This window comes from Arachis hypogaea, chromosome 19, assembly GCF_003086295.3.
Source record: "Arachis hypogaea cultivar Tifrunner chromosome 19, arahy.Tifrunner.gnm2.J5K5, whole genome shotgun sequence".
NCBI classification, from domain to species: domain Eukaryota; kingdom Viridiplantae; phylum Streptophyta; class Magnoliopsida; order Fabales; family Fabaceae; genus Arachis; species Arachis hypogaea.
The window spans coordinates 128,875,631-128,947,719 of NC_092054.1; the positions used below are offsets into that span (position 1 = coordinate 128,875,631).

The 72,089-nt window shown below is 36.6% G+C and overlaps 3 protein-coding genes and 1 non-coding gene across 6 annotated transcripts; 3 read left to right on the plus strand and 1 right to left on the minus strand.

Annotated features, from left to right (window-relative positions):
- Positions 1 to 30,506: 30,506 nt before the first annotated feature.
- Positions 30,507 to 32,406, plus strand: LOC112778754 (RING-H2 finger protein ATL16). The gene has a single exon (XM_025823043.3). It carries the CDS (start codon positions 31,150 to 31,152, stop codon positions 32,200 to 32,202), a length of 1,053 nt encoding a protein of 350 aa, XP_025678828.1. The 5' UTR covers positions 30,507 to 31,149; the 3' UTR covers positions 32,203 to 32,406.
- Positions 32,407 to 47,018: 14,612 nt separating this feature from the next.
- On the plus strand, positions 47,019 to 51,709 carry LOC112776228 (casein kinase 1-like protein 4). Of its 3 annotated transcripts, XR_011877968.1 has the most exons (10): positions 47,019 to 47,516; positions 47,965 to 48,034; positions 48,157 to 48,292; positions 48,563 to 48,658; positions 48,791 to 48,861; positions 49,048 to 49,109; positions 50,073 to 50,109; positions 50,288 to 50,370; positions 50,448 to 50,604; positions 51,297 to 51,709. XR_011877968.1 is itself a non-coding variant. In XM_025820302.3 (9 exons), the coding sequence occupies exons 3-9, from the start codon at positions 48,200 to 48,202 to the stop codon at positions 50,543 to 50,545; spliced, it is 540 nt and encodes a 179-aa protein (XP_025676087.1). In that variant the 5' UTR covers positions 47,019 to 47,516; positions 47,965 to 48,034; positions 48,157 to 48,199; the 3' UTR covers positions 50,546 to 51,709. The 3 variants fall into 3 exon arrangements, 2 of the variants coding, with proteins under 2 accessions (XP_025676087.1, XP_072084542.1); XM_025820302.3 differs by having other exon boundaries at positions 50,448 to 51,709; XM_072228441.1 differs by having other exon boundaries at positions 47,032 to 47,516; positions 48,122 to 48,292; positions 50,448 to 51,709.
- Positions 51,710 to 53,143: 1,434 nt separating this feature from the next.
- Positions 53,144 to 54,422, plus strand: LOC112778733 (uncharacterized). Its single transcript, XM_072228514.1, has 2 exons — positions 53,144 to 54,282; positions 54,326 to 54,422. The coding sequence occupies exons 1-2, from the start codon at positions 53,144 to 53,146 to the stop codon at positions 54,420 to 54,422; spliced, it is 1,236 nt and encodes a 411-aa protein (XP_072084615.1).
- An 11,250-nt stretch (positions 54,423 to 65,672) lies between these two features.
- Positions 65,673 to 65,776, minus strand: LOC112780404 (small nucleolar RNA R71). The gene has a single exon (XR_003191244.1). It is a non-coding gene; the product is annotated as a small nucleolar RNA R71 (small nucleolar RNA).
- Positions 65,777 to 72,089: the final 6,313 nt, after the last annotated feature.

Here is a 72,089-nt window from a genome sequence, read left to right on the forward strand (position 1 = left end):
TTATTCATGGGCATCCATTTGAGATAGAACTGCACGCAACTGGTTGTTTTGATAGTGGAAAAAGCTGCAAGAGAAGATGCTGCTTATGAGATGCTATGCGTCGTGCTTGATGTAACTGGAAAAGAGATTCGGGATTATAACTACACAAAGACGAAGCTTCTTAGCGACTCAAATAATGCGCTTCGGGCCAAGGTAAGTCAACTGGAAGAATATTACGAGAAGTTGGATGCCAATTACGAATTACTTGTAAGACGCCAAGGAGAAAAAGTGTGATCTGTGTGTTGTTTATGTGTTGTTAGTTTTGTTTTAATTGTTAAGTTATGTCGAGTAGGCATTGTGCATGTTTGTCTTTTACGTTGGTGATTAACGCGCAAAGAACTCTGTAATGCCTTTATTTTGTTGTTGAATGGCATGATTTAGTAGAGAATTTTTGAATTGCGTTAGCATGATTAATGAGCGTAGTTTATAATTAAATGAAGTGCCGTTGCTGTCGAAACCAATTTATTTTTCCCTGTATATTTTGTCATTAGTAGAGAATTTAAATGTTTTATCTTCTTCCTTCGATTGGACTGGACCTGTGGTTACAGAGCGTACAAATGAAATTTGTCCTTGGGTTGCTTTTGCAATGCATGTTCTCTAAGTGGCCAGGTGTCATAAATAGAGGATCAGGACCACTTCCACCCCACCCCTACCGTTTATGATGTAGATAAATGGATTAACGGCTGAAAGAACTAAAATTACCTTTAAATAATTATATAATACTGAGATTATGACAATTAAGCTGGAATAAGTATCTGATATTATGCATAAATTGAAGATTATGTAAGTTAATACAAGATATGATTAAAAACTTAACATACGAAGACATGAAAAAGTAAGCCTACTAAGCCTACTTCAATGCAGGTAAGACATTGTGGTAGGTGGTTTAAGCTTAATAGGCTACTTCCTAACCAAAGCTAAGTAAAGGACCAAAATGGTAATGAAAATTATAATACACGGGTACAGAATTTGTTGCCACCGCATTTGGTTAGGTCGGTTGGTTTGAAGGAAACTTGGGTGGTTGTCCGCAGGTTCATTCGGACGATCACCCTATATGTCTTTCTCCAAGGAGAATATTCGGTCAGCAACCAGCGGTGGGTTCTGTTGAATGGTTGGTGGTTGATTTTGATACAATAGAAGACCATTGTCGATGAGCTGATTCTAATGAGGTAATCGTCCAGCACCGAAAAATTATTCCCAAGCCAAAGAAGCTTCCTCGAACGTGTCGTAAGACTTATGGAGGTTTCTGCTGAATGCGTTAATTTGGTTATGCCAAGCTAGCCAGGTAGTATAAATATCAAAGACCCTCCCACGAAAAACAACATAGTATTTCTTGTTGGCCCTAGCCATTGTCAAATTTCAAATGAAAGCTGTGTTGTGTTTTGGCAAGATAAGAGGTTGTAAGTGGAGGTTTTTATGCCAAAGACGATGGGTCTTGTGATTTGAATAAGAAATTTGTTTTGTGTTAATTTTCCAACTGTTCAAAAGTATTTGAATGTAAGGTTGACAATGATAGTAGGTTAGGTGAAAGTGGGTTATGTGGAAGCAACTTGTACGGGTGGGTTGTATTTATTAAGTTGGAATGAAGCTTTGAGGGTTTTTTTATATTAGGCTTTATGTGACATGACGGTTTAGGATTTGGGTTCTAGGGTTAGGGTTTGTGTGACATGAAAAGGTGTAGGGCTAGAATTTAGGGTTTAGGGTTGAGGAATTAGGGTTTAGATTTTGGAGTTTAGGATTTAGGGTTTAGGGTTTATATAATGTTATAGGTTTTTAGGGTTTAGGGTTTAGAAGTTGTATGAAATTAGGGTGTAACATTTTACGGTAATTGGTTAGGGTTCAAGGTGGTGGGTTAGTATTTAGAGTTTATGGTACGTATGAAATTAGGGTTTAGGATTAAGGTAAAAAGATGTGGATGATATGAGGGTTTGTGGTTTAGGGGTTATGTAAGGTAATGTGATGTTTTAGGGTTGAGGATTTAGAGTCGTTGATAATGGTTTGGTATTAGGGTTTAGGCTTTAGGGTTTAGGAGTTAGAGGAAATCAGAGTTTAGGAGTTTTATGAAATTAGAGTGTAGCGAGCTAGGGTTAATGGTTTAGGGTTCGGGGTGGTGGGTTAGTATTTAGGGTTTATGGTATGTGTGAAAGTCTGGTTTAGGGTTAAGAGTAAATGATGTGGTTGAAATGAGGTTTTGTAGTTTAGCAATGTGATTGTCCAATGAGCCTAGCTAAAGGAACGTGACTATCCAGTGTGCACTGGATTCGAGAAGGTGAGAAGGCATGTCGTTTAGATATAAGTTTGTTGGGTGAAATAAATAGGCTGAACTCTGAAAAAAAAAAGAATCAAAGTGAATACATCCTGCACGAAAGAAATCTGAGTTATATAGTTACAACAGTGTCGACTCCCGACGTTGGTGATGGTAGCAGTGGTTCTGGAAGAAATGCGCCAGACGTCCTTCCCGGTGAGTTAGGTACGTCGTCGTAAATTATGTTTTTTTTTTGCCTTCATGCTTGTGGTGTGGTGTGGATGATCCTTTTTTTTTTTCGCTTGTGAACGTTTAGATGTTGTCCCCATGGTGGATCATAATGAGTTTGTCATGATTGAAGATTTGGAGCATATGCTGTTTAAGGCTTGTGCTCTGCTTCAGGTAGGACCTCCAGTGTTTTTGCCTCGTGATTGCGTCTATGTCCAAAGAGAGTGCTACTACGGCCATCTGGTGCATGTGAAAAGCACTCCTGATGGATTTAATTTTTTTATATCCGGGAGGTACTCAACCGACGAACGCTTGGCCAGGCAAGATGCCGCTTTTATATCTCTGGAGGCGCTTTTGGCAGAGACAAGGAAGAAGATATTTGACTTCAAGTACCAGGTGGCGCTTCGTTATAGGGAATAGGTCCTGGAGTTGCAGCAGGTCTCGAGGTTGTCTGTTTTGCTAAACTAGAGAAGGAGAATGCTGCACTGAAGGAGCGGCTATCCTCTTACGAAGCCATGTACCGCCATTGCTGAAGTTAAATTTCTTATGGTTTGTTTTAATTTTTTTTCTTGTGGGTTATCCGTCTGTAGTGACCGTTTTAAACTCGGTACTGCTTAGGCAGTACGTAATTGTTAATTTAATTTCGTTGCTTGATGATGTTACATCTATTTATTTGTATTGTTGACTGTTTAAGAAAAATTTAATCATGGTTATAATTTTGACATCGTTTCTTTCATGGTTATGTTATATTAGTAGTTCATTGTTTGAGGAATGGTTTACTGTTTAAGGTTTAGGTGTTTAGTTAAAAGTTCAGATGAATTAACGTTCGTGTTGGGGTTTAGGTGTGCAGGAATAAGATTTAAGGGTTTAGGGTTTAATTAGGGTTGAATCTTTATTGGTGTTTACACTTTAAGGTTTAAGGTTTAAGATGTACCTTGCAGGTTTTATAGTTTAGGGGTAAGGTGTAGTGTTTAGGATTTAAGGTTTAGGGTTGTGGGTTTAGTTTTATAATTATTTAAAAAAAATTAATTGTAAAATTTTATATTGTGTTCTCTTTCCAATTGGTTAGTTGATTTTTTTAAAATAGAATTTTATAAATCATATCTAATAAAAGACATTAAACTACTATCATGTTTGGTTTAGGGATTTACAAGATGGAAGATATACTTATGATGTGTTATAATTTGTACACCAAATTGTTCTCAAGTAAGAAATAAATAAACAAAAACATGAAAAGCTTGTTTTTGTCTGGAAATTATTTTCTATGCATCGGAATACTAAAGCTTTCAGGCTATTTAGTCGTGAAATTTTTTTAATTCTGTTTTACTTATATATTTAATTTACTATTGTTTTATTCGTTATAAGTCTTTTGAGTTTTAGATAAAGATATTTAAACATTCAATAATTATTATAAATTTTAGAGAAAATTTCATTTTTTTTTCTTAAGAGATATTAAAATGATACTCTCTTCTCCTTTATTTGTAAAAAATGTACATTCCCTTCCCTTATAAATTTTAAAAAACCTCCTCTTTAATCCGTTAAAATTTTTTTGTGTTACATACCATTAATTTTATCCATTTTTAAAGAATAAATAATTTTTTTTACAAAAATACTCTATAGCAAAAATTATATTTTTTGTGATATCATTTTGTTTACCAAAATACCCTTTAACAAATTATCCTTTTATTGATTAAATTGTATTTTTTTTAAAATATTATTAAAAAATATTTTTAATTGTTAAATTATTTTTTCCTAAGATACTCTTCAATAATTTTATAATTATTAAGGAATGAGATGTTAATTTTTTAAATTTTAGATAGGGGAAAGTGTTGAGATGGAGGGCTTAGAGTTAGGGTTTAGGACAAAAGGTCAAATAAAATTTATATTGAAATTAACTACAAAAGGCGACAAAAGTAATATCTGAAATACACTATGATAGATATTGCAATTGGAATGCATTTTTTTATGATGCAAGCCTACGAAAAAAGACAAAACAAATTACTAGTGTAGTTAAAGGCACCTTTTTATTGGTCACAAGTGCCATTTTGTAACGTTTGTAAAAAATATAGCGCCAAAAATTTCACTCTGGTTCGCTATAAATCATGGTAAGCAAGAAAGACTAATTAATGCGTGTTTGAGGACCACTTAACAAATCTTGAATACCCTCGCTGTCTTTCGATGAAGCCCATGAACCTATTCAATATTTCTAGTGCAAGTCAGCATCCTCCGAGTTTTTGGTAAGGAACTCTATATGGCAAAAACATTCAGTAGAATGCACGGTTCGAGGTAGGTATGTAAGAACCACAACTAATTTAACCATTTAATTAAATAATTAAATTGTCCAAAATAGGATCCAAAAATTTAGAATGTAAATTATTAAATTTAAATAGGATATTCGGACTCAGTAGATTTTTCTAGGTTGAAAAATATAATTTTCGGCAAAAAACCTAATAAAAACGCGAACCGGTAAATTAACCAGTAGTACCGACTTAAATCTGTCCGGTACTGTGTGAGAATGATAAAAACAATAGAAAATTTTAGGAAAACAATTAGAATTGAAAACCGAGCACTAATTTTAAAGGTTTGGCCCGAAATCGGGTCAAACAGGGCAAAAACGCTAACGAGTTGGACCAGGCCCAAGTTGGACCCAAACCCAACATATAAATATACTTAAAGAACTCATTTCAGCCACTTCCCACCTCATAACATAAACCCAACAGCAGCTGCAAGTGAGAAGAGACGGAGAAGAGAAAGCACTATTCATCCTCCACTTCCGGTGGCCATAACGCAAGCTACGGTACTCCTATTCGTGTGCCGTCAGTGGCTACGCGAAGCTCTCGCCAAGTCCGTTAGTTCTATTTAACTTGCGTAGGTAAAAACTTGAAATTTTCTCTCCTTCCTACTTCCCTAAGAAATTTGAAAATGTGAGTGTTAGTTTTGAGTGAAATTTTATGTTTTGATTGATTAGGCCCTTAAGGTTGGGCTATTGGTGGTTTGTACCCCAAATACCATCGAAGAAGGTAAAAAAACTCTTTACCTTGTAAATTTATGATTTTGATGAACCCTAGGTATTGATTGGTAATATATTATGTATGTCTAGCTAGAATTGTGAATTATTGGAGCTTTGGATTGATTGTTGGTGATTGGAAGCTTGGTGTGGACACAAATTTGGGTATAGCACATATTAGGATTCGACCAAGGTATAATTTTAGTTTTTTCTATGTAATATATAATATTTCTGGACACTTAGGCTAGTGAACTTTAGGATAGGATTGAATTGATTGTTGAAAAATTGTTGAATTTGATAATGTATGATGGTGTAATTGATTTTGATGAATTATGATATTGAACTTGGATGTTGTTGTTGATTATTGAAATGGAGAATGAAAATGATGAATTTGCCTGTTGATAATGAATTACAAGAATTATTGATATTGATAAATATTGGAAATGGAGGAGTGATGTTTTAGTGTAATCATTGAGAATTTGAGGAAGGTAAGTGAGAATTTTTGGATAAAATTAGTGAAATTGCATGTCAATAGGTTGTGGAATGAATTGGAAGGTGGATAGACATTATTTAGGTTCATTAAAACTATTTTGGTTGTAGGATATTTGGTTTTGGTTGTGAATTTGGGAAGTAGAGAACCTTAGTAACTTTTGGTAAAAATCAGTTTTTGGTGAACTTTGACGGATCATAACTTGAGCCTCAGTTTTTGAAAATTGTTGAAATTTATCTTAAATAAAAGTTTTTTTTAAAGATCTTTACATTGATATAAAGTTTGATCAAAATGGATTTTTGTAGAGGAAATTATGACTGTTTAAAGTTTGGTGCCAAAAACTGAATTCTGAAACTTTGAAATTTTTCTGAGTCTGGTGAGAGTTGCGTAAGCGACAAGATGCACGCGACGCGACCAACCCATTCAGGTTAGGCATCTCACTTATGCGAGCCACTGCATGCGTACGTGAGCCAGCAGACTTTCAACTCTTGCGTACGCGACACAGTGCACGTGACGCGAGCAAACCATTCGGGTTGGGCACCTCGCATACGCGAGCTATTCAAAAATCAACCCTTGCGTACGCAAACTATAACACGCAACGCGAGCAACCCACTTGGGTTAGATATCTCGCGTACACGAGCAGGGAATTGCGTACGCGACCACCTTTTTTTTATAGCATGTGTACGCGAAGCATGGGCTTGCATACGCGAGACCCATGTTTTTCTGAAACATGATTTTTCTCTGTTTTCAAAGGTTCTCCAACTTTCCAAACTTCCTTAAATTGTAGTTTAAGAGTAATATCTTGTATTTAGGCCTAAGAACTAATAGAGGAGAATTAGTGACTTAATTAGGTGAAATTTACATGAACTTAGAAGACGGAGACTTAGGATTCTTGAGTACTGAGGGTGGATTAGTTTAGTGACGTGGTAGGGTACTGTAAAGATGACTGATATGATGAAATTGTGGAGTTGTGGAGATGATGATGCTTTGAGACGAGTCTAGGACTCAGGGTGGACTGTGTACTAAAAATTACTTTTGAAAATGAATGTAATACTATTTTATATTGAGAATGTTGAGACGCTATGCGCCTGGCAAGGACAGTTGGTTAATCCCGCTTGTCGAGGTCGTGGCAGCGGCATAAAGACGGTTGGTTTATCCCGCTTACGTTGAGATATGAGGTCCGTGGCAAGAGTATCCCGCTCGCATCCCTTCGGAATCACTAGAGTGTACAGGCACTATATCCTGGACTGTGTTCCAGGTACGATATCTCGGGGGTTCCCATTCTGAGACCGAAGGGCGACATCTCCATGGAGATGTGTCAGGTTGGCAGTTGAACTAACAATGTGATATCACAGCCAAATAGGACAGACATTCATTATGTGCATCTTCTATCTTTTTGCTTGCTTTGCCGACTTGAATTGCTTGTCTAATTGTATAACATGATTATTTGCTTCTTGAATTCCTTGATATATATGATATACTTGTGCTTTACTTGCATTGTTATTATTTGTGTTTTCTACTGGGATTGAGGAGGTTCGGAAGGTGGTGGCAATGGGATCTTATGGCGGTTAGTCTGGCAAAGGCTCTGGGACAGCGGTGAACTGATAGTTAGAAATCCCTTAAGATAGTTGTAACACCCTAACTATCAAACTGTCACGCTTCCGGTTGCGCCACTCTGATAGCTCGAGTATTACGATGACTCTTCTAATATTTAATACTAAAATATGAGCCTGTTTAAAACTTAGAACCGCATAACCTTTCATAAACACTTTTTCGTCGAAAATATAAACATACATAAACATACAAACTAGATACAATACATTAGGATATATATATATATATAACACTAGCTTACAAACATACATATCACAATTTCCTATCCCTCTTACAAACTTAATAAAGATAAAGGCGAGGGAAAATAATAGCTAAGATAATACAACAATACCGAATAAACAGAAAATAAACATAACTCTTATGAAGCTCCGTCGTCCATATCCTGAAAGGGAATAACCTGTAGGGGAGTGAAAACATCGTCCTCGCTTGTTCTCACTATAGGATTACAGAAATTGCTATAACAAGATACGTAAAATAAAACTATTTTTAGAATACAGTGATCATTGCTCGTCTTATGAGTCCTTCCAAAAACCTTGAGAACACACTCGAAATCCAGAAAATCCCTCTGAAGACTTGATAAATTTCTCGAATATTTTAAAACAAAACCTTTTTCCTTTCTTGCAAAAATCTGAAAAGTTTTTCCTAGACAGTATGAATGACCAACATGTCCCAAACATAGGTTCAATTAAGTCTATACTGTAAGAGTTTGATTTTTTATACTTTTCTAGACCGCAACCATGAAAGCAGTTACCTACGTGGTATAAATGATCATCCCATTACAAACATAGGTTCATTAAGTCTATGCTGAACCGGTCAGATACTTTATACAGAACTAGAACTCAATATACCAATCACGGCCTCAAGCCCATCCAATCCAACACGGCCCCTGGCCCAAACAACTCAATCATCAACCAATTCATCACAAACCAACCAATCAAACACAATCACAAATAATGTAGTTCAAACACAATCAATAGCAATTACAACAAATATAGCAGTTAGCAATTAACATAAGTATTCACATAGGCAAACCAATTACAATATGCACATCCAAACAATGTCACATAGATGCAAATGATGAATGTCTGCCCTACTGGCTGTGATATCACATTGTCGGTTCAATTGCCAACCTGACACATCTCCATGGAGATGTTGCCCTTCGGAATCATGGTGTGGGAACCCCCGAGATATAGTGCTCGGATCACTATCCAGGATTTTGTGCCTGTACGCTCTGATGATCCGAAGGGATGCGAGCGGGATCTATTGCCACCGACCTCACATCTAAGCGCAAGCGGGACGAACCACCGCCCTTACGCCGCCGCCGCTACCTCGACAAACGGGATCCAACCATAGCCCCTGCCGGGTGCATAGCGTCTCATAATCTCAATATCAATAGTCCAATGGTTTTTCAGAGGCATTTTCAACACATTAATCAGGCTCAATATCTTACTTCAAAATCATTCTTGGCCCATTTACTTTTAAATAACAACCGTATTCAATTCACATCTTGCCAAGAATGACTTTTCAAAACGGAGCCACTTTCCACATCTTTCCAACACTTCCAAACAATCTCAAAACCATGCCAAATTCAAAATCATCTTTCAAAAGATTCAAAATCATTCATTTCTAAATCAGGATTTTGGTCATAAGATTCCTTAGCGGAGTCTCAAGACTTCAGGGGAGAATAACCTAACTTATTTCTTAAATTCATTAAAAACCTCCGAAACCTTAACTTCTTGATTTGAATAAATAAAATTGAATTTAAACCAAAACTAAGTCATGTATCCAACTATTGCGAACCAATTTCAAAACCAACTTACTTAAACCAAAACCAAATCATTTAAACCGAAAACCAATTTTAGTTTCATTTCTTAAATCTGTTTCCAAAGGCTCGGGAATTATTTCAGTCTTACTAAGTCAAAGTTTCCTAAAATACTTCAAACTTTTCTTAAAACGTCGTAAAGGGAAATTAGTTCATCAAAATCCAAGTTCCTTTTAAATCCATTAAAACTCCTTTAAATTTGCTTATTTAATCAACTTCCAAAACATAATTATTTTCATCTTTAAATTGACTTTAAAACCTAATTCTTTTCTAAAATAGTTTACATTCAAAATATAAAAATTTTCTTAATAAAAGAGTTCAAACCAATTTCATATATCCGTAATCCAATTCAAGGCATAATTCATTCTCTTTTTAAAATTTGTTTCAATTAAAGTCTTGAATTTTATAGAAATTTCAGCAGCATCTCCCCTAAAACTTGGACTTTGCCACCCTTTCCGGGTCCCAACCAAACCAATCCTCAACTCTTTCCAACAGGTTCAAGACCAAATCAGTTTTCAATAAACAAAAACTCAAACTTTCAGATTATCAAAAATCATTTCAATTCAACCAAATCCAGGAATCTCCAATTTATCAAAGCAGACATTATCCCAATCAAACAGGCAACTATATTTATTCAGGACAAAATTAGACAATTCATAAGACTCACATAATCACCAGGAATATGTTTCACACAGCATATCTATTTATAACAATTTTTAATTTAAAATAAATTAGTTTGTATAAAAGCCCCTACCTCGACTCATCGAAACCATAACCCAAAATGCGTCACGAAACTTTTTCTCCTAACCAAATTCAATAGCAATCCACAAACTCACCCCCTGATCACCTTCGCAGCACTCACAGCAACTTAAAAGCAGTATTCAACATACAGAACTCGAACCTACGTTACCAGAACCTCAGAGTTTATAACCAAACATAGCAGAATACTAATGCAGGGTTTTCTGAAACATAATTACTTACCGAACTAAGAAAAAGAAACAGCGGCGGTAGCTGAACCAGTTTGGCGGCAGCCCCGGTAACCACGCACCTCGAGCAGCAGCGGTGACCAGAACTCCGCCGACGGCGACTGTAATAAACAAGCAATGATGACAAAGCTCCTAGAACTCATAAGAAACGAAGATCAACGTAAACCCTTACCGGCAAGGGAACTCAGTAGCGGCAGAGGCATTTTTTGGTGACAGAAGTTCGGTCATGGCGGCACAGCTCCCAGCGGCGGCAGAGGCAACAGCAAGGCACTAACGGCAGCGACAGAAACGGTGAGGAACAGCGGATCTGATGGCAACGCAAGCTCCCTCTCTTCTTCGCGAACGGCGACGGCGTCTGGCAGCAGGGAGGATGAATGGCGGCGGTGCAGGCAACGGGACGCGGCGGCGAACTCCTTCCCGCGGTGACTCCCTCACGAGTCCTCTCTCTCTCTGCCCAATCTCTCTCTCTCTCGTCGGCGTTGGGTTGCAACGGCGGGACAGGCTTCACAGACGGCGACTGGGCGGCGCAGTTCCCTCCTCCCGGTCTGGCTCGCACTCGCCTCTCTCTCTCTCTCCTGACTCCCTCCACGAACGCTTTCTCTCTCTTCGATTCTAACTCGCGATGGTGGCTCACGGCGGATCGGCAGCGATAGCTCAGAGAAGCGGCCTTCCTTCAAGGCTTGACGACGGCGCGATGGTGGCGGCAAGTCCCCGCGGCTCCGGCACGACTCCCTCCTCCCTTCTTCTCTGTTAGCAACGGCGGCGATGGTGGCAGTGACACCCACTGCACCGCCTTTCCTCCTCCTCCCTCACTCTGCTTCCGTGGAACCCCTCCCCTGCTTCCCCCTTCTTTCTTTCCTTCATTCAATTTGTAGCTGCTGCTGCTGTAGGGTTAGGTGCACTAGTATGTACTGAGTCAGGGGAACCGGGTAACCGTGTAGGGTTTTCAAGGTTAGAATTGTGTGTGTTGAGTTTTAGGATTAGGGTAAAATTTGGTACAAGGGTAATTTTGTAATTTCAAATAAAAATAGGGATAATATAGAAATTGAAACCCAATTTAAATCCAACACTAATTGTATAGAGAAAATACTATTTGCTCATCAATTTTACAAATTATTTTCAATAAAATGTCCAAATCAAGTAATTAGAAATAATATAATTAAATCCCTTATTTTCCTAAAACAGTAGTATCAATATTTTAGAATATTAATTGTTTAGTCCAAATCATATAAAAATCCTTATTATTTCACAACTACCAACTTTACAATTTAAATATATAAAATAACTCAATAATTATAAAATTAGATAAAATCTTAATTTAAATAGCCCAAACTCATTATTTTTGGATTTCTAGAACTTTAAGTTGTAAATAGAAAAATAATCCATAATTATAGAGTTTGGATGAAAACCTTAATTTATTTCAAATCCAATTAATCAAAACTACCTTTAATTACCTTCAATAAGATAATTTATAAAATTAAAATTGTAAATAAATATATAGTTTGAGATTAGTTCAAATAGAACTTTTCAAAAGTCTTGGGTCTTACAATAGTTACCCCGTTTCATAAAGGATTAGAGTTACGGTGTTAATTTTAATTATGTTTTAAGCTTGAACCTCATGATGGATATGAAGCTCTAGGATTGTCTCTGGCGTCCCAGGGTCTTATATCTTACATTACTGGGCATTGTTACCATACTGAGAACTTCCGGTTCTCATTTCATACTTTGTTGTTGTTTTTCAGATGCAGGTCGCAACCCACCCTGGTGAGTTGCTTGATGGTGACAGAGCGGAGGACCTTTATCATGTTTTGGAGTCTTTTGGCTATTTTTGTTTTAAGTTCTCTCACTTTTGTATTTATATTTGCCTTAGAGGCTTACTTTATGAGAGATATTCTGTATATGTTGTTTTAACATTCAAAACTCTATATGTTTGTATATAACTAGACGGCCTAAACTCCGCAGGTTGAGGCTAGTTCCTTATGATTATTATACTCTGTGATATACTCTTATATATCTATATATGTCTTGATATTTCATAGATTTATCTTGTACCTTTATACTTTTAGCTTCGTGTGAACGTTTGTGCCTCTATAACTCTGTTTTTTTTTAGCTTATTTCTCCATCGGGTTTCTAGAATTATTATTCCTTTCTATATATAATATGTATAAGCCTTAGAATTGTTGTGACCTCTGATTAACCTTTGCTTTATAGCATGAGGTAAGGCTTATGGTAATTAGGGTGTTATAGGTTACATGTGTAGAAACTTAATCGATATTGTCACCATTTATAGGGCGGAAGGTGTGAGCGGTGCTACATTCGTGGTACAAGCAAATCTTGTATTAATGAAAATTCAATTTTTTTCTCTCAAGAAAATCTACTGTTAATGTCAACAGTATTTTGTAATATCAAGAGAATATCTGAAGAAACTAATTTTAGTAGGATTCCATGTAAAAAATCAGTAGAGAAATCATTTATATGTTCAAATGCATCTTATGTCAAATGTATGTAAATTATCTCCGACCAACTTCCCCAAATAGCAATGACAACATGAGAATAGATGAATGAAAAAACAAAAATAAAAACAATAAAACACATTCATTTAAAATTACAAAAACCTAACAAGAACAAGTACAAGACAATAATCATGCATTTAAGCTCCGTATAAGACCAAATTGGAGAGTCTGAACAAGGTATGACTTACAAAACAAGGATGAATGCTTAGTAAATTATTTTATAAACACCTTAAGAATCAATGGCTACACATTAGAGTAAATAGTCAAATTTATCTCTGAAAAATTACGTATTCTCTAAATTGCTTTTCGAAATTTTTTTTGAATAAAATTCATTCTTCAAAGATTTTAAATTAATTACGTTGATCCTTTCGTCACTTTTTTTGTTGACAGCATCAAAATTTGCTGATATCACACATTAGATGATACTACACTACATATCTAAAAGTTTTAATTGACAACTAACAACACACATCTAGGAGTCTTAACTGACTACTAACATGATAAATTTATAAAATTAGATCAAAATTAGAACCTTATTGATGAGAGGGGACCTTAAGACATTAGAATCTCTTAACTTGGAGTTGATTTAATCTAATTTCATAAGCTTATTATATTAGTTTTCAATTAGGAGTACTAGGTGTATGTTGTAATGTCACGTAACATGCCATATCAACAAATTCTAATGTCGTTAGTAACGAAAGTGACAAAGGGACTAACATGACTAACATAAAATTTTTGAATAACGAATTTCATTAAAAAAATATTTTGGTGACCAATTTAAAAAATGAGTAATCTTTCAATTTGTTATCGCCATGCTTTCGCCTCCGTTTTTAGGGAGCTTTCGCGGCATTATTGTCGTGCTTTCTTCGCTGTTCAGCCCTCATCTGAGCTACCTTTCCATCACATGTTTGAACTCCAACATCATCTGTTTGAGTGTCAAAACATGTGAAAGGTGATTTCTTTTCCTCGTTCTTGTTATTTCTTGTATTTGGATTGCTATTCCAGTTCTTTCTTGTTGTTTTTTCTTAGTTTTAATTATTTTAATTGCTGTTGTGATGCTACTCTAAGTTCATGTTATTGACATTGTTAATCTGGCAGTTTGATAAATTATTGTTGAGGTGTTGTTCTTTGACCATGTGATTGTTAGGTTGTTATATTTTTGTCTAATTGTTGATTTAAACAATTATTTTGATCTTAGTTCATGTTCTTAATCTTGTTAATTAATTTGATAATTTGATTAATTGTTGTTGAGGTATTGTTTTTTGACCTTGTGATTATTAAGTTGCTGTATTTTTGTTCAATTATTAATTTAAACAATTATTTTTATTTTAATTCATGTTCTTGATCTTGTTAATTTGGTAATTTGATAAATTATTATTAAGGTGTTATACCCTATGATTGTTAAATTGTATTTTTACTTTGTTAGAAGTAAGAGATTAAACTGGAGAAAGAATTTGTATATTATTAAGTGTATTCAAGTTGTTTGGAATGATACAATATAAAAATGTATTTATAGGTGTTAAGAAAATCGTAATAATAAAGACGTAATATTCTAGAATAAATATTCAGATATACTAAATAATTCTAATAAATGCTAATTGATTCTAATATATTCTGACATCCTCCCTCAAACTTAAGTGACAATTTGAGTTTGAAACTTATTTAAAACAAAAAAAATAAAAAAAAATGCATAAACTGATGGAATGAATGCAGATGAAACTACCGAAAGGAAGCGCAGACAGAACCGCGCAGAAGGAATTGCAGATGAAACTGCCGCTGTCTGAAGAAAGTGCAAACGGAAATGCCGATGTCTGAAGGAAATGCATAAGAAACTGCATAAAAGATGGTAAACTGCTCGAAAAACTGCCAAAAAGTGGTAAACTCTGAAAAGGTGGTAAAATGCCAAAGGATGACAAACTATCGGAAGATGACAAAAAACATATGGTTCTACATGAGAATAAGTAAGTAGCGAATGAGCTAATCGGTGAGGTGAGAAAGCATCAAAGCATTGATCAACGAAAGAGAAGAAAAAAAATGGTACGGAAGAAAAGTATGAAAAGTACGGTGATTCATCAAAAGAAAATCAACCTATCTTCCTCAAGGATGATACCATGGCTCTGATACCATGTTAGAAGCAAAAGACTAAAATGGAGAAAGGATCTGTGTATTATTGAGTGTATTATTGAATGTATTCAAGTTGTTTGGAATGATACAATATAAAATGATATTTATAAGTGTTAAGAGAATTATAATAATGAAGACATAAGATTTTATAATAAATACTCAAATATACTAAATAATTCTAATAAATGATAATTGATCCTAACTCAACTATTAATTTAATAATTATTCTAATTTAATTTTATGTTCTTAAATTTGTTATTTTGATAAATTCTTATTGTTATAGTGCTGTTTTTTATATTATGATTGTTAATTTGTATAATTATTTTGATTTTTAATTGTTATGAATTTATATTTAGATGAGATTATAATATTATAATTAATATAGTATTTTTAATTTAAATAATATTTTAAAATTTATATTAAATTATACTTATATTTTAATATATTTATTTATTATTTTAATATAAAATAATTATTCTAATTAAATTGATTGATCTAATAAATTAATAAATTAGTAATTAAAGCAATTCCACTATGGATTCAGTTATCAAAACCTTGCTTTGAACTCATATGTTTCTTAGCACACAACATAGCTATAGCCTATACTAGAGAGTAGAGACAACCGATTTACCTACGCAGTGCTGAGGTCACCAGAGATATTGCCCATTTAGAGATACGAATACGATTACGGTTTTTTTTTTTTTTTTTTTAAGGAATTACTATGGTAATTTTTAGATAATGCCATTTTTAATAATATGTATCGCGTGATTTTATTGGACACTTTTGAGCTGTATGTAGGTGTGTATCGCGTGTTATTTTATGTTGACCAGTATATATATATTTTTTTTCTACCCAAAGCATTTGTTTTTTATAATTTATAACAGTCCAACAACATTGATTTGTAAAGATGGTAGCATTTAGCAGAATTTTAAGGATTTTTTCCCCTTTAAATTTGTGCAGCCTTAGCTCTGGTCCCTAGTAAACTGTGTATGAACAGCTGTTGCCTTGTAACCATGTCCATGTGCCTCTTCCTCGCCACGCTACTATTCTTACTACACACTACTGTATTATTTTCTTCTAATAACATAATAATAATAACTGATTCAATGGATTATTCTACAATTATAGTCATTTTCTAGATATATACTACGTGCAACACACATGTGCTGCACTGCTGCTAGTATAAAATACTAGTAAATGAAATATTGAAAATTGCATTACAAGGTAATAAAACTTAATTAAGTAATCAAGCTTGGAGACCAAGCCTTTGAATTGGAATTTTAAAGAGAGAAAAGTATTTTATTATTGTTTATGAAAAATATTAAAAGAAAATGATTAATGTTAGTCATATCTTACATTCAACCTAGAAATTGACAATGGTAGCAGTGGTAAACACAGCCTATTGTTGTCTGCGACTTTCTCATTACACAGTGGAACTGTTATTATGTTATAATATGACTGTTTCTAGGTAACAACTATCTCTACAGTGAACGCAACTTATCAAGAATAGATTTCTTGTAATGTGATTCACCTAAGATTCAATTTATACATTCTTCAAGCGTAGCCATATGCATACTTGCACGCAATTAAAAGGGTATTTATTCACCTAACTAAATGGACTCAACTAGCTGCTAGTGCTTCTGTGCACGTAATTTATGTAGTCGTCATAGCTTCCATCAATAAGATTGGATTAACTGATTGAATGAATTTTACCTTTCTCATTTAAATATCATATATAGTTTAGTCTATTCAATATATATCATCTAAGGTAATTTCGTATCTGGCAAGAGTTATTACCCCTACTTCAAGTATGTATGTTATGTTACTATTACAAATACAAACAAATGTATTTGTTCAACGTTCAGGGACGAGTATTGCTTCAGCCAAAGGCATAATTTTGATCAACATGAGAAAGTATATTCAATAATAAGGCAAGCAAAATTACACTTGTATGATTGGGTCTACCAAAGAAACTAAATACCCTGTTGGATAGTAAGATAATCAGGACCTCACCCATGATTAGTTTAGTTAACTTTGACTGGTTTATGTGTCTATTTGCATAATGGGTTTTGTAGGGCGCTTTTTAATTTTGACATTATTTCAGTAGTATATTTTTTAGTAGAGAAATATAGAGAAACAATGTTTTTTTTAATAAACTAAACCATACGTTAAAAAAAAATTAATTTTAATTTTTAATTTTAATTTTAATCGTAACTACTCTCTCGCAATCATGTGTCACTGCTGCCGCTGTTGTATCGCGACCCCGATTTCCTGTCCTCCGCTGTTTCGTTACTTATTTTTTATCAACTAAGTCGGATGTTCATTTTACTATATATATGGATGGTTCTTTTCATTCTAAAGTAGATGTTTATTTGAGTATACCATTGGTATTTTACTTAATTTACTTGATTCTACATGCACATGTTTTGCAGGATGTTTATTTTACTATATATGTGGATGATTTTTTTCACTAAGATATAAATGTTTATTTAGGCCGTACCATTTGGGTGAACAAAGACGAGGACAAAATAGAGACATGTCGTGTGCGGCTGTACGAAGAGCGACCATCTTTCTCGGCAAAATACGTGTCACAGGAGAAGAGTAGAACGGTGTGACTATACCGCTATACGCGATGCAGTGGGACAATAGACGGCTTTCTCACTCGCCAGGAACGTGCAACTATTGGAAACAGAGGCACGGTGCCACTGTGGAGTTACTTGTTTCTATTTTAAATTTTTCAAACATATAAATTTGATCTAAAGATTTATTGTTTTAGTATTTAAATTTTTTAAATGTGCTAGTCAGACCTCCTATTTTATTTTACGATAAAATAAAAAAAATTACTTTAACACAAGTTAAACTTTCTGATTTATGTACCTTAAAATATGATCATCATATTTTTTTTATAAATTTTATTACTCCTTAAATCTAAAAGTTAGATTTGTTAATTGTACAAGATGTCTCTGGTACGGGTTGAGGGATGGATCGGAAACTTGCGGGTTGAGGCGGATGCCGGGTCGTTTGACTGGAGCAATGGGGGAGGTACCTGCAAAGACACTCCGACGCTCAAGTCAGAATGGATCTGAGAGGTGTATGATGTGAGGAATGAATGAATACCAGGAGGGACCTGGGTCCTCTATTTATAGGTAGCGGTAGTTATCTTATCTTATCTTGTTTGGCTAAGATAAGGGAGACGTTTGAATTCGAAAGTTGGTTAAGAGTCTTTAGAGGGCCGGTTTCAGGCCTTCTAGAGGAGCGAGGCGGGTCGAACTCGGACAACCAGGTTTGGGTTTGATCCCGAGTCATGGATCCGTGGGCCGGATCCGTAACAGTTGTCCCCGCAGCGGGAGAGCGAGTGAGGTCGGTCTGTCGCTGGGAGATGTGGTTTCGACCGTGAGCTGGGTCGGTTTGTTGCTGGGAGATGTGGTTTCGACCGCGAGTTAGGTCGGTTTGTCGTTTGGGAGATGTGGTTTCGACCGTGAGCTGAGGTCTTCGGTTCTTCTCGGTCGTTTGATTCCTTTTGAGGGGAGGTCGGCGTATCGGCCCTGGTCTTTTAAGGTCGTGGCAAAGTTTTGCCTGGCCGTTTTTGGTCTAACGCGACTCTTCTGTATCCAATGTGCCTGTTGCGTTTTCCTCTGTTCTTCCTTGTTTTTATTCTTGTGATGTTTCGTTGTTCTTTATTTTTGCCATGCATTGTTCTGCCATTTTCTTTTTGTACTGCGTTTTGTGCTTTGGGTGGTGGTAAAAGGGGTTGAGCACCGCTGTGTTGGGCTAGTAGTGGTAGTAAGTTTTTGGTTGTCTTCCTTGCTTCTGCGTAGGGTTAGTAGGCTGATGGTGGTGCTCCTCCCTATTTTAGGTATGCAACGGCGGAGGAGTGAGGGTGTGGGTACTCCGATAGCCCCTTCCAGGGGCGTCCCCGCTCGCTATACTTGGGTGACTAGCGATGTGTGGGGCGTTCCGTCGCGGATGACGGAGGCCGATCTTCAACGCCTCCGTGATCAGGGGGCAATTTGTGGTGGTGGCGATATGGAGCGGCAGTATGAGCTTGCCCTTCCGGACGCCGATGAGCGCGTTTGTTATTTGAACCTCGATTCGCCCACTGTTCCAGACTGGATGTGGGTTTACGAATCGATGTTTACTCAGCTCGGCGTGCGACTTCCTTTTTTGCCATTTGTTCAGGATCTGCTGAGTCGGTGTTCTGTGGCGCCGTCTCAGCTTCACCCGAATAGCTGGGCAGCCGTTCGGTCTTTTGAACTTGTGTGTCAGTACCTTGATCTTCCGATTTCTGTTCCTGTCTTCCTTTTTCTTTTCTTATGTACTCTTCCGTCTAAAGAGGGGAAGCATAAGAAAGGTTATATGTCGTTCCGGGCTCAGCCTCATCGCCACATTTTTGGTTTGTTTGAAGATTCTTTTCACGGTTTTAAGAGAGAGTATTTTAAGGTGCGCCCTGTCCAGGGGCATCATCCATTTTGGTTGTCGTTAGAGGGCGAGCGCCGGTTCCCGACCTATTGGAATTTCCGTGCCGGGCCGTCGGTTTTGACTAAGGTCACCTATGATGGTTTGTCTTCGGAGGATAAGGACGTCGCCAATGTCTTGTGGCATTTGTTCGGGGAGCGTCCGTTAAATCCTCGAGACGTTATGGGGGATCCTGTGGCCTGTCGGACGTATATTGGTGTGTGGCTTGTTACTTTTCTTGTTCATGTTTGTCTTTCCGATTTTGTAACTTGATGTTTTTTCCTTTGATTTCTTTCAGTTGAGATGGCTGGTGGTTTGACTTCCCTGGCGCAGTTGAAGGCAGCGATGGATCGGGAGGAGGGGTCATCGGCGTCTCCTGCTACCCCTGTTTCCAACCCTGCTGCGAATTCTCGAGCTGTTTCTCAGGAGGTGGTTTCGTCGGGGGGTGAGGGCTGGTGCTCGTGCTTCACCTGGCCCTGTGAGCTCGCCTAAGGTTGTCGTGGTGACGGCTGTCGAGGCTTCTCGAAAAAGAAAGAGGCCTGAGGAGCCTAGTAGCGAGACCTTTAGGGAGGAGGGTGTTGTGCCTACTGTGATGGACCGCCGTTTTGATGCTTCGGGGTTCATAGATCAGCACTTGATGCCTAGAACGGAGCCATTTTTTGATGAGTGTGATGTTTCGTTCCAAGCTAAGTCGGTGTACTGTGCCCTCCTTCGGTCTGCTGTCATTGTCCAGAAGGCTGAGCCAGTGATGGCTCAGGTTGGTTTGTTGGACAAGAAGCTCCGCCATTCCCAGGCTGAGGTGGCTAAGTTGAAAGAGCAGTTCAAAGCTGCCGAGGTGGCGAGAGAGAAGGCAGTGAAGTCATCCGAGGAAGCTGGGGCGGAGATTCTCCGCCTTTCCGAGGTCGAGACTTCACTTCTTTCTCAACTGAGTGTGGAGCGGCAACGGGCTTCCGATGCGGGTTCTCAGGCTGCCGTGATTCTGGGCGAGCTGGAGGTTTTGAAGGCCGAAGTTGCTGCGCTAAAGAAGGAGAAGGCGGAGTTGCTGGCAGATGCGAAGGGAGCGATTGTGGCCACCGAGAAAACGATGAGGGCTCAAGCTTCGGTGCTGGCTCCGGGTGTGGACTGTCTCTAATGGGGGCTTTCAAGACCGTCCGTGATGGTCAAATTATTGACCTTGAATAGTTTTATTGTAATTTGTTATTTTGGTTTGTTTCAAAATTTGTTTTATTTTGGATATTTGGTTGGCCATGGGCCGTGTTGTTTTGAACTCTGGGTTATGCCATCGTGGCTACTTATGACTTGCTTTCTTTTTAATGACTCATGTGGCCGTTTGGGCTTTTTTATTTTGAGCCGTTTATGCGTTTAAGCCGTTGTGACTTGGGACCTTTGGTAGGCCGTTAGTGTTTGGGGATATCCGTGTGTTAGGCCCCGAGGGTGATCAGCTCTCGGTGTTTGTGGCCGTATCTCTATTCCGTTTTGGGGGATAGAAGGGAAAAAGGTAAAACATAATGGAATTTATTTGGGCCTCGTTAAAACCCTCCGTTATGGCGGGAAAGAGTACCCGTGCTTAATACTTTAAATGTAAAGATGGTAAAACAAATGTAGTTCAGAAGTAAGATCTAAGTTAAAAAGGAATTAAAAAAGACAAGGGAGGACCTAGGGTGGTCATTCTAAGTGTAATAGCGCCGTAAGTTGGCGGCGTTCCATGTCCTCGGGATTTCGTCGCCGTTAAGTCGTTCGAGCTTGTATGCTCCCCTTCCGATTGTGGCTTTGATTCTGTATGGTCCTTCCCAATTGGGGGTGAGTTTCCCTTCCCCTGGGGTCGAGGCTCCAATGTCATTTTATCGTAGAACGAGGTCGTCGGGTGCGAATTCTCGCTTGATGACGCCGTTGTTGTACCTTAAGCTGATTCTTTGTTTTAGGGCTAGCTCTCTGACATGAGCTATGCTTCTTTCTTCGTCGATGAGGTCTCGTTCCGCTACCTCGTCGTTGCCTCCGACCGTTTTTCTGGGGCTTGGGTCTCCTATCTCCACTGGGATGACGGCCTCCACACCGTACGTTAATCGAAAAGGTGTTTCCCCTGTTGTCGTTTGGGGTGTTGTTCGGTATGACCATAGGACCGACCCGAGTTCGTCGGCCCATAGTCCTTTGGCTTCGTCGAGCCGCTTCTTGAGTCCTTTGACGATTATTTTGTTTGCGGATTTCCACCTGTCCGTTTGTTTGGGGGTGTTCTACCGACTTAAAACGGTAGGATATACGTAGTCCTTCTAGGAATTCTCTGAATTTTTTGTCAGCAAATTGGGTTCTGTTGTCCGAGATGACGATCTCAGGGATCCCGAATCGGGTGATAATCTGTCGCTAGAGAAATTTTCGGCATTGGGTTGCCGTGATGGAAGCCAGGGGCTCGGCCTCAATCCACTTAGTGTAATAATCTATGGCGACGATGAGATATCGGAGTTGACCGGGTGCCGTAGGAAAGGGTCCGACAAGGTCGATCCCCCAGGTGCCGAATGGCCGTTCTGCCGATTTGATGCTGAGCTGGTGCGGATAACCGTGGGCCAGAAGTAGCCGGCCCGGATGACTTTCTGGGCGAGGGTTTTACCTCCGATATGGTGGCCACAACAACCTTCGTGGATTTTGCGGAGTATGTACTCCGTGTCCCCGGGTTCGACGCATTTGAGCAGAGGTTGCGAGAATCCGCGTTTGTATAGTTGTCTTGCGACAACCGTGCAGTTGGCGGCTTCCCTTTTTGTCCATTTTTCCTCTTTGGAATCTTCCGGTAGTATTCCGTCGAGGAGGTATTGTAGGATAGGGTAGGTCCATGATCCTCGGCTGGAGAGTGTCAGGCAAGCATCAGCCGTTGTGGATATGGACGGTGATTTAACGACTTCCTGAATTAGCGATTTATTGTCGTGTCCTGGTTTGGTGCTGGCTAGTTTGGAGAGGAGATCTGCTCTGGTATTTTGTTCTCTGGGAATGTGCCGTATGGTGATGTGGTTGAACCCTTCTTTCAGTTCGTTCACCTTGGCGAGGTATTGTTGGAGTAAAGGGTCTTGCGTCTGGTAGTCTCCGTTGATTTGGGAGCTGACTACCTGTGAATCGGTGCTTACTTCCAGGACTTTTGCTCCGACGTCCTTGGCTAGGGCTAGGCCTGCCAGGAGAGCCTCATATTCTACTTGATTATTAGAAACTGGGAATTCGTATCGTATTGACTATTCGATTACGACCTTGTTTTGGCTTTCGAGTATGACCTCGGCACCTCCGGAGGTGACGTTTGATGAGCCGTCGACGTGCAGCTTCCATGACTCGGGAGTGGGGTTTCCCGGAGTCATCTCGGCGATGAAGTCGGCCATGGCTTGTGCTTTGATTGCGTTTCGGGACTCGAACTTGATTTGGAACTGGGACAGCTCGATGGACCATGCTAGCATTCTTCCTGCTGGGTCGGGCTTTTGTAGTACTTGTTTGACCGCTTGGTCGGTCCGGACCGTTACGGGATGCGCTTGAAAATATTGTCGTAAGCGCTGGGAGGCCGTGAGGAGCGCGAAGGCTAGCTTTTCTAGGCGTGAGTAGCGAGTTTCTGTGTCTTGTAGGACCTTGCTTATGAAGTATATGGGCTTTTATTCTTTTTTCTCGCTTTCGCGGATGAGTGCTGCTGCGAGTGCCTCTTCCGTTATGGAAAGGTATAAGTAGAGGGTCTCCCCTGTTTGGGGTTTGGCGAGAATTGGTGGTTCTGCTAGGACCCTTTTGAAGTGTTGGAATGCTTCCTCGCATTTTGTTTCCCATCTGAAGGGGGCTCCTTTCTTCATTAGTTTGAAGAAGGGGATTGCTTTTTGTGCTGATGCTCCGAGGAAACGAGATAATGCTGTGAGCCGGCCAGTAAGCTTTTGGATGTCGTGAAGGTTTTTTGGGTTTGTCATATCGAGGATGGCACGACATTTCTCCAGGTTACTTCGACTCCGCGTTGCGTGATCATGAAGCCGAGGAACTTTCCTGCCTCCATTCCGAAGGCGCATTTTGTTGGGTTGAGCCACATTCGATGCTTTCGTAGTGTGTTCATTATGAGTCTGAGGTCACTGATGAGTTGCTCGCCTGATTCGGTTTTGGCAAGCATGTCGTCGATGTAGACTTCTAATTTGGACCCGGAGAGGTTCTGGAATATCTTGTTGACTAGTCTTTGGTAGGTGGCTCCGGCGTTCTTTAGGCCGAAAGGCATGACTGTGTAGCAGTACGTTCCGTCGGGGGTGATGAATGTTGTTTTTTCCTCGTCGGGTCGGTGCATCGGTATTTGATTGTAGCCGGAGTATGCGTCCATGAAGCTAAGGTATCGGTGGCCGGACGCGGCGTCTACCAATCCGTCTATGTTTGGTAGGGGAAAGGCGTCTTTTGGACAGGCTTTGTTGAGGTCCGTGTAGTCGACGCACATTCGCCACTTCCCGTTGGCCTGTTTTTACTAGCACGACGTTTGCTAACCACGTTGTGTAGGGTAGTTCTCTGATGAAGTTTGCTTCGAGTAGGGCTTTTACTTGTCTTTTGACTTCGGCTGCCCGGTCTGATGATATTTTTCGTCTCCTCTGTGCTACGGGTTTGGCGTTGGGGTCCACGGCTAACCGGTGAGACATTAAGTCGGGGTCAATCCCAGGCATGTCGGCTGGTGTGAAAGCGAACAAGTCTCTATTTTGTTTTAGGAATTGGGAGAGGTCTTCTTTAAGGTCGTATGGGAGGTTCCTGTTGATGAAGGTGTATTCGTCTTTGGTTCGCCCTACTTGTAGTTTTTCCATGTCGCCTTCTGGTTCTGGCCTAGGTTGGCCGTCTTGTCAGGCGTCCAGGTCGGCTAGGAATATTCCAGCCGCGTCGCGGGACTTTTTCCGTAAGGCCAGGCTGGTGTTGTCATATTCTGCCGCGACTTCCCGGTCTCCGTGGATAGTCCCGACGGAGCCGTCTTCCGTTATGAATTTCATTAGAATGTATTTGGTGAAGATGATGGCAGAGAAGTCATTGATTGTTTTTCTTCCGAGGATGACGTTGTAGGCGGTGGAGTCTTTTAGGACCACGAATTCGGATAGAATTGTCATTCTTTGGTTGCATGTTCCTATGGTGAGGGGAGGGTGATGAAGCCGTCTAGTTTGAGAAAGTTGTCCCCAAGTCCCGTGACACCGTTGCGGTGTGTTTGGAGATTTTCGTTGCGGAGTCCGAGCTTGTCGAAGGCTCCTCGGAAAAGGATGTTGGAGTCTGCGCCGGTGTCCACCAGTATTCTTCGAACTAGTCCCGTTCCGATTCTCGCTGAGATGACGAAAGGTGCGTCTTCGGCTGAGGTGCCGTGCTGGCAGTCCTCGGATAAGAAAGTTATCATTTTGTCGGCCGTGGTGATTGGAGCTTGGTCTCTGACGGCCAGGACTTTGAGGTCCTTTTTTAGTGTTGATTTCGACTTGCCTGACACATCTTTGCCTGTGATGACGTTTACTATTATGGTTAGGTCGTCTTCCGGACTTTCCCTGGGGGGTTATTTTTGCGTTCTCGGGTTGCGTCCTTCTCTTTCTGGCGACCTGTCTATTGCCGCGCGTTTTGGTTCTCTGATGATTTTGGTGAACTCTGGGAGCTTGCCGTCTCTTATGGCTTGTTCGAGGGCGTCTTTAAGGTCAAAACAGTCTTGTGTTCTGTGCCCGTAACCTCGGTGGTAGTCGCAGTAAAGGGTTTTGTTGCCACTCGTTCTTTCTTTGAGTTGCCGGGCTTTTGGGATAATACCTTGATCCGCTATCTGGTGATATATCTCGGTAATTGGGGCTGTTAAGGGTGTGTAATTAGAGAACTTGTTGATTCTGGGCGGTCGGTTCGTGCTTGTTGGTTTAGGGTGGTCCCTCTGATTTTCTCTAGGCGGTGGGTTGTGTCGGGGCGCCGTGTTGCCGTGTTGGGCATTGCTGTGTTACCGTTTATTGGCGGCGACGACCTGGCTAACCTCCTCGTCGTTGATGTAATCTCTGGCGACGTTCTGGATCTCGTGCATGGTCCAAACTGGTTTGGTAGTGAGGTGTTTGCGAAAATCTTCGTTCATGAGACCGTTGGTTAAACAGAGGCTTGCGACAAAATCCGTGAGTCCGTCGACCGTTAGGCATTCATCATTGAAGCGGTCGAGGTATTTTCTTGTGGATTCGTCTTGTTTCTGTGTGACCCCTAGTAGGCTGATGGGGTGTTTAGCTTTAGTGATTTTGGTTGTAAATTGGGCCATGAACTTTCGCGAGATGTCGTGGAAGTTGGTTATGGATCCGTTTGGGAGGGCGTTGAACCATTTGATTGCCGGCCCCGCTAGGGTTACCGGAAAAGCTCTGCACCGGACTGCGTCGGCGGCCCCTTCTAGGTTCATTCTGTCTTCGAAGGCCGTTAGATGTTCTTGGGGATCTTTGGTCCCGTCATACTTCATGTCCGTGGGTTTATCGAAACCTTTGGGGAGTTTTGCTTTTAAGATCCTTTCTGTGAAGGGAGTAGCTCCCATTATTGTGTGGTCGTTTCTCGTGCGCTTGGTTTCTCGGTGTCGTCGGTCCTCATCCGTGTGAACGGGGTCGCGGGAGATACTACGGTTGTATCTTTTGGCGTGTCGCCATTCTGGCGACCTGCCGTGTTTTTGGTTGCGCGAGGTGCTTCTATCATGTCTTTTGGCGTGTCGCCGTTCTGGCGACCTGCCGAGGCAGGATCTGGAATTGGAGGTCGCGTGACTTCCGTCTTCGATGCTGTGTTTTTCCTTGGTGGCAATCCGGCCTTCGAGTTCCTGGACTCGGTGGCAGAGTTCTTGGATTATTTGGGCTGACCTGTTTTCCGGTATCTCGGGATTCCGGGTTTTTGTGATGATAGTGGCGTCTTCTTTGTTATGGACGGCGCTTGCTATCCTTCCGTGGGGCATGGTTCCTTGGTGTTCTGGGGTAGGGTTCTGTGTTCTGGAGTCGTCTTGGTGACTGACGGAATGATCTTCCAGTTCGTCCGCCATTCTGACTCAACCGGCGTTGTTCCCCACAGACGGCGCCAATGTACAAGATGTCTCTGGTACGTGTTGAGGGATGGATCGGGAACTTGAGGGTTGAGGCGGATGCCGGGTCGTTTGACTGGAGCAATGGGGGGAGGTACCTGCAAAAACACTCCGACGCTCAAGTCAGAATGGATCTGAGAGGTGTATGATGTGAGGAATGAATGAATACCTGGAGGGACCTGGGTCCTCTATTTATAGGTAGCGGTAGTTATCTTATCTTATCTTGCTTAGCTAAGATAAGGGAGACGTTTGAATTCGAAAGTTTGTTGGGAGTCTTTAGAGGGCCGGTTTCGGGCCTTCTAGAGGAGCGAGGCGGGTTGAACCCGGACAACCGAGTTTGGGTTTGATCCCGGGTCATGGATCCGTGGACCGGATCCGTAACATTAATTAAAATCTTTTTAAAAAAAAGTATATATATTAAAAAATATATACCAACTAACTATTATACGGGATTATACATATTTTTTTTTATTTCTATAAAAAGTAGCCTTTGTAGGAAAGTAACTTTTTTTAACAAAAAAATAATTATAAAATAGTTAATGAATAAAGATTAAAAAAAATTTAAAGAAAAGAAATTAAAATATTAATTGAAAATTGATTCTTAATCTTTTCTTTTCTCTTTTTATAAGTTGGAACGTATATTTTGTGCGTTTATAGTCAAATTTTTTCTCTATGAGGAAATGAGTGTCAAACACACGACTTTAATTTAATTTCAAATGAGATATAGAGAAATTGATTTAATGATTGAGTTGTGGACTTAATTGCTTTTTAATAAGAATCTAAAGGAGAAGTGCTATATACTGGGAAAAGATATAATTAAGATTTTGTCGAAGAATAAGAAGAATATCATCTTATATTAATAATTTATTTAAAAAGAAGGAACAAGCATTTATTGACTTATATAGTTTTGGTTCTATATTTGCTAGACTGCTAGTATTATCAAGTATGGAAAGTGACTGAGATTTTCCATTTTTCAAAGGGGTTGGAAATTTTAGTCCAAAAGTTGTGGGATGTTTCTTCTGGAAAACGCCATAAGAGGCCCTACTCACACTTTGACTAATGTGTGAAACACTTTTTGAAAACTCCCATATCAAAGTGCTCACTGTATATGTATTTTTCTGCAATTATGCTAGATGTGTTCAATTAAATCAGTCATCAAAATAAATTATTAATATAAAATATATTTTAAAATAATAAAATATAAATTTAAATCTTAAAACATAAATTTAAAATAAATTAAATTATATATTTATAATTTTATACACAAATATATTTTTTCTAAAGATATGAAGACTCGAACCCGCAACTTCTTAGATGAGTATGAGGAATTTATGCCATTTAAGCTATTACTCATTGGCTATACACAAATATATAAAGATTGAATTTAGCATATAAATAATATTTTTTATTTTTCTTACCTACGTTGATCACTACTTAATTGGTCTCTTTTCATGTGTCAACAAGCCAATTAAAAATATATGTGCTCTTGTTCTGTCGGTCCTCTACTATTTTTAATATCTCTTATTAAAAATATATATATTTGTATTTTGACTATTTTTATTTTATTATTATTATTATTAAGTAAAGTATAAGATTCACATATAATAAATGGTATGTTATTTTATTAAATTTTTTTAAATATATCGGTATACTAATATTTTAATAAATTTTAATTGTGGTTCTTTTATATTATATATATTTTTATAATTAAAATTAATAATTAAAAATTATTAAAATATTAATATATCAGTACATTTAAAAGTTTTTTATTTTATTTAACAATAAAAAAATATGTCTATAATTAGAGTGTGAACGGTAATACACTAATAGTAATAACAAATAAACATAGTATCTATTTACATGTAGCACTGCACACGGATTTGACTTTGCTACAAAGCACTGTTTTCATGAGTATAAATCAAGAGACCCCACTACAATATTTTATCCTTTAATACTCCATTTTGTGGCCATGGCTTTTCAAACAAGATAGGCGGTGGTGGCAAAAGGGCAAAAATGCTGTGCAGATGCCAAATATTGATCAGAGTCAAACACCTTTTATCAACGGTCACGCCCTTTGATTAAGGATTCAATATTTCAATTCTGGGCTGCACCTGCATGTGGGGTTCTCAATTTTTTTTCTTTTAATTTTTAATTTTGGTTTTTTATGATTGAGAGAGTGTACTATATGATTGGAAGCTCAATGCTCCTTCATTATTATTGCTTACAAGTGTACTAATTCGTGGATGAAAATCATCAATTAAATAAACATATAAAACGAATTTATGTGCATAAATTAACTAAATGAAAGAAGATAGTAATGAATTTATTGCTGAATATAATGGCCTAAAGTAAAACACACTTTAATCAGAAACATGATACCTCACCAAATTGAGTGGATGACAAAATTGATTTTTAGCATATTATTGGATTGGATTAGATGAATGAATAATTAGATCATTTGGGTCTTCAATTATATTACTATGTTGGGTTAATTATCATAACTTTTTTTTCTTCTTGTAATTAATTTTCACCTTTATAGACTAAATCCTACTCTAGCAATTTAGTAGTATTATTTAAGTTAATGATGGCTTTGGAGCTTTTTGAATTTATGACCCGTGGATCATTAAAGCCTTAGAAAAACCATCATTAATGTTATGATCATTGGCTCTATTCCAAGTGTTCTTTTCCCTTGTGGGGACAATTTATCTTCATTCATCCATAATATGCAGGGGTCACACACACTACATAATTTTACCCTTTTTTTTTATCATTTGAGAAAAAAGACTCAACCACTCAAATAGAGTGGAGAGGATTTTGGCTCAAGACCTACAAAAACAATAGAAAAACACAAAACACAAACTAGTAGTATAACACAAGTAATAATTGTTAATATTGCAAGTGTTAGAAGTATACGAAGTTAGTCTCATATAACAAAAAATAAAAAAGAATGAGAAGTTTATAAAATAAAAAATTTATTAATTTATTATTTTAAAATTTTAAATTGGACAAAAACTCTCCCCAATAGTCCAAAATAATAGCTCACAAATACACCAATCAAATAAATCTAATATACTCACAATAACTTCGTCTTCGAACTCTATATCCCTTCTTTTACCGCATAGTCTCGTCCTAAACTGGCCTCACTTTTATTTTTTATTTTTTTTATGATTCTTTTTATTTCTAAACTATTCACCTTTGATTACTTAATTATTCTTCAAGCGTTTACATAGTTTTACTCCATGGGTCATCATAATAAACACAGAATAAAAGTATAAAACATTTACAGGATTGACTTGCTAGTGATAATAATCGTGACTATCTTTTTCTTTTTCTTTTTTCATATCCAAAACTCCAATTTATTTCCATCATGTCACACGTGAGCATATCTGTATATGTTAGTATTTGAGCCAACATTGCTACCCTCTTATTCATTTGAAAATGTACTGTGACTGATTTTGCCCTTCAAAATAGGTTATGCCCTTCAATGGGATCATTTATGTTATCCGCTCCTCATCAATAGTTAATAATGTGAAATTGTAAATCACTCAGATATTAGAATAATTATTATGCATTGGACCACAAAGTTCATATTTAGATTTCAATATATAAATTTAAAAATGCTACACCGAATTAAGATATACTAAGCTTTGCCATTTTATTCAGTGATTTTATGTTGGGTCTTGACTTGACAATGAAAAATATTTACACTGAAAAGGTGACTACAATTTATTGAGTTAAATTTTTATTAAAAAATATGCATTCTCTAGTAGCAGTGACGAAGACAAAAGGTATTTTATAATTCAATATACATTTATGAGGTAATGGCAATAACCACATGGTACATTGGTTAGGCCTTGGCCATTATTGTGTAAACGCTAACCACTACCATTCTTGCTGGACCGCCACCCACTGTATAAATTCTCCAATATTTTAATTGGACCATACTACTCCATATTATGTATGTCACATAATAAAATAAAATATTCCAAGTGTGAGTGTGTGACCGAGACACTTCAACAATATTTCTAGCTAGCCAAACCCTTCCTCAGAAATTCACCAACTACGTTCTCTGGTCTAATAAGACCCACCCTCCAACCTTAATTAATTAAATAAACAAAAAAATCATATTTTTTTTTCATGATTCTTAATTAATAAGCCCTTTAATTTCTTGTCCCCCCCTCATCACCACCCTCATTTATATACCACCTGGGTTTCGCTTTTCTTCTCCCTTCTCCACATACTCCTGAATCCTCCATTTTTTTTTTTCTCTTCTATTGAATCAAAATCAGGTTCTTCTTCTTCTTCTTTCTTTCTAGTTGAACAACAACCACGTACTTGAACCATTAATTTAGTCCTTACTCATATTCTTTCTTTCTTTCTTTCCCTCACTAGCTACTTGACCAAAATCCATTGGCCTATAAGGCTATAAATCATAGGTACAAATGCTACACATTTTCTAGGAAAGAGCCATTTCTTTTCCCTCTAAACACTTTCCATTGGTGGGGTATGTATGCTACCTATTAATTAATGTCGTGTTTTAATGTTCAAGATCTGAGAGAAGAAGAAGAACACATTACCCTGCATTCTCTCTACTAACATCTGAATCTGAATATGGATCTTGTAATGAGAAGACACATGATTTATGTGTCATTGTCAGAGTCAGAATCTATTTCTCCAAATCCAGGGACTGATCATGCGCATTCATCTTCAGGAACAAGCTTTCCAATCATAGCAATTGCCATAATAGGAATAATGGCCACAGCGTTCTTGCTAGTAAGCTACTACATCTTTGTCATCAAATGCTGCCTCAATTGGCACCGAATCGATATCTTGCGGCGGTTCTCTCCTTCCAGAAGGCGCCGCGGCGGCGACGATCCAGCCTTAGCAGTATACTCAAGCGGAATACAAGCAGAGCCTCGGGGGCTGGACGAGGCGGTTATAAGGCTAATTCCGGTGATTGGATACAAGAATTCGCAGCACAGCAGCTGCGAATGCGCGGTTTGTTTGAATGAATTTCAAGAACATGACAAGCTAAGGATTATTCCAAATTGTAGCCATGTTTTTCACATTGATTGCATTGATGTTTGGCTTCAGAACAATGCAAATTGCCCTCTTTGTAGGACAAGCATTTCTTTAACAAGTAGGTTCAGCATTCATCAGCTTCTAACGCCTCCAACAACTTCTTCTTCTCCTCCTCCTTCTTCTTCTTCTTCATCTTCATCACCACAACAATTGATTGAAGATGAAGACTTTGTTGTTATTGAATTGGGTGATGAGCGTGTTCGTGGTTTGGAATCATCACCATTACCAAGAACATGTTCTGTTGTTAGTTCTTCACCAAGGAAGAAAGGAATGAAGCTGAAGAAAGTGACAAGCATGGGGGATGAGTGCATTGACATGAGAGGCAATAAAGATGAGAACTTTTCAGTGCAACCAATCAGAAGATCTTTCTCTATGGATTCTTCAGGGGATAGGAAATTCTATTTGGCAGTTCAAGAAGCTTTGAAGCAGCAGCAACAACAACAGCAGCAGCAGCACAACAACACCATTGAAGGCTGCAGTGGTGGAAGTGCAAGTGGAAGAGCTAAGAGATCATTCTTTTCATTTGGATATGGAAGTGGCAGATCCAGAAGTTCCGTGCTACCTGTTCTTTTGGACTCATAAGCAAATTTTCCTTTCCTTTTTTTTTTTTTTTTCTTTTTTCCTTGTGTTTGCAACTTGCAGCAACTATATTAGGATTCTTTTCTTAGTTTTCTTTCTTTCTTTTTTAATTTTGTGAGATAGAGATGTTAGATGTATGAATAGGTCATAGGATTTTATGACATGCAAATGCAAAGATTCAATTATTGATTTAATCTTAATTTGAAACCATGATTCTTCTTTTTTTTTTTTTTTCTATCAGGTTGGTTTTATTTTATTAAAGTCACTCCCGGTGTTTATAAAGTGCATATTTTTATATCAAGATATATACGAAGAATATTAGAGACTCACCGAAATTTATTATTTTTAGTTATTAGGTAATTATTAATATTTAAAAATATATGATATTAGATTATTAAACTAAAAAAATTAAATTAAGGGTTAACCATCGAAAACTTTTTCGAATTATTCAAACGCTGACAAAAATACATTTGAATTTTACTATCGACAAAAATGCCTTTAAATAATTTAAAAATACAACAACAATACCCAACAGTAAATATATATTTTCAAAAAATACCTTAGAGATTGAATTTTGATGTAATTTTTCGCAAGCATGATTATAAAAATAATATATTATTATACATAAAAATTGGTAATTTTTTGTTAAGTATATAATTTTTTTTAAGTATATAATTTTTTTATAATTATTTTTGTTAACAACCAATAATACTTTTAAAAAATTACAAAATAATATATACTTAACAAAAAATCACCAAATTTTAAGAATAATAATATCTCATTTTTTTAATTATTCTTGTAAAAAATTACATCAAAATTCAATCTCTAATGTATATTTTGAGAAATACATATTTAATGTTAGTTTTTTTGTAAGATTATCTAACATTAAATTTGTATTTTTCAAAAAATATATTAAAGATTGAATTTTGATACAATTTTTTGCTAGCATGATTAAGAAAATAAGATATTAGTATCCTTAAAATTTGGTGATTTTTCGTTGTGTATATATTTTTTTTGTTAACAACTAATAATACTTTTAAAAACTCACAAAAAAATATATACTTAGAAAAAAATATCAAATTTTAAAAATAATAATATCTCATTTTTTAATTATTCTTATAAAAAATCACATCAAAATTCAATCTCTAAGAAATTTTTTGAAAATATATATTTACCGTTGGGTATTGTTGTTATGTTTTTAAATTATTTAAAGATATTTTTGTCGATAGTAAAAGTCGGGTGTATTTCTGTCAGCGTTTGAATAATTCGGGAACATTTTTTATGGTTAACCCTTAAATTAATAACTAAATAATAATTAAAAACAATAAATTTTCATGACGACCACTTCTCATGTCTATATTTCACTCAATAAAATCAAATATAATGAAATGTAGTCACAAAAAAATATATATGTATAATGAGATGAGTCTCACTTCTATCAACATACATTCGATAATTTCACCTTAATTAACTTACATTTCATTTCTGTAGATACCATCGAAAAATTTCTCTTATGTTAAATATGGTTTTAAAAGTTATAAGAAAATAAAGTTATACACTTTTTTTAACTATTATAACATAATAATTTCTATTTTCTTCAAAAGGGCATGGAACTATGATAATGAGCATCATTGCTGAAATCATCACATTTTTTACCTTTCTTAGGCAAAACGTTTCCACACCACATATGGATCAATTAATTTATTCCTTATGTTATTCTAGAAATATCAAAAAAGTTACACAGGGAAATCTGGCTTTTATTTCTATACAGAAAAGTACCACTGTACTAGTTGGAAATGAAACAAAATAAATGGGGGAAAAAAAAAAAGAAGGCAACAATTTGCCAAAAAGGAGAATCCAAAGGGTGAATAAAGTAGATAGATAAAGCTATTCCTATCTATCCCACAGAATTGATTATAAATAGAGATGGGTCCTTTTCATTTTGATATTGATAAATAGTATATAGTTTAGTAATAATATAATACAACCACCAAAATTATGTGCATACTGGTTGTGTCTGTGTGTTATGGTACTGCTGGTAGATAGAAGGAAGGGTTTCATCATATTTGGTTGGTCTGTTGGGTGATTCCTTTTTCTTGTTCCACAATTTTAATCTGCTTCCAGCTTGTATGAATCAATCATTAATTTGTGGTTGAAATATTTTATATAACTAACCAAACAACAGCCAAAATTATTATAGGTTAGTAGCAAGGTAGCGTTTGTTTTGAGGTACTGAGATGAGATAGAGACTGAAAGACTGAGACTTAGTATCGTGTTTGTTAGTTCAGAGATTGGTACTAAAATTTCTGTCTCTGTCTCTAAAATTTCAGTATTTTAGTACCTCCAAAAAGTAAGGACACAGGGGATTGAAATTTTTAGAGATTGAGACTGAAACTTTAATAACATTTTATACCTAAAATACTTTTATTTCAATTAAATAATTTCAATTTTACCCTTTGTGCAAATTAAATTAGAGTTTCATTCTTGTTTCAATTCCTGTCTCCCATTTTGTACCAAACAGAATACTGAGATTTATTTCAATCCCTGTCTCTTAGTCTCTGTCTCTCAGTCTCAGTATTTCCGTCTCTGTCTCTCCACCAAACGCTACCTAATAGTACATTAGTAGTAGCTCATCATTATTGTCAATGGTCAATAATAATAATAATAATAATAATTTCTAAAAAAAATATTCAGTTTGGTTCCTAAAATTACATTCGAGTCTCAATTTAGTATTTAAAATTTTAATTGTCTCAATTGAGTCTCTAAACTTTTTAATTGACTCTGTGACGGAAATTCTTGCAGGAATTAACATGATTAAAATTTGAAAAGTTTAAGGACTAAATTGAAACAATTAAAACTAGAAGAAGTAACTTCAGGACAAACTAAATATTTTCTCAATAATTTCTCCACAACCCAAAATTTGTCATACAATTGCAAAAACACACTAATTAATTCTTTCAAGTATTGTGACATAGCCAACTCTTTAATTTTTCTTTTTCCCATGCTATCTTCCAATCCACTAAGATAAGAACTAATCTATCATAATTCAGAATTTTATTTAAGAATTTAATATTAACCAATGAATTAATACATATACAATGCTAATACTTGATTTTAATTAGAGCAATTTGTGTAATCTTCTTAGAACCACTTATTGTTGTTTCCATAATAGGGTTGTTCCTTCACAAATTTGGCATGTGCAATTTGTGAACATGTGAACATAAGCATGGGCATAGGCTACAAGATCTGTTGCACATTTCGGCAAACCCGTGAGATGTTGGCTTCATCACTGTCAAAAGGTAATGGGTAAGAACGAACACTACAAAAAGGAGGTTCAATTGAATCTGAATCTTGATCCCCCAAACCAGGAACGAATCATCTTTACTGAAAATGGCCCTTGCCTTATGTCTTGTTTATATATGAACCATGAACACAATTTGATTTAAAAAGGTTTATCTTCTCGGATCAAATAATATTAATAACAACTCCGCTAATTTACTTGTCTAGTAGCTGACGTATCAAAATAAAATTAAATCAACAAAATTATTAGAATTAATATAATTCATACTTAATTAATATAGAAAGTTCTACACACTAAAGTATAAAATATGTAATTTTTATTGTGATGATACGTAATTTAAAAACAACCATATTACGTCAACACTAAAAACTAGTCACTAAATCAATTATTTATATAAAATACACTAAAAATAAATTAAATAATACATATCTTTATATATAAATACATGAACTAATTTAATTATTAATTTTTAATATACTCGTAGCATTTTTATTAACAAATATATTCATCTCATTCGACCCCAAATCTTATCAAGGTTCCATGATAATACTTATATTGCTTAATGCATGTCTTGTTTTCTGCTTTATACTCTCCGGACACATTCTCCAGAGAAAAAAATTATATCCTTTAATTGTTCCTGGAATAGAGAAGATAGGGGATGCAAAATTTGAACAAAATAAAAATAGAGAGAGAGAGAAAACTATTCAAAGTTTTAATGGGGAATATTACAAGGACTTTTTTGGATTCATATAATCTCATAAGGACTGGAAAAACATATATTGGAAAATTTATTCAATATATGTTTGGGCCTGTTGGGTTAGATTTTTGGCCTTACATTGATTGAGTTACATTGAACCGAGATATTAAGTCCATATATCATGCGAGATTTTGGTTTAATGGTAAAAATTTTTATTATTTAACCAAAAAAAAAAAATATCATGCAATAAATATTTTCGAATTTAAAACTTGATTGAGATTAATAATAGAAAAAACTTTTAATTTATTCAATGACTCAATATTTTTTTTTTTTTGGTCAGAATTTGTTAATCAAATAATTTAACATTATACTTTTAATCAATACTTTTAAATATTATTAACTAACCGACAAAAACAATAAATTATGCACATGTATCAAAAGTTCAAAACATCTTTATCAGAAAGAAACATAAGACGTGTATAAAAAACACTAATTGGAATATTAGAACTTACTAGAAATAAAACTAACGTTATCGTGTTAATACTTAATACCACTTATTTTTAGGTGAAATTTGACACTATAACAAAGCATTGTGGTTAATATTTATGAGAATAATAGAGTCCTTGGTGTGTTGGTCAAAAGTTTGGCAATTCATAAGCGTGGGCATGGAGTACAAGATCTGTTGCACACTTTGGCTATGTTGGCTTCATTCATGTCAAAACCTAGTGCCCGTGTGGAAGAACACTACAAAGATGTTCATTCTGATTCCCCCAAAAACGGGAAAGAATCATCTTTACCGAAAATGAGGCATGCATGCTTTGCAACTTGCAACACTACCATCTTAGCTTCTTATATTTCCACACAAACTTTGATTTAAAAAAGTTTATTTTTGTCAGACCAAATAAATAATAATAATAATTAAAAAGGGAAAACAATAAGAAAACAAAAGCTGATGAATCTGAATTCTGAATTTCTGACCCCCCAAATTGGGGAAAGAATCATCTTTTGTGAAAATGAGCCATGCTTTGCAACACAACAATAATCCTCTTATATATCAACAAACAATTTGATTTATGAATGTTTATTTTGTCAGACCAAATATTAATAATATTAAAATTAAAAAAAAAAAAACTGAATCTGAATTCGGATCCCCAAAATGGGGAAGGAATCATCTTTAGTGAAAATGAGTGCATGCTTTTGCGTCTAATTTTTTTAGGCCAACGTAAAATCTTCTTTTATGTGAACACAGAAGACACAATATGATGTAAAAAGGTATATAATGTCAGACCATTAAATAAATAAATAAATGTATATATTGTTTTCTGGTTTTTTCGTTGCTAATTATCTTATCTTCGGGTTATACTCGACATACATGACAAGTTGACGACATAAACATTCGCATGCATGCAAAGTTTGATATAATATTATCATTCTTTTTATATAAAAAATGGAACCGAATGAAATTTTGTTCTGTTGAATTCCACAAAGTTTTTCTTTCTTCTGTGTCACAAAATACCTCAAAGATTTAAAATTCATAAATAAGGAAGTAAATATTACAAATTTAGAATTACTTATAAAGTATTATGTAAAGAATAAAATTATTCATTAAAAAAAAGTTTGCTTTATACCCCTGAAAGGCCTGATCTGTTTGACTAATTTCGATTTTTGGTAAATAATTTTGTCATCATTTCCTGCCGTTTTCGGTGTTTTTTCTCATCAAGGTGATATTATTTTTGGATAATTTCGGTAGTTGAATATTTTTTATTTTTTAGCTGGTGTTGCTTTAATATATGAAGAGAAGCCCAACTATTTGTCTTTTGGGTCTGATCTGGGAAGCTATTGCAACTTGGGTTTGGTATGTTAGCCTAGCTTATAATTATTGGGCTCACTATTTTTGTTTAGGAAAAATTATTGGATTCTCTCTGTAAGGAACCCATCAGTCTTTGATAACAAAAGTAACTCCAACCCATTAGTCCTGTTCAAAAAACGAAAAAATAACTCATTAGTCCACTCCTCATGTAAGAGATCCATGGTTATTGTTTCTTTTATATTTTAAATCTTGAACCAGCCAAATGTGGTAAAAGTGTGAGGAGTGTGTAGGTGTGTTGTATACCTAAGATTGAGGGTTGTCTAATTCATTGGGTATCTAGAATTAGGGGTTGTCCAATCCACTGACCAAAAAAAAATGTAGCCCTTTCCATCCTGAGTTCGATTGATTTACTACTTATTTCTAGCTTTTTAAAAATCCGGTACCGATAAGAGAGGCAGTAAGTTTGAAGACAGACCAGATTCAATAGCACTGATAACACCTCAAAGACCAAGAGCCACGGATAATCTAACTCTAACAATGGATATTCATCCCATTTCGAGTTCTAAACTATTCTGATAATTGACACGTTGATTTTAGTACCCGTTAAATGATAGGGTGGGTTCAACTATTTTATAATAAAATAGTAAATAAGTACATAAAAATAGAAAGATTTAATTAAATATGTTAGAAAATAATTAGAATCAATTTAGATCAATTAGTATCATTTATATTTATATAGAATATTTATATATTAATTGTAGGATTGTATATTTTTATTACTTTGATTCTTCTAGCACCTATATATACTCCTATGTATTGTACCTTTGGTGACACACTCAATAATACAATATTTTTTTTCAATTTATTCTCTTGTTTCTAATATGGTATCAAGAACATAGCTTTTTTCTTTTTTTTTTCCCATGAAAATTCATTCATAGCCCCGTTGTTTTTCTCTTCCGACAGTGCTCTTTGCCCTCATTTTTTGACCTTTTTTCAACGTTTTGATTTGTCACCGCCACCACCACCGTGTTCGTCTCGTCGTCAAGATTCCAAAGCCTCCAAACTCGCCGCCTGCCGCCGCCAGACGCGCCCTCACGCGCCGCCTGAAGACCGGTGTCCGTTTCAAGTTCTCCTATCTCCAGCACCGTTAGATCCTTCGCCTAGTATCAACGGCACCAGACAGCGCCATGTGTCGAAGCCAGCAACACCTACAGACCCGCTCCAGACCGCGTCGAACTCGACCCAACTCGCCTCTCTAACCCGCGTACCACCTCCTTGTTCGTGTCAGCATTGACGTGTCTCCTTTCTCCTATCACGCGTTGCCATGTGTCGCCCTTTCCTGCTGATGTGGCATCTGACATGGCAGATAATGGGACCCTTCTTTAGGTTTTTTGGTAAGCTCTTTTCAATTCTGCCATCTGTTTTCTCATTTTCGGCCCTGAATTTGCAGTTTTCTCTCCTCTCTTTGATATTTGTCTCTACTATTTTGGAAAAATCAGATGTTTTGCTGCCACAGATAGAAACGGTAAATTCTGTCGAAACTGTAACCGTTATGGGCACCTCTTCTCAGATTGTCCTTCTGTTGAATATCGCAAATGCCAACAGAAAGGTCACATTAGCTACAATTGTCTACAACTGTTATGCCATTATTACAAGCTCTCGCGACATTTTATTACTGCTTGTCCTACTCGCCCACCACGTCCTGATCATCCTAACTTCTCCAAGAATGTGTTTGCTTCTGCTGTTGCTGCTACTACTGAATCTACCACCTATGCTCCTCTCAACCCGTCTTTTGTCTCTCTATCTGAGATTGCATCTCTTCTTAAGCATCTTCTCTCCCTCTCTGGTAATACTCATGCTGCTTTTTCGACCCCTCTAGGTAATTCTAAATGGTATTTTGATTCTGGTTGCTTTAATCACATGTCTCTTTTGCGTCATCTTTCTTGTCTTTGTCTACCACTACAAATGCACCTTCTGCCAATACTGCTAATGATTCCCTCTTGCACACGACATACAAGGGTTCTATCTCCCAGTCAACTCTTAATCTCCCTGATACTTATTATATTCCAAAATTGAACTTCAATCTATTTCTGTTGGTTAACTTGTTGATCTCGGTTTTGATGTCAATTTTTATATTTCTGGTTGTCGTGTACAGGATCGTCGGAAGGGACAAATCATCGGGACTGGACGTAAGGTCGGAAGGTTGTTTGAACTCGAGAATCTTCATATTCCTCCTGTGCCAAATTCCTGTGCTGCTTCTTCTTCATCTACCCTTCACTTGTGGCATCACAATCTTGCCCACAGCTCCTTAGAAAAATTGCGCCCTTTTGTGTCTCAGAGTGTTTTGGGTCAGGTTAAAAATGAGTCTTTTGATTGTATTTCTTGTCAAACTACTAAACAACCTGCTTTATCTTTTCACAATAATTCATCTCTTGCTTTCTCTCCTTTTGATCTTATCCATTCTAATGTTTGGGGCCCTTCTCCCACCACTTCTATGGGAGGAGCTCAATACTTTGTCATTTTTATTGATGATTATTCATGCTTTACTTGGGTTTATTTGATGACTAATCACCATGAGCTACCTCAGATTTATATTAACTTTGCCACTATGATTAAAACTCAGTTTTCCAAGGTCATTAAGGATTTTTATGCGATAATGCTATAGAATACCGTTCTTACAGAACAAGGTACTTTGTCTGAGTTTTCTTGCCCTAGTACGTCTCAACAAAATGGACGAGCTAAACGCAAATACCATCACATTCTTGACTCTGTTCGTGCAATGATTCTTTCTTCTTCGTGTCCTAAGCATACTTGGGGTGAAGCTGTTTTTACTGCTATTCATGTTATCAATAGACTTTCTTCTTTTGTCCTTGGTAACGTTACTCCCTTTGAGCATCTTTATCATACCTATCCAGATTACGGTTTTCTTCGAGTTTTTAGTTGTGTCTATTTTGTTATTTTTTAGCCTCATGAACATAGTAAGCTTGAACCTCGAGCTCGCATGTGTTGTTTCCTTGGTTATGGCACTGAATACAAGGATTATCATTGTTGGGATCCTCTCTCTAAATGTATTCATATATCTCGTCATGTTGTATTCTGGGAGCATCACATGTTTTCTCGGTTCTCCTCTTTTGAGTCCATTCCTCCTACTCAGTCACCTTTTTTCACTAACCTCAATGTTGATCTTTTTCCTAGTGATGATTCTACATGTTTTATCTTGAGTCAACCTCTATAGCCTCCTACTCTTCTTCCTTCTCCATCTCCCAATGATTCCAGCCCGAACGATGATCCTGCTCCTGCCGTCATGCCTCCTCCTTCCACTCGTTCTTCTAGGGTAAGAAATCCACCTCCTCATCTTCTTGATTATCATTGTTTTTCTACTATTCTTCATCAACATGAACCTAAGTCATTCAGAGAAGCCTCCACAAATCCAAACTAGCAGCAAGTAATGCAGGAAGAAATTCAGGCACTTGAAAAAGCACACACTTGAAGGTTGCTCAAGGTTGTACGCAAGAGTATGGTATTGACTATGAAGAGAGTTTTGTTCTTGTTGCTCATCTCACATATGTTCGAGCTCTCCTTGCCATTGCTGTGGTAAAAAAATAGTCTCTCAGTCAAATAGACGTGAAGAATATATTTCTTAATGGGATTTGAAAAAGAAAGTCTATATGAAACCACCTCTGCGTTATCCTTGTTCTTCTAGCAAAGTTTCTCTCCTTCGCAAGGCACTTTATGGTCTTAAGCAAGCTCCTCGTGAATTGTTTGACAAGTTCAGAACCGCTATATGCAATCTCGATTTCACTTGTAGTCCTCATGAGAATGCTCTCTGTATTCGTAAAGTGAACGTAGAGTTGTTCTTCTGCTTTTGTATGTTGATGACATGATCATTACTGGAGATGATGTTGATGGTATCTCTGATCTCAAAGCCTCCCTTCATCATACATTTGGGATGAAAGATCTTGGTTCTCTCATTTATTTTCTTGGTCTCGAGGTCATGTCCACAAATGATGGTATTTATCTCTCTCAAACTAAGTATGCTTTAGATCTTCTTGCTCGCACTAGGATTACAGATAGTCACACTGAATCTACTCTCCTTGAGCCTAATGTTCGATTTACACCTATGGATGGCACTATTTTGGATAATCCTACTCTTTATCAACAGTTAGTTGGAGGTCTCGTCTACTTGACTATCACCCAACCAGACATCGCCTATCCAGTTCATGTTCTTAGCCAGTTCTTGTCAGCTCCTCGTACTACTCATTATGCGGCAGTTCTTCGAATTCTCCGCTACATCAAAGGCACCCTATTTCATGGCCTTTATTTTTTCTGCCCATTCATCTTTATCTCTTTAGGCGTACTCAGATGCTGATTGGGTTGGTGATCCCACTGATCATCGTTCTACTACTTGTTATTGTTTGTTTCTTGGCGACGCTCTCATTTCTTGGCGAGCTAAGAAGTAAACATTCACTGCTCGATCAAGCATAAAAGATGAATACCGTGCTCTCACTGCTACCACTGCTGAGGTTGTCTCAATTCGTTGGCTTCTCGCAGACTTGGGTGCTCCTCAGTCATCCCCAACCGATATTTTTTGTGACAATCGCAGTGCTATTCAGATTGCGCATAATGATGTGTTTCATGACCGCACCAAACACATTGAGATTGATTGTCACTTTTTCCGGCAACATCTCCTTATTGATGTTGTTATCCTCATCGCTGTTGGAACTCTGGATCAAACTGCTGATATCTTCATGAATGCTCATCATCCTACTCGTTTTCGAACTCTAGTATCCAAACTCAAGATGGTATCCTTAACTCCCATTTTAATTTGAGGGGAATATTAGAGAAAAATTAGAATCAGTTTAGATTAATTAGTATCATTTATATTTATATAGAATATCTGTATATTAATTATAAGATTGTATGCTTTTATTACTTTGATTCTTCTAGTACCTATATATACCGTACCTTTGGTGATACACTCAATAATACACCATACTTTTTTCTAATTTAGTCTCTTATTTCTAACAAAATATAATAACATTGAGCATGTTCTTTTGATCGAAAAAAATGTCAAATAATTATTAATTTATATATCTTAATAAAATACATTATGGAGCATATTCTTATAAATTTATATATTATAATAGTTAATTAGTCAAACAAACAAAATATTTACTAGTTTCATTATATCTTAATTTTTAAGATTTTATTTTTATTTAAAAAACCGATGCATTCTATTTCTTTTAATTTCAATATATATTTAATTTAAATTAAATGTATTCTATATAATATCTTAAAAATAAGTACAAGTTATTATATAAGCAAAAAAATTATTATCTAATATTATCAATTTAATAATATTTTTATGCCTAATTTTTTTTTGGTTATGAACATAAATATACTTTTAGTATATATTTAATTTATATTAAATATAATATATTAATATTTTAAACATAGATAATCTATCATAATAACAAAAAAAATTAAATAAATGTTAAAAAACGTACAAATCAACGATAGCCTAATCCACAAATACACTAAAATACGGGAAGAGCTTAATCCTTTAGTGATAGAAAAATTAAATTAACATTTGTTCTAAAAAAAAGTAAAATTTTTCGAGAAAATAAAAGAAAAGGTAAGAAAAAAAAAAAAGAAATAAAGACTCTTAAATCTAAATAAAATAATAAATTGAAGTGTTAATCCTAAATTGTATTCATATCATCACATATAACACCACACATAAGAAATGCAGCATGATGTGTCACTACATGGAGCACTATCAGGGGAGAGTGGATCCTTTCAATCTTTATGCTTTATTTATTTGGTAAAGTGTGATTTCTCACAATTTAATATCTTCTCTTACATGTTTTCTCTTGACCTCACTTAAAAAATGTAAGGTGAGATATCATACTTTATCAAATAATTGAGGAAAAAAATTGAGAGGATTTATTTCTCTATCAAGGAGGCTAGAAAATGCAGATTTATTGTTGCCGCATCGTTAAAGATTTATCGTTGCTGCAGTGTGCCATATCGGACCATGTTATTCCAAATTCACCTCACGTCCTTTCGTTGTTCTAATCTGTCGTTGCTGCATCGTTCCAAGTCCATTGTCATCGTTCCCCCACTTTTATGGGGTTTCTTTAGTATTTATTTTGTTTAACTATTTCTAAGTTTGAATTGTTTAAGATTGAAGAGCGCGGATGGTGAAGGGACGATAGCGGGACCAAGGCGATGAGAAGGATTGACTTAGGGTTTGTCATTTTTGTTCTTTGAGACTTGAGAGAGTGGCAGTAAAAAGAAGTAAGAGTGAGGAGATTCGTTTCTTTTTCCATTTTAAATTCAGCTTAAAAAAAAAAAAAGAACCCTCAACCTCAAATGAGGTCATTTTGGGTGAGGATCTTTTCTTCTATTCTTTAAAAAAAATGAGTCTTGATTCAATATGACCAATTGATTTTTGGTCGGTTTAGCAATTTGACATTGATTTCTCTCCAAGCGAATTTGCATTTTAAACCGAACCGCATAAACTAGCAGTTTGATGCATGAGCATCTCTATTATCTTTTCTTAGTAATTTGCATGTGAATTTGCTACATTATTATGAGATTTAGGTGTTTTAAGCCACCATGAATGCTACTTTGAGTTGTTTTGTTATTTGATTTATTATAGGTAGCATTTAGACAAGTTTGGCAGAGTTTGAAAAAGAGAAAAGACCAAGAATTGAAGACAAGTGCAAAAAGAATTCGTGGATATTGTCAACCCTGACCTCTTCACACTCCAACGAGCATAACTTAAACTATAGAGGTCCAAATGATTTGGTTCTAGCAACACTAGAAAGCTAACTTCCAAAACTTTTCAAATAGTCTATGCTTATTCTCTGGATTTAGAGCATAAGGTGGCGCCAAACGCCACATCACAGTGTTTGGCACCGTGATCAGCGCCATATACATCACAAATCTCAAGTAGAGTGCCTGGAATGCCAAGTTGAATGCCATCATCACAAGCCATCTCAAGTATGGTGCCATACTTACTCACTAAGTTGAACTCGAGGACTCCCATGCCAAACACCATGAACTCAAGTGATGCTCAAGTTAGGCGCCACTCCATCCAAGTATGGCGCCACCAATTGCACCCAGGATGTGGTCCCACATGTATTTAAATTATATTTTAATTTATTTTTAATTAAAAAAGATATTAATTATTTAGGTTTTTGAATTTAATTTCTAAATCAATTAGGATCAGATATAAAAGAGAAGATATCTCAGCCCTGTGGGCACACTTTTTCTATTCCGCACTTTACAGAATTTTTGAATCCTTGTTTTCTCTGAATTATGAACAACTAAATCTCCATTGTTAAGGTTAGGAGCTCTGTTTATTTGGATGAATTAATAACTATTAGTTTCTACTTCTGATTCATGCATTGATTTATATTCAAGAATCTATTTCGTTCTTCATCCTACGGATTGGAGTGTATTGGAAAATAACTCTTTTCTAACTTGATTTCTTGTTGAATCTTGAAAAAATTATATCACTTGAATAACAGCTTGAAATTGAATTCTCATAACTCTCTAATTATCTAGATTTAATGTGATACGTGACATATAATCATATCATCTTTGGATTTTTAGGGTTTTGGTATGGCTTATAAACTAGGATTTGAACTTAAACCCTCTAATTATATTAAGTGACCAAAGAATTGGCGGTTAATTGAGTTAGAGGAAGATTAAATTACCAAAGAATTGGAGTCTAATCATTTAAATTTTGATGTGAATTGAATCTTTACATAATCAAAGTAGTTAATAAGAATTGTTAATCCCGAATTTTGAACATCTCCAAAACCTTAATTATTTTCTCACATTATTTCTCACAACCAATTTACTGTTTGCTTTTTTCACTTTTCTGAATTACTGTTTAATGCAATTTGAACCCAAAACACTTCTTTTTTCTTGTCTGACTAAGTAAATCACCCAATTATTGTTTGATCCATCAATTCTCTTGGAATCAACCCTCACTTACCTGAGGTATTACTTGGTATGATCTGGTGCACTTGCCGGTTAGTTTGTAATTTTCAGAATCTACACAAAATTTTTGACGCCGTTGCCGGTGATTGACTGTGATTGGCAACTACTCATTGTTTGATTATCTAAATTAGATAATTTTTTATTTTCAATTAGTTATCTTTTATTATTACTTTTTTATTTTCATTTTCTATTTCTTTTATTCCTTCAATTTTGTTCCCCTCCCCTGTTTTTCTTTTTTTATTTTATTTTATTATTATTTAGTTTTAATTTTATATTAAAAAAACAAAAAAAAAAAAAACAAAACGTTCGTTCTATTTTTTCATAATTATATTCCTTTTAATTTTTTATTTTCTTTTATTTTTTTCCTTCAATAGAACCTCCCATTTTTGTTCTTTACTTTCTTTTTTCTTAATTTTAATTCTTCCTTTTTTTCAATTTTTCGTTTCTTCCGTTTACCTTTTTTTTATTTTATTGTCGGCTTTTACTTTATCAATTGTTTAGTTGTATTTTATTTTATTTACTAGTTGTCTCATTCGAATTCTTTTTACTGTGATGTTGAGGATTCACATTTTTCTTTTTTTTTTTATTATTTATGCAGAAGAACAGGGATAAAAAACTTTTTTTTGACTTTGATCATGAGATTGAGAGGACTTTAAAAAAACGTTTATAACAGACTAAAACTTATAAAATTGCTGAAAATCTCAAAAATAATTTTAAAAACGAAGCTAAAAAAAATTACTATAGAACTAAACAACAATAATGTTATCATTTCTAATGTTTCTAATAATTCTAACACTACAAAAAAAAAATAGTTTAAAATGATATTTACATTACAACAATTTTAAAAAATTGCCATAATATTATAGTATTTTTTGATGCTGCCATAATTAATTAGCATAAAATGGCGGCATTCGGTGATTTTGGCGGTTAAAACCGCCATTATCGGAGCTGATTGTTAAAATTAAAAAGGGCCTAAACGAAGGAAAACCCATAAGGCTTGGAAAACCCAAATATCTTAAATCGAATGTGTCCCAAGAAGGAAAACCCTAACGCGCGTTGCCACCATTGTCAAACCCGAAAACAACGATTTGTGCTCTGCTCCGGCGATGATCTGCACCAGCGACTGCTCCGACGACGATCTGCTCCAGCGACGATTTTCTTGGCATTCTCCTCCGACGAGATTGTGTGCTGGGAACTGAAAGGATCTCTCCTGCGACCTCCAGCGACGATCTCCTCTGGAAATGTTCTCCTCTGGCGGCGCGTTCTCCTCCTTCAGCGAGCTTCTATGATTTGGCTTCGATATGAAGATTTGTCGCCACTCATCTCATCGCCATCATTCATCTCTGCGCCATCGTAAGCAACACCGTTGTCGCTATCTTCTTCGATCTGGTTTTCAATCTGGCTCATCTCCTCGCCGTGGCAAGCAACACCGCTGTTGCTACCTTCAGCAAGCTTCCACAATTTGGTTTTGCCATCTCTATCACTTCTAATAGGTAACTCTTTGTTCTTTTAGATCTACTTCATGCCCTAGTAGGAAGAAACAAAGAATGCTGGTTCTGTTTTTATTATTGTGTATTTTAACTTTCATTGATCTTTTGTGATGTTGTTGTTGTTAGCTTGTTACTGCTGCATTTTCTATTGTGTTGTTTTTTTGCTTCTAATTTTATTTAGTTTGAGATCTAATCTGTTCTATTAAACTGATTAATCTGCATCATTTGTCCAAAATTAATTAGCTCAATCATTTTATTTTTCTGAATAATTTTAGCTGCTAAACCTTTGTTTGCGTATCTGATTGTTGCGCATGGTGCTTTTTTTTTTTAAACAGTTGTTGCTTTGAGCTAATCGTTGTTTGTTGCAATTCTGGTGGTTAAAGCTTTGCAATTTTCTATTTTCATGCTGCTTAACTTTCTCTTAGTGGGATTTGGTTTGGTGTTGTTGCAGGAGAACACTAAAACAAAGCATCCTTAATTGCTTTATGAGGCCAAGCTTTACAACATTCTCCAAGGAGGAAGTATGTTTTTTTTTTTTCCTTTTTTTGGAAATATTAAGCTATTTTCTGAGTGAAGAAAAACAAAAGAATTGACTTTTGACTTTTGAGATTTTATTTTCTTAATATGTGGGCGGCATTCCTAGCATAAGATGGTCTGGTGTAGATGGGGAGGATAATGTTCTTGTGATGGATTTGCTGGGGCCTAGTCTTGAGGATCCCTTTGTGTATTGTGGAAGGAAGTTCTCATTGAAGACAGTATTGATGTTGGCTGATCAAATGGTGACCTTGCTTTGCTTTCACTTCTTTTATTTTATTTTTTGGTTATAAGGGTAACCACTGTGCCAGAAAATTAACCACTTACCTGTTTTATTTTTGTTCATTTTTTTCCAGATGAAACAGATGAATTGTTTTAGCACTCTTTATCTTCTATACAGTTCTGCTGAAAATTTTGTCATATGCATCAGTATTATAAATCTTGTTGTGTGTTATGTGTTCTGATGCTAAGAGCGCATTTGGTACTGACTCTTTCTTAATTTTGTTGGGATGCAGATGACTAGAATAGAATATGTGCATTTCAAAGGTTTTCTACATAGAGATATAAAGCCTGACAACTTCCTCATGGGACTTGGTCGGAAAGCAAACCAGGTAGCTACACGGTTACAGCTGCAACGCTGTTTCGCGTTAGTTAGGTTTTAGCAATTGAGTGGCACTTTTGTTCTTCAGCTTTGTTAGTGTTAAGGCACCATGCATGCATAATGAAATTGTTCTACTTGTCAGGTTTACATAATTGATTTTGGGCTTGCAAAACGATATCGGGACTCTACAACTAATCGCCACATCCCTTACAGGTTTCTATAATTCTTCCATTGACTTGGTTCTGTTCTCTTTTCCCTTCTACTTTTCAAGTTTGGTTTGATGTGAAATTGTCACTCATCTGGCTATAAGTTAGCAGCTTTCTTGAAGATTGTTTAATATTTTTGTGTGCATCTGTTTTCTTCTGCATCTCTCTTCTCATCCATCATTATCCCATTCAGGGAGAACAAAAACTTAACGGGGACTGCATGCTATGCAAGTTGCAATACACATCTTGGGATTGGTAAGTCTGACGTCAGAAGTTATTTAATTGCTTCATTGCAAATAAGCTGAATTAACTACTTTTTTAGTGTTATGGCAAGATTTTGCTACTAGTAATGTCTTTCCTCCCTGCTACTTCCATTTGTAACTACTTTAATTACTTTAAGGATCATATGGTATAAATAAAAATAATACGATGGTCGGTGTTACTACTTCTTCATTGATTGAAATCTATCCTATAAAGTATATAAAAAAAGTATATGCTAGTCAAAATTAAAGGCATTATATATAAAATAATTTTAAGCAAAGCAAATAGTTATCTATTAAGAGTAGATGTTTGTTAGTTAATTATATAATCATCATCAATTAAAACATCATGCTTATTTTTCTCATTTTCTGTCCATCACGGGGTTAAAACATCAATATTGGCATGAATATTTTTGGTTAAGGAGCTCAAGAGGTTTATATGTACTCTGGATCTAAAATTCACAACTTTCCAATCCAAAAATCTTGTCCTGTTTTTGTTCTTTTTGTGTTCAGCTTCATTCTTTTCTTTGTTTCAAGTACATGATCCGTAAATGAAGGATGAAACTTTTGAGAGCAAGAATGTCTAAATATATGAGTGGAAATCAAAATTGAATTTTTCCTAATGAGGGTTTTCAATGTTGAGATTCTGCATATATGGAATAAATTCTGGTAAAGAAAGTGGTGGTTTGTTGTGATTTTGTTTTTGGAAGTTCGAGATTAACAAGAGTATATACTAAATTCTCAACTAGGGGACCACAGCCTCACTTAACTTGTTTCTCTATCAAAATGAATAACTATACATCACTTTTGACAGAAGAATATATTTCTATGAACGGCAGTTGATAAATTCTAGAATTATTCTATTGAAAATTAAGCATAAAATGCATGGTTGAGTTTGAGTAGTAACCTATGTAAGGAAACCTGTGATTTCCTGAATTTGAGTTTGTTTTGTTTGCAGCTCATCTCAGCTCCTGGAATCTCTTCCACTTCCAAATGTAAGAATATTTATTCCTTCACTCCATTTGAGACTTTCTTAGTTGCTTCACTCCATTTTGTTGGACTAAGTGGCTGGCTTCCAGGCTCAAGGTATATTATTATAATATTATTTGAATCAAGAACAATAATATCTTCTTTTTGTGGTTGAAAGTTGAAACTTGTTATTTGTCACTGTAGGAGCTTAAGGAACAAAATAGAAGTTTCACATGAATCAAGAAGGCGAGCTGCTTCATTACCCATGTTGCTGTGTCATGGAATATGTAAGTATCATTATTGACTATAATTCTAGAGGTTCAAGTAAAAGCAAATGTGTGCATCATTAAATTTCATTTTGTAGGTGATGATGTAGTTCCATACAAATACGGAGAGAAATCAGCCCAATGCTTATGTTCATCAGGATTTCGATATGTTGCATTCAAAAGCTATGATGGATAAGTTGATTTTATAGCAAAATGAGACACAACACAACTTTGAGTTTTAAGTTGATTTCAATTGTAATCCTTATTTTTCTCCTTAACCGCTTGAGCTCCTTATTTCTTTATATTCATGCCAATATTGTGACATCATCATGAAACTAATATACTGTGGTCATAACATGACCCGGTAATGCAAATTTGGATGTATTTTCACCTAAAAAAATCGATTTATAGGTTTAAATCGGTTTTACAATGGTAAAAAAAGAAAAACTGATTTTTTGAAGTGTCAAAAATGATTTACATGCTCAAATTGATCTTGTATAAAATTGATTTTTGAACGGAAAAAATTGTTATTGATTTTGTAACCGGTTTTTTTTCATTTAAAACCAATTAGGTATATTGACCTGAATCAAACTTTTAGTTAACCAAAATCAAGGTTGTATTTTTTTTAATTAACCTTAACCAGGTTCAGTCCTTCTAATATCCGGTGGACATTCTATATTATTATTATTATTATTATTATATTATTATTATTATTGCATCCTTAGCTGAAATCGTGTGAATATGCATATCATTTGAAGTAATTTTTAGGTATTATAATTCTCTATTTCTTATTTAGACTCGTATCTTATTTTGAATAAGCTCTTAAATTATGTATGAACATATTCATGCGTCCTGCGGATTCCTGCTTACATATCATATTATCATGATTATTGGAGGTCATAGAGAAATACTTTGTTTTACTTCTTACATCATAACTGCTCTTCTAGGATTGATTTTTAAGACGTCTTGTAAATCAAGGATAATGAAGTTGGAGTGTTGGAGCAACAAAGATGTTGGAGCAAGTTCTTGGGATGGAACTCACAAGAGACCAAGAAATTAAGGCAGACTTGTTTTAAAGCTAATTACAAAAGGAGGAAACTTTTGGCCTCCAAATTTTATTCATCATCACTTAGTTAAGCTCCTTGTCTTGTATATTCATATTCTAAGTAGTAAAAACAACACTTATTAGATGGTTTAAATACATTATTAGATATTAAGATAGTTTAGGAAACTGGATGGTAGATTTGACTGATTAGTGCTTATTGCAATGCTTGTATTTTGGTAAGTTTAGGAAGACAAATTTTTGTATAGGAGTTATTACTTTTGATTTTTAATAATAAAAAATTATATATTACATTAATACTTTGTTTGAGTTATAATATTTTATTTATGTATTATGACTTTTTGCAATTGTGAAATTTTAATCACAATTTATTTAACACGATAAAAACGACGGGTTTTTTAAACGATAAAAAATGTCACTTTTAATTGGTAAAAATGCCGTTTTAACCAATAAAAATGTCACTGTCAGGGTAAAACGGTGGTTCAAAAATGCCATTTAACCAACCAAAATGCTACTGTCAGGGTAAAAATAGCGGTTCAAAAACGTCGTTTTAATTAACCAAAACGCCACTATGTCAGGGTAATAATGGCGGTTCAAACTGCCGTTTTAACCTATCTAAAAATCGCCATTTTAATCCTGGAAATAACGGCGGTTTAAACCAGTGTTGTCAGAACTGGACCGACCCGGCCGGTCGGACCGGAAAACCGGCGAACCGGTGCTATAACCGGTCCGGGTGAGTCATCCAACCGAAGAAGGAACTGAACCGGCGAGACCCGCATTGAACCGGCCGGATTTTATCAGAACCGGTGAACCGGCGGGTTTCGTTTAACCCGGACCGGTTCGAAATTTTTTTTTTTTTGCGATTTAAAACGACGTCGTTTCTTTAAAAAAAAAAAAAAAAAAAACAAAAGCGCAGAGCTGCTGCGTTTTGTAACCCTAGCCTCCATCCCCTTCCCCTGTTTCCCCCTTTCCCTTCGCATGCTCCCATACCCAAACGTTTTGAGTTGAGACTTGAGAGTTGAGAGTTGAGAGACCACCATCACCATCACCATGGCGCCATGACTCCATCCCCTGCTACTCGCCTACTCTGCTTCAGCTTCAAGCTTTCAGCCACTTCGTCACCCCGTCGGCCCGTCACCTTCAAGCCTTCAACCACGCGGCACTCACCTCACCACCGCATCCAGAGCAGTGCGCGACTCACCCCATCCATCAAAGATTGAACATTGAAGTCGCCTCCTCGTCGCTCCTCGCTCCAGGTCTCCCTCAGTCCCTCTTCTCTACTCGACGCTCGTCGCTGATCCATCCGTGCAGGTAAGTTTTTTTAATTTTTTAATTTTTTGAAGTTAATTGATTAATGATTATGGTATGCGGGCAGATAAGAACATGTTTGATAGTTTACATATGTTTGAACTTTGAAGTTAATTTTTTAATTGGTGGTTCACATATGTTTGAATGTTTGATAGTTTGATTTCTGTTTGATTTTGGTATGTGGGCAGATGAGAATTGTTGTTTGGTATGTTTGGTATGTTTGATTTCTGTTCGATTTTGGTATGTGGGCAGATGAGAATTGTTGTTTGGTATGTTTGATTTCTGTTTTATTTCAGTTCAGTACTTCAGTTTGTTGATTGTGAATTGTTGGTTGCTGTTGGATATTATTGTTAGTAGTTAGTGGATTGTTGTTGTGTATTGTTAGTCATTTAGTCCTGGACCCTGGTTGATTAGGAATTTAGGATGGCTTCATCAAATACACCATCAGAAACACCAACACCAACTTCTCAAGAACAAGGATCAACTCCTGATCCAACAATTGGAACCCAAAAAAATAGTAACAGAGGAAAAACTGATCCTGCATGGGGCCATTGTAAACAAGTTTTGGATAAAGGAAAAACTGCTCTGGTATGTATTTATTGCGAGAAGCATATTAGGGGTGGAGGAATTAACCGGGTTAAGCATCATTTGGCTGGAAAAGGTGGAGATATTGAGGCATGTCGAAAGGTGCCAGCTGCGGTGAGACACCAATTCTCCCAAAACATTGAAGATCTTCGAACCAAGAAAAGAAAAACTCAAGAAGAATATGCAGAAAGTTATGGTGCTTGTGATGACGAATTTGATGAGATTGAACGTAATGAGATGCGACAACAACAAGCATCAAGAATTCCAGCACCTAGCTCTAGAAAGGGAGTTGGAAAACAACTCAAGGGACTACAATCCTTTTTTCCACCGGCAGCAACACCTGGTGCTCAACCAAGTATTAAAAGTGTTCTCCAAAGCAAAGAAATTGTGGAGAAGTGTGATATTGCTATTGCAAGATGGATGATGGATGCCTCTGTGCCATTCAATGCGGTTAATTCAGCTTATTATCAGCCGATGATCGATGCTATCGCAAATATGGGTGCAGGGTATAAAGGGCCAAATTACCAAAGAGTTCGTGGATATTTGTTGAGTAAATTGGTTGAAGATGTAAAGAAGATGATTGAAGGTTATCGTGTGATTTGGAAACAAACTGGATGTACTATCATGGCTGATGGATGGACTGATCGTTGTAGGCGTACTTTAATTAATTTCTTGGTTTATTGTCCTAAAGGAACTGTTTTCCTAAAGTCAGTTGATGCTTCTCATATCTCGAAAACTGCTGAGGCTTTGTTTAAGTTGCTTAGGGATGTTGTGTTATTTGTTGGTCCTGAGAATGTTGTACATGTAGTGACGGATAATGCTGCAAATTACGTTGCTGCTGGAAGGTTGTTGGAATCAGAGTTTCCTAGATTGTATTGGTCTCCTTGTGCGGCACATTGTATTAATCTGATGTTGCAGGATATTGGAAAGTTTGTGGAAGTGACTGAAACTGTGTCACAAGCTTCAATGATTACGAAGTATATCTATAATCACTGCCATCCTTTGTACTTGATGAGGCAGTTCACAGGCGGCCGAGAAATACTTCGTCCAGCTCCAACTCGATTCGCCACTAATTTCATTGCTTTGCAAAGTATTTTGGCTCAAAAGGATGCATTGAGAGCTATGGTGGCATCTAGAGAATGGACAAGTTCAGCTTACTCTAAAGAAGCCAAAGCAAAAAAGTTTGTGGATCAAGTCTTAGATTCTAAATTTTGGAATCAATGCACTGATATTGTTAAGCTTACGGAGCCACTTGTTCATGTATTGCGTATTGTGGATAGTGAAGATAGAGCTGCAATGGGTTTCCTTTATCAAGCTATGTATAAGGCTAGGGAAGACATGGTGAAGAGGTTTCAAAAAAGAAAGAGGGTTGTTGAACCTTATTTGAAGATTTTAGATTCACGTTGGGATTTACAACTTAAAAGAAACCTTCATGCTGCTGGTTATTGGTTAAATCCAGCTTTTCGATTTAATTCTGCAGAATTTGACAAGCACAAAGAAACAATTTCTGGCCTATTAGATGTGATTGAGAGATATGCTTACGGTGATGCTGATTTGATTACTAAATTGACAAGTGAGAAGAGAATCTTTAAGAATGCTGAAGGAGACTTTGGGAGACAGTCTGCAATACGTGAGCGAAGCACAGTGATGCCTGGTAAATTTTGTATTAAAATTAGTTTTTTATGATTGTGATATGTTTAAGATTTGATATTTATGATTGTGATTGTTTTCTTTTTATGTTAAGATCAATGGTGGGAATCTTATGGATGTGGAGCACCAAACCTGCAAAAGTTAGCAATTCGTGTTTTGAGTCAAACTTGCAGTTCTTCAGGTTGTGAGCGTAACTGGAGCATTTTTGAACACATTCACTCAAAGAAAAGGAATCGGTTAGAGCATCAAAAGCTTAATGATCTTGTTTATGTTCATTACAACTTAAGGCTACAACAAAGGTACTTTTTATTATTCTTTCTTGAAGGCATTATTTAAAATTTTTAGTCATAATAAGAATAATCAAGTTACTTGATAACATAGGAACCGAATGAGAAAGCAAAGTTATGATCCAATTTGTCTTGATGCATTTGAGGATCATTCGGAATGGATAATGGAAGATTCACCACCATTTTTAACTCCTGAAGAAGTTGATGCTTTACGGAATGATCTTGCAAATATGTCTCTTCAATCAGCTTTAGATGATTTGGGTATGTTGTTGTTAGGGATATTTTGTAATGCTTTAACCAAATATTTTGCCTTATTATTGATTATGATTTGTGAAACATTATTGAAATGCTAGATGAATTGAATCTGGAAGAAGATCGAGATGATGGTGAAGCTAATAATACTTCTGTGGAAAATACAAATCAGAATGAAACCAATCAACATGTAGCTCCAGATTTGTCAGATGAAGATAGATATCCAGACTTTGAAGTTACTCCTTGGATATAATCTATGAATTGTTATTTTCATTATGTTAAATTGAGTTGTTCATGTAATAGACTAATAGAACTAAATTTTATGTTTATTCTCGGATTACTACTTATTTTTAGGATTTGAGATTTAATGTTTATTAAAATGTTATTGGAGATATATTTTTTAACTGTTAATTTTTAAGTTTTTAGGCTTTTAGCTATTTTATACATTTTACTTGTGTGGGACCGGGTTAACCGGTTCAACCAGTGACCCACCGGTTGAACCAGTGACCCAGTGACCAAGTAGTCTGACCGGTTTGATCACCGGTTCGGTTCTGACAACTATGGTTTAAACCGCTGTTTTAACCGACAAGAAAATGTCTTTATTTGGAAATAATGGTGGTTTGAACCGCCGTTTTAACCTATTCAAAAATCACTGTTTCAATCCAAGAAATTGTGGCGGTTTACAAAAAATCGCCGTAATAACCAGAATGGCACCCAGAATTACGTCACTTTACGAAACGCCATTCTTGGTAATGATGGCGGTTCAAACCGCCGTAAATATAAAAAAAAACCGCCGTTTAGGCCCCGGTAAAGGCCAAACCAAACAATCTCCACGGGCGCTAATAGCTAAAGAAGGAGCCCTTGCCCCGGTATTGAGAAGGAAAGCAACCGAGTCGATGGCGAGAACCTCAATTCATCTTTGCTTGCGCTATTATTCTACTTTCTTATCTTGCTTTGGCGGGTGCTGCCATGTCCTTGGATTTCCCTTTAGTGTTTGATTTTACCATTATATCATTTATGTACTATACATTGATATATCTGTTGATATATATTTTAGATAGATATTCTATCTATGACCGTACTATGTTTCTAATTAAGAAGGAAGAAGATTTAATCGACTTCTTTCTTAAAATATGTTACATCCTCTCCTGTTTTTGTTATTTAATCTTTTGCTATAACTTTTTTCATTATTTACCCATAATTTTTTGTAGTGTGAACCTAGAAGGACTCTTGGCTCCTACACTACTCCAAATCCTAGCTTCTTTGGTAATAGCATTATTGTACTCCTGTGGGTGTTAACAACTTTGAGTTGAAGTCTCAACTTATTTCTCTGGTGCAATAAAACTGTCAGTTTCATGGACTCCTGCGAAAAGACCCAAACTTATTCATCTCTAATTTCCTGCAAATTTGTGATACAGTAAAGACCAATGGAGCCCATCCTGATGTTTATCGGTTATTATTCTTTCCGTTTGCTATACGGGATAGATCCAAGCAGTGGCTTGACACACAATTCAAGGAGAGTTTGGATACATGAAAAAAATTGGTCAATAGATTTCTGACCAAATTCTTTCCACCTCAGAAGCTGACTAGGCTAAGGACTGATGTTCAGACTTTCAGACAGAGAGAGGGTGAATCTCTCTATGAAGCTTGGGAGTGGTACAAGCTGATGCTAAGAAAATGTCCTTCTGACATGTTTTTAGACTGGATCCAGTTACAGATCTTTTATGATGGAGTTATTGAGACTGCCAAAATATCTTTGGATAATTTTGCTGGCGGGTCTCTTCACATGAAAAAGACCCCTGAGGAGGTCTAAATTTGATTGAGATGGTTGCTAACAAATAATATCTGTATTCTTCTGAGAGGACATTTGTGAGGAAAAGAGTGATGGAATTGGATGCTTTGGACATAATTCTTGCTCAGAATAAAGCTATGTCTCAATAGATAAATGCCATTACTCAACACTTGGGTGGACTACAAGTTTCAGCTATTAATACCCAGGATGCTTCCTATGACATGAGTGGCGGATTCCCTCAAAGTGAGCCTTTTGATTATGGTCAATTTTCTTCTGAACAGGTTAATTATGTGGACAATTCTTCCAGACCCCCAATAATGATCCTTTTTCTAAGACTTATAATCTGGAGTGTAGGAATCACCCAAATTTTGGATGAAAAATCAATCACAGAGGCACCAGAGCTTCAATAATAATCAGCGCTATAAGAATAATTTCACCAACAATAATCCACGATCCAGTTTTCAGAAATCCTCTGACTTGGAATCTATAGCTGCAGAGCTCTCCAAGAGTACTCTTAGTTTCATGCAAGAAACTAGAGCTGCAATTAAGAACTTGGAGGTTCATATGGATCAACTAGCTATAAAAGCTGATATTGATAAGAGATCCATAAATACCTTTTCTAGTAACACAATTCCAAATTCAAGAGAGGAGTACAAGGTTATCACCTTGGTAAGTGGACCAGTGACAGTTAAGGAAGCACAAGTTACTGACGAATCGGTTCAAAAAGAAGCTCCGGAAAAGGCACAAGCCAAGGAGAAGGACACCCCTGAGAGGCACCTTGATAATCCCGTTCCGGTTGATCTTGAGTAATATCCAATGAAGCCTAAAGCACCTGAGTACAAGCCAAAGATGCTATATCCTCAGAGGCTTCAAAATGAGACCAAGGACAAGTAGTTTCCAAAGTTCTTGGAAGTCTTCAGAAAGTTACAAATCAATATTCATTTTGCTGAGGTTTTAGAGCAAATGCCAATCTATGTTAAGTTCATGAAGGAGTTTCTACCCAAGAAGAGAACTTCAAAGGAAGATGAGACAATGATCATGACCAAGGAATGTAGTGCCATCATTCAGAGTAAATTGCCAAGAAAGATGCAGGATCCAGGAAGCTTTCAAATACCATGTACCATTGGAAGCACAACTTTTGAAAAAGCCTTGTGTGATCTAGGAGCAAACATCAATTTAATGCCCTTGTCTGTGATGAAAAAGTTTCAAATCAAAGAGGCACAACTAACAAGGATAGCATTACAAATAGCAGACAAATATCTGAAACATGCACATGGAATAGTGGAGAATATCTTGGTCAAAGTGGGGAAGTTCTTCCTCCCAACAGATTTTGTAATTCTTGACATGGGAGAGGATGAAAATACCTCTATAATCCTAGGAAGACCATTCCTAGCCACTAGGAGAGCTCTAATTGATGTAGCAGAGGGTGAATTAGTTCTTAGAGTGCATGATGAGCAACTGGTCTTTCATGTCTTCAAAAATATGCATTCATCAGGTGAAGAGGAGAGGTGCATGCAGATTGAGCTTATTGATCCAAACCTTCAAGAACCTCCTGAGGATGCACAACAGGATCTGCAGCTCAAGCCTCCTTTGATGACAATCAACAAAATTTTCCCTGACATCAAACCTAAGTTTGGTATTGGGTGTGCGTCATCCACCAAGGAGGAAGTTTCCAAGAAGAAAGTGCCAAGGGGATGGAAAAACCAAAAGATCCCCACTAAAGGTTACTCACTAGGGTTAAAAGTGGTGTTGACTTAAAATCCAGAGTTACCTTATACAGTAAACAAAATCCTCTCTCTTGAGCATATTGAGCTGATCCATGAGGATACAGGGAGAAGATTCACAGTGAGAGCGAATGAGTTAAAACATTATGATCAACCCCCACCTTAACAAGAAATCAACCGTCAAGCTAGTGACGTTAAAGAAGCACTTTTTGGGAGGCAACCCAACCCGAGTATCCTTTAATTTTCTATTTATTTTTATTTTTATTTTGATTTCTTGTTTTTTGTTTTAATTCCATTTTATTCTTATCTATCAGTAGTTTTCTTTGTTTTTAATTTTCTTGAATTATGCAAGATGTTTAACACAGGAACAGGTGCAATTGGAATGAAAAATGGACACCCCAAATAGAAGTTGACACGCAGGGGGTGGCGCCAAACTCCACGACATGACATTTGGCGCCACATGAGCATCAATTTGAAAGAGAAATCACGAAGGGGTGGCGCCAAACTCCACGACATGGTGTTTGGCGCCACATGAACGTAACATATTACAATTGCTATTGAGTGAGGGGTGCCAAACGCCCAATCCTGGCGTGTGGCACCAAAATTTTTTTTAAAAAAATTATTATTAAAAAAATAAATAAAAATAAAAATAAATAAAAGGGGAGAGCCTGGCGTCCAGCACCACATCACGGGCGTCTGGCGCCAGGCATTAACACATTTGAGTTTCCACTGCGGTGCCAAACGCTGCATCACTGGCGTTTGGTGCCAGGCCATCCGTTTTGAATTCTATTTTTTCTTCTTTTCTTTTTTTTTTTCCTAGGCCTATTCTGCATCTTTATTCTCCCATTCTTTTTATTTTTTGTTTATTAATATTCTGCATGTTCCCCATCTTCTCTCTCCCTTTTCTCTTGGTTTAATTTTCTTTTGCTCGGGGAGGAACATACTTTTAAGTTTGGTGTTGTTACTCTACTAATTTTTCTATTTTTATCCATGGCAGCAACTGACCTCTTCCCTTGAGCAGATGAGGATGAGCCAGGACAGTCACGACGTCCTTCTCCATCAGATTATGGCTGAGCAAAAGCCTAAGCACCATGAGCTTTTTCAGATGAAAGAGGAGATAGGACGACTGAGAGGACCTTATGGAGCACCACCTGAGCAGAGAAATGACCATCGTGATAACTGAGGTGGTTAAGTTCTCTTTTTCATTCTCTTATTATTATGTTATTTTTCTACTTTCTATTTTATTTTTAATATCCTTTGCGTGAGCCAAGGTTTATTTTAGTATTTCTAGTTTATCTTAATATTTCTAGTTTATTTTAGTTTTATTTCAATTCAATTATGTCTCATGTATCACTATCTGAGCTTGAATTCAAAAAAAAAAAAAAAAGGAAGAGAAAAGTGGTATAATGCAGGAGTTGTTGAGCTTAAATTTATAATTGTTTTGTCAAATTATATGTGGTGGTATTTATTTGTGATTGTGACTGCATAGAAAGAATAGTGCATGAATGAATCTGAAAACAAGGAGATGTTAGTTTATGATAAACAGGAACTTAGAGAAGTGTTATGAGCTCTCCAAGAGTTAAACAAGAAATTGATCCTTGAAGCAAAAGAAACAGCAAGAAAAGAATAAGAAAAAGCAAGGCTTAAGGCTCTGAGCATCAATGGCTAGGAAGGTCAATTGATCAAAAGCTCAAAAGAGTTATTTTTCTAGTTATATGCTTGTGGTGTGAATGTGTCAAGAAATCTTGAGACAGAACACTTAGAGTAAAAGCCAAATGCAATTAAAGAGAAGGAAAGGCTCTAAGCACCACTGACAAGAAAGAATCTAAAAAAAATGATCAAAGCTCAAAGATTTCCCCAATTAAGTGCTTGTGGTGTTTCCATGTTGAGTAAAGCTTGACACAAAACATTTAGAGTCACGGCTAGGCTCAAGGTGCAAAGCACCTAAGGAAAAAAAAATTAAAAGTGCTGTGTTCAAGGATCAATCAGGAGTTAAAAGAAAGAGAATTCATAACATCATTCGGGTTCTAGTTTTGTATGACATTGATATCACCAAGTTTTCAAGAGACAGAGAGATGCCAAAATTATTCATAATCACAGTGTCATTAACCCCATTCAAAGGACAGACATAAGCTTGATTGACAGCTCAACTCTTAAGCAAACTGACATCCCAAATTTCTATTGTTTAAGTTGCTTGAGGATAAGCAACAATTCAAATTTGGTGTTGTGATGCGTGAGCATCTTTCTTATCTTTTCTTAGTAATTTGCATGTGGATTTGCTATATTATTCTGAGATTTAGGTGTTTTAAACTAGCATGAATTCTACTTTGAGTTATTTTACAATTTAATTTATTACAGGTAGCATTCAGGCAAGTTTGGCAGAGTTTGGAAAAGGGAAAACACCCAGAATTGAAGACAAATGCAAAAAGAATTCATGCATGTTGTCAACCCTGACCTCTTCACACTCTAATGAGCATAACTTGAGCTATAGAGGTTCAAATGATGCAGTTTTAGTGATACTAGAAAGCTAACTTCCAGAGTTTTCTAACAATATATAATAGTTGATGAGCGGATAATTTATACGCTTTTTGGCATTGTTTTTAGTATGTTTTTAGTAGGATCTAGTTACTTTTAGGGATGTCTTTATTAGTTTTTATGTTAAATTCACATTTTTGAACTTTACTATGAGTTTGTGTGTTTTTTTGTGATTTCAGGTATTTTCTGGCTGAAATTGAGGGACTTGAGCAAAAATCAGATTCAGAGGTTGAAGAAGGACTGCTGATGCTGTTGGATTCTAACCTCTCTACACTCAAAGTGGATTTTCTGGAGCTACAGAACTCAAAATGGCGCGCTTCCAATTGCGTTGGAAAGTAGACATCCAGGGCTTTCCAGCAATATATAATAGTCCATACTTTGGCCGAGTTTAGATGATGTAAAAGGGCGTTGAACGCCAGTTATACGCTGCTGTCTGGAGTTAAACGCCAGAAACACGTCACAAACCAGAGTTGAACGCTAGAAATACGTTACAACATGGCGTTCAACTCCAGAAAGAGCCTCTGCACGTGTAACATTCAAGCTCAGCCCAAGCACACACCAAGTGGGCCCCGGAAGTAGATTTATGCATCAAGTACTTACTTCTGTAAACCCTAGTAACTAGTTTAGTATAAATAGGACTTTTTACTATTGTATTAGACATCTTATGATCTTCGGATCATCTTTGATCACGTTTTGGGGGCTGGCCATTCGGCCATGCCTGAACCTTTCACTTATGTATTTTCAACGGTAGAGTTTCTACACTCCATAGATTAAGGTGTGGAGCTCTGCTGCTCCTCAAAGATTAATGCAAAGTACTACTGTTTTTCTATTCAATTCAACTTGTTCCGCTTCTAAGATATTCATTCGCACTTCAACCTGAATGTGATGAACGTGACAATCATCATCATTCCCTATGAACGCGTGCCTGACAACCACTTCCGTTCTACCTTAGATTGAATGAGTATCTCTTGGATCTCTTAATCAGAATCTTCGTGGTATAAGCTAGATTGATGACGACATTCATGAGAGTCTGAAAAGTCTAAACCTTGTCTGTGGTATTCCGAGTAGGACTCTGGGATTGAATGACTGTGACAAACTTCAAACTCGCGAGTGCTGGGCGTAGTGACAGACGCAAAAGGAGGGTGAATCCTATTCCAGTATGATCGAGAACCTCAGATGATTAGCCGTGCTGTGACAGAGCATTTGGACCATTTTCACAAGAGGATAGGATGCAGCCATTGACAAGGGTGATGCCTCCAGACGATTAGCCATGCAGTGACAACGCATCGGACCATTTTCCAGAGAGGATTAAAAGTAGCCATTGACAACGGTGATGTCCTTACATAAAGGCAGCCATGGAAAGGAGTAAGATTGATTGGATGAAGACAGCAGGAAAGCAGAGGTTCAGAGGAACGAATGCATCTCTGTACGTTTATTTGAAATTCTCACCAATGAATTACATAAGTATTTCTATCCTTAGTTTATGTTTACTTATTACTAATTTTCGAAAACTCCATAACCTTTTGATATCTGCCTGACTGAGATTTACAAGGTGACCATAGCTTGCTTCATACCAACAATCTCCGTGGGATCGACCGTTACTCACGTAAGGTTTATTACTTGGACGACCCAGTGCACTTGCTGGTTAGTTGTATCGAAGTTGTGAATGAAAAACGATTTATTTAGACGTGTGTACAGAGTTTTTGGCGCCGTTGCCTGAGATCACAATTTCGTGCACCAAATTTTTGGCGCCTTTGCCGGGGATTGTTCGAGTTTGAACAACTGACGGTTCATTTTATTGCTTAGATTGGATAATTTTCTTCTTATTTTCAAAAATTTTTCAAAAAAATTTTCAAAAATCTTTCAAAAAAATTTTCTCCTTTGTTTTCGAAATATTTAAAAAAAAAATGTTTTCAAAAAAATATATTTTTCTTCAGAATTTTTAAGAATGAATTTTAGTGTTTCATGATGATTTGTTGAATCCTGGCTGGCTGTGAAGCCATGTCCAAATTCCTTTGGACTAAGGATTCAACTAATCACTTCAATGCATGTAATAGCATACTAAAGCTTGGCTGGCTATTAAGCCATGCCTAACCCTCAGATTGGAGCTTTAGACTAAAGAGCACAAGATTCCTGGAATTCATATTAAAAATTTTTTGGAATCCTTATTTTTCTTTTTCACATTAATTTTCGAAAAATAAAAAAAAATTTAATAAAATCATAAAAATAAAAAATATTTCATGTTTCTTGTTTGAGTCTTGAGTCAAGTTGAAAGTTTGGTGTCAATTGCATATTCATCTTGCATGTTTCGAAAAATTCATGCATTCATAGTGTTCTTCATGATCTTCAAGTTGTTCTTGGTAAGTCTTCTTGTTTGATCTTGATGTTTTCATGTTTTGTGTCTTTTCTTGTTTTTCATATGCATTCTTGCATTCATAGTGTCTATACATGAAAAATTTTTAAGTTTGGTGTCTTGCATGTTTTCTTTGCATTAAAAATTTTTCAAAAATATGTTCTTGGTGTTCATCTTGACATTCAAAGTGTTCTTGGTGTTCATCTTGACATTCATAGCATTCTTGCATGCATTCATTGTTTTGATCCAAAATTTTCATGCATTGCATCATTTTCATATTTTTCTCTCTCATCATTAAAAATTCAAAAATCAAAAAAATATCTTTCTCTCCTTTCTCTCATAAATTCAAAAATTTGAGTTGACTTTTTCAAAACTTTTTAAAATCTAGTTGTTTTTATGAGTCAAATCAAATTTTCAATTTAAAAATCTTATCTTTTTCAAAATCTTTTTCAAAAATAAAATCTTTTTCATTTTTCTTATTTATTTTCAAAAATTTTAAAAATATTTTTCAAAAATCTTTTTCTTATCTTTATCTCCTAATTTTCGAAAATAACATCATCAATTAATGTTTTGATTCAAAAATTTCAAGTTTGTTACTTACTTGTTAAGAAAGATTCAAACTTTAAGTTCTAGAATCATATCTTGTGATTTCTTGTGAATCAAGTCATTAATTGTGATTTTAAAAATCAAATCTTTTTCAAAACTAATTTCAATCATATCTTTTCAAAAATATCTTCTTATCTTATCTTTTTCAAAATTTGATTCTAAAATATCTTTTCTAACTTCTTATCTTCTTATCTTTTCAAAATTGATTTTCAAATTTGTTTCAACTAACTAACTAACTTTTTGTTTGTTTCTTATCTTTTTCAAAACTACCTAACTAACTCCCTCTCTCTCTAATTTTCAAAAATATCTTCCCTCTTTTTTCAAAATTTCTTTTTAATTAACTAATTATTTTAATTTTTGATTTTAATTTTCGAAAAATTACTAACCTTTTTCAAAAACTATTTTCGAAAATCACTAACTCTTTTTAAAAAATAATTTTCAAAAATTCTCCTTCTCTCTCATCTCCTTCTATTTATTTATTCATCTACTAACACTTCATCTCACCCAAATTCGAACCCCCTCTTCCATCTGTGTTCGAATTTTTTCTTCTTCTTTTCTTCTACTCACACAGGGACCTCTATACTGTGGTAAAAAAGACCCCTATTATTATTATTTTTCTGTTCTTCTTTTTCATATGAGCAGGAGGAAGGACAAGAATATTCTTGTTGGAGCAGATCCAGAACCTGAAAGGACTCTGAAGAGGAAACTAAGAGAAGCTAAATTACAATAATCCAGCAAGCACCTTTCAGAAATTTTTGAACAAGAAGAGGAGATGGCAGCCAAAAATAATAATAATGCAAGGAGGATGCTTGGTGACTTTACTGCACCTAATTCCAATTTACATGGAAGAAGCATCTCCATTCCTGCCATTGGAGCAAACAATTTTGAGCTGAAACCTCAATTAGTTTCTCTGATGCAGCAGAACTGCAAGTTTCATGGACTTCCATCTGAAGATCCTTTTCAGTTCTTAACTGAATTCTTGCAGATATGTGATACTGTTAAGACTAATGGAGTAGATCCTGAAGTCTACAGGCTCATGCTTTTCCCTTTTGCTGTGAGAGACAGAGCTAGAATATGGTTGGACTTTCAACCTAAGGATAGCCTGAACTCTTGGGATAAGCTGGTCAAGGCTTTCTTAGCTAAGTTCTTTCCTCCTCAAAAGCTGAGTAAGCTTAGAGTGGATGTTCAGACCTTCAGACAGAAAGAAGGTGAATCCCTCTATGAAGCTTGGGAGAGATACAAAGGACTGACCAAAAAGTGTCATTCTGACATGCTTTCAGAATGGACCATCCTGAATATATTCTATGATGGTCTGTCTGAATTAGCTAAGATGTCATTGGATACTTCTGCAGGTGGATCCATTCACCTAAAGAAAACGCCTGCAGAAGCTCAAGAACTCATTGACATGGTTGCTAATAACCAGTTCATGTACACTTCTGAGAGGAATCCTGTGAGTAATGGGACGCCTATGAAGAAGGGAGTTCTTGAAATTGATACTATGAATGCCATATTGGCTCAGAATAAAATATTGACTCAGCAAGTCAATATGATTTCTCAGAGTCTGAATGGAATGCAAGCTGCATCCAACAGTACTCAAGAGGCATCTTCTGAAGAAGAAGCCTATGATCTTGAGAACCTTGCAATAGCAGAGGTAAATTACTTAGGTGAACCTTATGGAAACACCTATAACTCATCATGGAGAAATCATCCAAATTTCTCATGGAAGGATCAACAAAAGCCTCAACAAGGCTTTAATAATGGTGGAAGAAATAGGTTTAGCAATAGCAAGCCTTTTCCATCATCCACTCAGCAACAGGCAGAGAACTCTGAACAAAATACATCTAATTTAGCAAACTTAATCTCTGATCTATCTAAGGCCACTGTGAGTTTCATGAATGAAACAAGATCCTCCATTAGAAATTTGGAAGCACAAGTGGGCCAGCTGAGTAAAAGAGTCACTGAAATCCCTCCTAGTACTCTCCCAAGCAATACAGAAGAAAATCCAAAAGGAGAGTGCAAGGCCATTGATATAACCATCATGGCCGAATCCAAAGAGGAAGGGGAGGACGTGAATCCCAATGAGGAAGACCTCCTGGGACGTCCAGTGATCAATAAGGAGTTTCCCTTTGAGGAACCAAAGGAATCTGAGGCTCATCTAAAGACCATAGAGATTCCATTAAACCTCCTTATGCCATTCATGAGCTCTGATGAGTATTCCTCTTCTGAAGAGAATGAGGATGTTACTGAAGAGCAAGTTACCAAGTACCTTGGTGCAATCATGAAGCTGAATGCCAAATTATTTGGTATTGAGACTTGGGAAGATGAACCTCCCTTGTTCACTAATGAACTGAGTGATCTGGATCAACTGACATTGCCTCAGAAGAGACAGGATCCTGGAAAGTTCTTAATACCTTGTACCATAGGCACCATGACCTTTGAGAAGGCTCTATGTGACCTTGGGTCAGGGATAAACCTCATGCCGCTCTCTGTAATAGAGAAACTGGGAATCTATGGGGTGCAAGCTGCTAAAATCTCATTAGAGATGGCAGACAATTCAAGAAAACAGGCTTATGGACAAGTAGAGGACGTGTTAGTAAAGGTTGAAGACCTTTACATCCCTGCTGATTTCATAGTCTTAGATACTGGGAAGAATGAGGATGAATTCATCATCCTTGGAAGACCCTTCCTAGCCACAGCAAGAGCTGTGATTGATGTTGACAGAGGTGAATTAGTCCTTCAATTGAATGGGGACTCCCTTGTGTTTACAACTCAAGGTCATCCTTCTGTAAACATGGAGATGAAGCATAAAAAGCTTCTCTCAAAACAGAGTCAACCAGAGTCCCCACAGTCAAACTCTAAGTTTGGTGTTGAACTCCCATATCCAAACTCTAAGTTTGGTGTTGGGGAGTCTCAAAAATGCTCTGAACATCTGTGAGGCTCCATGAGAGCCCACTGTCAAGCTATTGACATTAAAGAAGCACTTGTTAGGAGACAACCCAATTTTTATTTATCTAATTCTATTTTTCTTGTTCTTTCATGTTTTATTAGGTTCATGATCATGTGGAGTCACAAAATAAATATAAAAATTGAAAACGGAATCAAAAACAGCAGAAGAAAAATCACACCCTGGAGGAAGACCTTACTGGCGTTTAAACGCTAGTAAGAAGCATCTGGCTGGCGTTCAACGCCAGAACAGAGCATGGTTCTGGCGCTGAACGCCCAAAATGGGCAGCATCTGGGTGTTTGAACGCCAGAATTGCATCCTGGAGAAGAGCTGGCGCTGAACGCCCAGAACAAGCATGGTTCTGGCGTTCAACGCCAGAAATGGGCAACAAATGGGCGTTCAACGCCCAGAACAAGCACCAATCTAGCGCTGAACGCCCAGAGTTGTGTGCAAGGGCATTTTGCATGCCTAATTTGGTGCAAGGTTGTAAATCCTTGAACACCTCAGGATCTGTGGACCCCACAGGATCCCCACCTACCTCCACTCACTTCTTCTCACCTCTCTTTCACACAATCCCATAAACACTCTTCTCCAAAACTCTTCACCAATCATCTCAATCTCTTCCCTATCACCACTTCACCACTCACATCCATCCACTCTTCCCCATAAACCTACCTCATAAACTCTACCTACCTTCAAAATTCAAAATCAATTTCCCACCCAAAACCCACCCTTATGGCCGAAACTTACCCCCCTCCCTTCCCTATATAAAGCCCTCCATTCTTCTTTATTTTCACACAACACAACCCTCTCGTCCCCTTCTTTGCTGAATACACCCCTCCCCCTCTCCTCCATATTTTCTTCTTCTTCTTCTTCATCGATTCTTTCTTCTCTTGCTTGAGGGCGAGCAATATTCTAAGTTTGGTGTGGTAAAAGCATAAGCTTTTTGTTTTTCCATTACCATTGATGGCACCCAAGACCGGAGAATCCTCTAGAAAAGGGAAAGGGAAGACAAAAGCTTCCACCTCCGAGTCATGGGAGATGGAAAGATTCATCTCCAAAGCTCATCAAGACCACTTCTATGATGTTGTGGTAAAAAAGAAGGTGATCCCCGAGGTCCCTTTCAAGCTCAAGAAGAATGAGTATCCGGAGATCCGACATGAAATCCAAAGAAGAGGTTGGGAAGTTCTAACAAACCCCATCCAAGAAGTCGGCATCCTAATGGTTCAAGAGTTCTATGCCAATGCATGGATCACTAGGAACCATGATCAAAGTAAAAACCCAAACCCAAAGAATTATATTACAATGGTTCGGGGGAAATACTTAGATTTTAGTCCGGAAAGTGTGAGGTTGGCGTTTAACTTGCCTATGATGCAAGGAGATGCACGCCCCTACACTAGAAGGGTCAACTTTAATCAAAGGTTGGACCAAGTCCTCATGGACATATGTGTGGAAGGAGCTCAATGGAAGATTGACTCCAAAGGCAAGCTGGTTCAATTAAGAAGACTGGACCTCAAGCCTGTGGCTAGAAGATGGTTGGAGTTCATCCAACGCTCCATCATCCCCACTAGCAACCGATTTGAAGTTACTGTGGATCGGGCCATCATGATTCATAGCATCATGATTGGAGATGAAGTAGAAATTCATGAAGTCATCTCCCTTGAATTCTACAAAATTGCCGAAAAGCCCTCTCCTGGGGCAAGGCTAGCTTTACCTCATCTTATTTGCCATCTATGTTACTCAGCTGGAGATTTCATAGAAGGAGACATTCCCATAGAGGAAGAGAAGCCCATCACTAAGAAAAGGATGGAGCAAGCAAGAGAGCCCATTCATGGATCTCAAGAGACGCATGAAGCTCATCACCATGAGATCCCGGAGATGCCTCAAATGCATTTTCCTCCACAAAACTATTGGGAGCAAATCAACACCTCCCTAGGAGAATTAAGTTCCAACATGGGACAACTAAGGGTGGAACATCAAGAGCACTCCATCATTCTTCATGAAATAAGAGAAGATCAAAAAGCAATGAGGGAGGAGCAACAAAGACAAGGAAGAGACATAGAAGAGCTCAAGAACATCATTGGTTCCTCAAGAAGGAAACGCCACCATCACTAAGGTGGATTCATTCCTTGTTCTTATTTTCTGTTTTTCGTTTTCTCTATGTTAAGTGCTTATCCATGTTTGTGTCTTCATTACATGATCATTAGTATTTAGTAACTTTGTCTTAAAGTTATGAATGTCCTATGAATCCATCACCTCTCTTAAATGAAAACTGTTTTAATTCAAAAGAACAAGAAGTACATGAGTTTCAAATTTATCCTTGAACTTAGTTTAATTATATTGATGTGGTGACAATGCTTCTTGTTTTCTGAATGAATGCTTGAACAGTGCATATGTCTTTTGAAGTTGTTGTTTAAGAGTGTTAAATATGTTAGCTCTTGAAAGAATGATGATAAGGAGACATGTTATTTGATAATCTGAAAAATCATAAAAATGATTCTTGAAGCAAGAAAAAGCAGCAAAGAACAAAACTTGCAGAAAAAAAATAGGCAAAAAAAAAAAAAGATAGAAAAAGAAAAAGCAAGCAGAAAAAGCCAAAAGCTCTTAAAACCAAAAGGCAAGAGCAAAAAGCCAATAACCCTTAAAACCAAAAGACAAGGGTAAATAAAAAGGATCCCAAGGCTTTGAGCATCAGTGGATAGGAGGGCCTAAAAGAATAAAATCCTGGCCTAAGCGGCTAAACTAAGCTGTCCCTAACCATGTGCTTGTGGCGTGAAGGTGTCAAGTGAAAACTTGAGACTGAGCGGTTAAAGTCAAGGTCCAAAGCAAAATAAGAGTGTGCTTAAGAACCCTGGACACCTCTAATTGGGGACTTTAGCAAAGCTGAGTCACAATCTGAAAAGGTTCACCAAATTATGTGTCTGTGGCATTTATGTATCCGGTGGTAATACTGGAAAACAAAGTGCTTAGGGCCACAGCCAAGACTCATAAAATAGCTGTGTTCAAGAATCATCATACTGAACTAGGAGAATCAATAACACTATCTGAACTCTGAGTTCCTATAGATGCCAATCATTCTGAACTTCAATGGATAAAGTAAGATGCCAAAACTATTCAAGAGGCAAAAAGCTACAAGTCCCGCTTATTTAATTGGAGCTATGTTTCATTGATAGTTTGGAATTTATAGTATATTCTCTTCTTTTTATCCTATTTGATTTTCAGTTGCTTGGGGACAAGCAACAATTTAAGTTTGGTGTTGTGATGAGCGGATAATTTATACGCTTTTTGGCACTGTTTTTAGTATGTTTTTAGTAGAATCTAGTTACTTTTAGGGATGTTTTCATTAGTTTTTATGTTAAATTCACATTTCTGGACTTTACTATGAGTTTGTGTGGTTTTCTGTGATTTCAGATATTTTCTGGCTAAAATTGAGGGACTTGAGCAAAAATCAGATTCAGAGGTTGAAGAAGGACTGCTGATGCTGTTGGATTCTGACCTCCCTGCACTCAAAGTGGATTTTCTGGAGCTACAAAACTCAAAATGGCGCGCTTCCAATTGCTTTCAAGTGGGCCCCGGAAGTGGATTTATGCATCAAGTACTTACTTCTGTAAACCCTAGTAACTAGTTTAGTATAAATAGGACTTTTTACTATTGTATTAGACATCTTATGATCTTCGGATCATCTTTGATCACGTTTTGGGGGCTGGCCATTCGGCCATGCCTGAACCTTTCACTTATGTATTTTCAACGGTAGAGTTTCTACACTCCATAGATTAAGGTGTGGAGCTCTGCTGTTCCTCAAAGATTAATGTAAAGTACTACTGTTTTTCTATTCAATTCAACTTGTTCCGCTTCTAAGATATTCATTCGCACTTCAACCTGAATGTGATGAACGTGACAATCATCATCATTCCATATGAACGCGTGCCTGACAACCACTTCCATTCTACCTTAGATTGAATGAGTATCTCTTGGATCTCTTAATCAGAATCTTCGTGGTATAAGCTAGATTGATGACGGCATTCATGAGAGTCCGGAAAGTCTAAACCTTGTCTGTGGTATTCTGAGTAGGACTCTGGGATTGAATGACTGTGACGAACTTCAAACTTGCGAGTGCTGGGCGTAGTGACAGACGCAAAAGGAGGGTGAATCATATTCCAGTATGATCGAGAACCTCAGATGATTAGCCGTGCTGTGACAGAGCATTTGGACCATTTTCCCAAGAGGATAGGATGCAGCCATTGGCAAGGGTGATGCCTCCAGACAATTAGCCATGCAGTTACAGCGCATCAGACCATTTTCCAGAGAGGATTAAAAGTAGCCATTGACAACGGTGATGTCCTTACATAAAGCCAGGCATGGAAAGGAGTAAGATTGATTGGATGAAGACAGCAGGAAAGCAGTGGTTCAGAGGAACGAATGCATCTCTGTACGCTTATCTGAAATTCTCACCAATGAATTACATAAGTATTTCTATCCTTAGTTTATGTTTACTTATTACTAATTTTCGAAAACTCCATAACCTTTTGATATCTGCCTGACTGAGATTTACGAGGTGACCATAGCTTGCTTCATACCAACAATCTCCATGGGATCGACCCTTACTCACGTAAGGTTTATTACTTGGACGACCCAGTGCAC

Excerpts from the sequence above, each read along its gene's own strand:
- LOC112778754 (XM_025823043.3), top strand. The coding sequence starts at position 31,150 with ATGGATCTTGTAATGAGAAGACACATGATTTATGTGTCATTGTCAGAG.
- LOC112776228 (XM_025820302.3), top strand. The coding sequence starts at position 48,200 with ATGGATTTGCTGGGGCCTAGTCTTGAGGATCCCTTTGTGTATTGTGGA. Across the intron at positions 48,862-49,047 it reads AATCGCCACATCCCTTACAG|GGAGAACAAAAACTTAACGG; the intron begins GTTTCTATAATT and ends TATCCCATTCAG. Across the intron at positions 50,371-50,447 it reads GTTGCTGTGTCATGGAATAT|GTGATGATGTAGTTCCATAC; the intron begins GTAAGTATCATT and ends TTCATTTTGTAG.
- LOC112778733 (XM_072228514.1), top strand. The coding sequence starts at position 53,144 with ATGGCTTCATCAAATACACCATCAGAAACACCAACACCAACTTCTCAA. Across the intron at positions 54,283-54,325 it reads CAAGCTTCAATGATTACGAA|TTCACAGGCGGCCGAGAAAT; the intron begins GTATATCTATAA and ends TTGATGAGGCAG.